Source organism: Leuciscus leuciscus (assembly GCF_965113295.1).
Source record: "Leuciscus leuciscus genome assembly, chromosome: 2".
In the NCBI taxonomy this organism is placed as follows: domain Eukaryota; kingdom Metazoa; phylum Chordata; class Actinopteri; order Cypriniformes; family Leuciscidae; genus Leuciscus; species Leuciscus leuciscus.
In genome coordinates this window covers 51301093-51373181 of record NC_138726.1, presented here as the reverse complement: position 1 = coordinate 51373181, position 72089 = coordinate 51301093, and the positions used below count along the sequence as shown (strand labels likewise).

The 72089-nt window shown below is 39.8% G+C and overlaps 5 protein-coding genes across 5 annotated transcripts in view; 2 read left to right on the top strand and 3 right to left on the bottom strand.

The window, feature by feature from the left end:
• The window catches only part of fcer1g (Fc epsilon receptor IgFc epsilon receptor Ig), a 6986-nt gene extending 4040 nt beyond the window's left edge, over window positions 1–2946 (top strand). Inside the window, exons 4-5 of the mRNA XM_082155944.1 lie at window positions 159–185; window positions 2117–2946. Of these exons, the coding sequence (XP_082012070.1) occupies window positions 159–185; window positions 2117–2179 (90 nt within the window). The 3' untranslated portion in view covers window positions 2180–2946. The remainder of the gene's footprint in view (window positions 1–158; window positions 186–2116) is intronic.
• Window positions 2947–26846: 23900 nt separating this feature from the next.
• hacd4 (3-hydroxyacyl-CoA dehydratase 4) lies at window positions 26847–35267 on the top strand. The gene is made up of 7 exons (XM_082155904.1): window positions 26847–26938; window positions 27656–27762; window positions 29381–29508; window positions 30319–30428; window positions 31151–31257; window positions 33040–33174; window positions 33522–35267. The coding sequence occupies exons 1-7, from the start codon at window positions 26934–26936 to the stop codon at window positions 33602–33604; spliced, it is 675 nt and encodes a 224-aa protein (XP_082012030.1). The 5' UTR covers window positions 26847–26933; the 3' UTR covers window positions 33605–35267.
• On the bottom strand, window positions 34469–39132 carry LOC309487904 (putative C-type lectin domain family 20 member A). Its single transcript, XM_082155863.1, has one exon. It carries the CDS (start codon window positions 36243–36245, stop codon window positions 35451–35453), a length of 795 nt encoding a protein of 264 aa, XP_082011989.1. The 5' UTR covers window positions 36246–39132; the 3' UTR covers window positions 34469–35450.
• A 9610-nt stretch (window positions 39133–48742) lies between these two features.
• On the bottom strand, window positions 48743–53771 carry LOC309493511 (putative C-type lectin domain family 20 member A). Its single transcript, XM_082162673.1, has one exon. It carries the CDS (start codon window positions 53470–53472, stop codon window positions 52678–52680), a length of 795 nt encoding a protein of 264 aa, XP_082018799.1. The 5' UTR covers window positions 53473–53771; the 3' UTR covers window positions 48743–52677.
• A 14064-nt stretch (window positions 53772–67835) lies between these two features.
• On the bottom strand, window positions 67836–69880 carry LOC309493038 (putative C-type lectin domain family 20 member A). The gene is given in 2 exon segments (XM_082162095.1): window positions 67836–68473; window positions 68477–69880. Coding segments are annotated over 2 exon segments (792 nt in total). The 5' UTR covers window positions 69128–69880; the 3' UTR covers window positions 67836–68332.
• Between the last annotated feature and the right edge of the window lie 2209 nt (window positions 69881–72089).

Sequence of the window (72089 nt, the reverse complement as noted above, 5' to 3'; positions counted from 1 at the left end):
CTTTTCAGAAAGCTTATTATAATTCAACAAAAGAACATTGTTTAAACTTCATTAGACCTTATGTGACTGTCACTGAGCTTTGAAAAAACTTTCGAAGCTCCATGTTTCATCTTTGTTACAGCCTTTCTAATGTGTTTATTCTTTCCGTTCGTTTACAGAAAAATGCCAGCGATGGGGTTTATGAGGTAACGTTATTCTTTTTGTGTTGTGGTTTTTTAATATTCCGTGTAGCAGTAAAATGAACCTTTCTTGTGTGTATGTCTATATTCTGCAGACCGAGCCAGTAGCGTTGGTCATTTTAATTTACCTATAAATAATAATACTGAAGGGATATTTCTATGACTGCGCGTGAAGTTGTCATAGCAACCAGAAGATACATCGCTAAATGACAAAAGGCTGCGCTAAATTTAGCAATAAACATGTTGAAAATGCACCATAAACACGATACTTTAAAGTAGGCTTTTATTAAGAAAATAAGGAAGTGAAAAATTACTCACCCTTTGCTATAGGCTAAGACTGTTGACTGGATTTATTAATTTATTTACAAAATAAATAATCAAAATGATTTAAAATACCTACATAATGTTCATATTTACTTTTGAGTAGTAAATATAATTTATTTGTAAAACTATAACGTTAGGCCTAGTAGCATTCAGTCGCTTCACCCGCAGGCTAACGTTAGGTAACGTTAGCCTACATTTATGCTGCCTTCAGTTCACGTGCTATCGGAAATGTCCTAATTCTGACTTATGAAGTCGTAAATACAATTACAAAAAGTGCTTTGTTGTCGGAAAGGACAAGAATCATGTAAGACACTGGGTTTATTCTTGCCTATTTATTTGCAAAATCTTATTAAAGGGATAGTTCACCCAAAAATGAAAATTCTGTCATTATTTAGGCTATGCATCAACATGTTGTTCTGAACCTGAGTTTCTTTCTTCTGTTGAAGACAAAAGAAAATATTTTGAAGAATGTGGTTAACCAGACAGTTGACGGCACCATTGACTTCCATAGTATTTTTTTTTACCTACTTTGGAAGTCAGTGGAGGCCAGAAACAGTTTGAATACCTAGGCTACATTCTTTAAAATATCTTCTTTTGTGTTCAACAGAAGAAAGAAACTCAATACAGGTTTGGGACGACTTGAGGAAACTTTGTACATGATGACAAAGTTTCCATTTTTGGGTGAACTATCCCTTTAAAGCTAAAATGATATTTAGCATCCCATTCATTGACAACCATAAACATTCACTACACTATCTAGTCAGCTTGCTGACAACTCTGAAAATTCGGTCCAAAAAAATATAGTGTATACTTTTTTCTTGATTTACCCCATAAGTAAAATGTAACAACATGCCCCATAGGTGGGACATGTTGTTACATGATCTAATAAAAAAAAAAATTATCTGATCTAATAAAAAATATATATACAAGACAAACTAAAATGCAATTAACTTTTTCATATAAAAGAATGGAATTTTTTAATAATTAAAAATAAAAAATAGTTTGAGTTTGACAACAAACACACCGCAAAACACAGCTATACAGCATAGTTCAAAGCATAACAATAATGAATAATTTCTTTAATAATTTTTTATTCACCTTTTTCTAATGGTTTCTCAAAAGAATATAATAGCATAGTTCAAGGGGGAAAACTGTAATGCAGTGTTGCAACGATCCTCACCTGTGCAACTGGGATTTAAACCTGGCTAGATCAGCATTAAAGAACGATCTCAACTGTTAAATAACAGATATAAGATTGAAATAATATCAGATTTCTCTCATTTTAAATAAACAAAAAACAGAGATGAAAAATTAGCTTGAGAAATGTACTTTTGCTATGGTTAAATAAATGTTCAGTGATATCTTCCAAAGAATTCTGGTGCAATTTCTTCTCTATATAGTGTTGATAAGGCAACTAGTAAATACACTAAGTTTCGTTATGACGGTATTATAATGAAAGCATGCAGTTTTTTTTTTTTTTTTTTTTTGTATAGCATTTAACTGATGCATATTACATTTCTGAAGCCTGTGGTTGATCTGGTGTAAGCTTCTATTGAAATGGTGCTCACTCTCTGCCACATCCGTTTTGTCCCTCTCTCTCCTCCACACCGCAGGGTCTCAAGCCTCATGATCAGGACACATACGAGACCATCAAAATGAAGAAAGGAAAACAATAAGACTCAAATCAAAAGTGGGAAGGAAGTTTCCGGACACAAATTCCACTGTCATCTTAAGCGTGTCGCACATGTAAATAAGCTTTCAACATTATTACAAGAACAACTTTTTTGTGTTTATGTAGTATATGGTAATCACTTACATGTAGCACTTAATCAAACAGAATGCAAAATGTCTACTTTTCTACTTGTTTAATAATTTAAATAATATTTGTTTAATGAATGTATTTTTCTATCGGGCCTTTAAACTACATGTTTAGCTTCTAACATGTATACCACACTGCGTGTCACTTTTCTCGAGGCTAACTTCCTGCCCTGGCTTCTATAGCAACATGCCACCAACCCCAAAGAGTCCGAGTCATTTCCTGTTTTAAAGAATACATGAGTGGTCTGACAACATGTGCATCTGTCTTTGACCACATGTATGAGAGGTGGAAACAGAGCTGTTTTTGATTGTAAATGTGTAGGCCTTTTTTTTCCATTGGTATAAGAGCGAGGGCTTATATTGCTTTGCTGAGACGATGTTTTCCTTTCTGCTACATGTGGCATCTTAGAGAACAACTGTATGTGTAACAAAAATGACAACTTTGATTGTCAGAATGTAATGTAAGAGTTACAATATAAGCTTAATTATGAGATTGTAAGAATTTATTACAAGAGATTAAATACTTCCAAAAATTGATTATTTTGGTTGTGTGGTTGTGATTGTTAATGCTTACAATTTTTATGATCAATATCCAATGAAATAAAAAACATACAACTCTGAAAAACAGTGCTTTTTATTTTATTTTATTTTTTAACATTTCCTGTTATGTTTTTTTTTTAGCTTGACTACTGAAAGTGTGCTTGCATTACAAGTTAATCACATACTAAAGAAAAAGTAACACTATTTTGAAACTTTGTAACTTTGCAACTACTTGTCAACTAGCAGTCATTACAGTATTAGTGGACCGTCTGCTTAATATCTGCTGACACTTTGATGCTCCCATAACAGACATTCTATAAGTAACTTTGAAACTACATGGCAACTTATTCTACTAACATGAAGCCTATAACCTAGTCTACTAATACTCTGAGAGTTAGTTGACATATATAGGCGCAAAGTTACTTCTAGTTAAATGTCTCAAGTGGACCATCGAATTAATGTTACTACTAACAGTTCATTAATGTTATATAGTACTTACATTCTACTTACAGAATGTCGAAAGTGGACCATCGAAATAAAGTGTTCGCTTTTTTAATTATATGATTAACTTTTGCAAGCACACTTTCAGAAGTCAAGCTAAAAAAAAAAAAAACAGGAAATAATTTTTTTTAGTTTTCTTCAAACTCAAGAGTAAGACAGTGAAATTAAACCATTGTCTTTATTTCAAGATATAATTATAAAAATGTTACAGCGTAGCAAGTATGAATGTGTGTAATATATCAACAACATATCTAGAACCTTTTTATCACTGCAAATTTCACTCTGTTAAACAATATTGTCATTACAGCAGCAAACGAGCAACATGTTTGCTTACTGAGAATAGCTCACCTAGATTTAGAAACTAGTAACAACAGAAATAATTTTAATCATTACATGTAATCATTACATGACACATTTATTCATCTAGGCTGCTTCCACATTAGGTGTCACTTTATTTTTCTTGACGCAGAGAAAGTTGAGTCTCTTCTCACAGTCTGCAGGTTTCCAAGCAATCTTTTTTCTATCATAAACTCCACAGCGCTGATTCATAGCAGGACACTGGGGCTCTTCCTCCATAGACCAGGCCGTATATGCAATATTATTACCATTTACCCAAAACCAGTGACCAGCGATAAAGCGCAGACCAGTCCAAACATCATCTGTCAGGGCTGGTGTGCTCTTATCTTCTGCCTCCTTCATAATCACATCTGAGCTTAAACCGGCAAGATCAATGTAGTTTTGTCTGCAGTATTCCAGAGCCTCTTCCCACGTGTTCTCCTGCTGCACCAGGATCAGCTCAAAGTCCTCCATACAATAAAATGGTAAAGACGAAAAGCAAGGATTATCATGCACTTTACTATTTGATTTTAAGACAGAGGCACATTTTTCATGCAAAGTATTGGGTTGTCCAGCGTCCCACATAACATCATTCGCATCCTCGCCTCCGGTCCATCTCCACAGTGTTGGGATGAGGACATCTCTCTTAAGTCCAATCCAGAAATAATCACCAGTGACCTTTGGATTAGCAGAAAGTTGTTTCAGTTCTTCATTGCGGGCGGCTGACAGATCATCATGGTTATTTCTGCAGTACTGCTGTGCTTTCAACCACGTCATACTGTCTTTCACATAAAAGTGTCTTCTGTAGAGGCTGGTGTTCAATCCAAGGAAACACAAAAACAGAAACACAGCGACTGTAGCCGTCATTGCCATGTTGTCAATGTATCCAGTGTTGTAATGCAGCAAAGTTTTCAATTGCACACGTTAGCAATGATTTGCTACCACACCTACCCAAAGATTTCCTACAAACCAATAAAAAGCAGCCCTGACCAATTAAAGGATTGGCTCCACCCCTTTTATCCTTTCCCTATTCCTTAATCCCTCCCTGTTCTAGCTTGGAACATTTTGAACAATGTCTGAAACCCCTAGCAATTCTCATGTTTAAGATTAATCGCTTTCTATATTCCTCGTTTGTAAGTCGCTTTGGATAAGCATCTGCTAAATGAATAAATGTAAATGTATTGCACACCCACCACTGGAAAATATATTTTTCACAGGACAAAAACAAAGTTGTTATTTGCCTTACAAATGTGTGAGGAAGTGGAAATGAACTCAGTAGCTTTAGCATGTGTTTTGAAACACTGGATCTAAAATCTTTCAATTCCATTCTTTAACATTTTCAGTACAAATCAACCTGTTTAGAAAAATTACATAAAATAACTTCCTTTTCATGATTTTATTTAAAATAACAAAAAATTACATCATTATGAACTGTTATTTATTCTCCTTAATGTTGGCATGAAGTTGCAATGCATTTTGGCTTCTCAAACTAGACAAAATGTTGGGCGGGACTTAACTTTGTCTATCAGGAATTGATTGGACTGTACTTGTGTGTGCTAATTGCTGTGATGTGATGTGATGTGATGTGATGTGACGTGATGTGATGTGAAGGGGATTTAAAGGGATAGTTCACTCAAAAATGAAAATTGTGTCATCACTTACTCAACCTCTAAACCTGTATGGGTTTCTCTGTTCTGTTGAACACAAAAGAAGATATTTTGAAGAATGTCGGTAACCAAACAGTTGATGGACCCCATTGACTTCCATAGTGGGAAAAAAAATAAAAAATACTATGGAAGTCAATGGAGTCCATCAACTGTTTGGTCACCGACATTCTTCAAAATATCTTCTTTTGTGTTCAACAGAACAGAGAAACCCATACAGGTTTAGAACACGAGGTTGAGTAAGTGATGACACAATTTTCATTTCTGAGTGAACTATCCCTTTAATGTTTTGGATTGAAGATTACAAGAGAACATGAATTAAAATATAATAATAATGTGCAAGGACAAATCATGTTTTAAAATAAACACTGCAAAATTCCATTAAAAACTAAGAATTGTCCATGAATTCATGGTCACTTTAAAATGTTACATGTGTTGTGTTTGGGTCTGATTTGACCCATTTTTAGAATAAAAAAAACAAACCCTGTGGTTTCCTGTCTGTGCATTGCAGCTTCCTATAGATCAGTGGAAATGAGGATCCAGGGCATGAAGTGTGTACAAAGGGAGACATTTGCCATGTCTGTTCATATACAAATGTTGCATTTCACTGATATTCTCAAGCTTTTTTAATCTTTATTAAAGGCATAGTTCACCCAAAAATCAATTCTGTCAAAATTTCCTCAGCCTCAAGTTGTTCTATAAACTGCTATGAGTTAAAAATATTTTATTTTGATATTTTGAAGAATGTGGGTTACTAAACAGTTGTTGGTCCCCATTGACTTCCATAGTATGAAAAAAAAGAAATGTATGATACCATGGAAGTCAAAGGAGGCCAGAAACTACTTTTAAGTGACACTGTAAGTGAAGGTGACATTGAAACGCTGGCCTTTTTAAACATGACATGAGATGCAAACCAGAAAGAAATATTGTTTAACCTTTAAACTAAAGGACAAAACAATTAGACAAATTCAGATTTCCCTCAAAAACAGATGCTATGGTAAAATGCTTCCACATATGTAAAATCAGGATTTGGTTACTGTACATGTTTTTCTACACACGTGACACAAAATTTTCCAGCAGAAACATGATTCAAAACTCTGCAAGATCTTTCAAAGCAGTCCTGCGTTAAAACATTGCTTGAATATATCAACGTCTTTGTTTATGTTTCTTTTTATGTAATTGAGAGTGGGGATGGTCGGTTTCAATCAGAAACGTTCAATTTAAACCATTTCAAGTTACAGCAATTATATTTATATTGCACATGCTTAGTTAGCAAAACATGCTCTGTTAGCAAGCAAACACATGTGACCATTCCTTCTGCAAAAAAAAATTGGATTTTGTCACGGCCTATATTTGCATGAAGCATTGTAAAGTCAACATTTTAATCAGTGTTTTCTTAGCTTCTAACTGGCATAGTTAGCATGTGTCAAAGCTATTGTGTCAAGCTAGCATAGCAAGTTTTAGCATGGCTTCTATTATGGGGTCAGTTGCAACATTTGACTTTGTCTATTCAAGAATAAATTAAAAGTAGGCTTATGTATTTTATCATACACATGTTACAGCAGTGTGGGTGGGTAGCTGACAGATGTGGATTTAATTTATAAAAATCTTGGCCTGCCAGTACAAACAGTCTCTGAGAAACTGAAGGAATCCACGTTTCCACGTTTCCAGGATCATCTGTCCTTTTATGATTACATTTAAGTAACAAAAGTCACATCATTCATTGGGATTGGGAGGTGACATAATTTTTCTCTCTCAACACATTTCTTTTCATTGATTTATAGTTTTAATTTGTAATTTTGGCATTATTTTTTTTCTATATATTTTGTGTTCTTTTTGAGGTCTCATATTGCAGATGAGCAAACACTCTGAAAAATCTTCAAGATGAAAACGCACATCTCTGCGATGTATGTGTGCTGTCAGATGTTGGATGCATAAAAAACAAAAACAACACCTGTACACTCTTAAAACTAAAGGTCCTAAAAGGGGGTTTTCACAGTGATGCCATGCACTCAAGAACCTTTTCAGGTTCTACAAAGAACCTTTAAATTAACAGTCCTTAAAGTTATTTTCTTATTGTGAAGAACATTTTAATAATCTAAAGAACCTTTTGTGGAATTGAAATGTTGTTAGAATTCTTCATGGAACCATCAATGTCAATTAACCTTTATTTAATTTTTTCCCTTTATCGCTTTTGAATCTTTTCCAGAAATGGGTTGATCGGTAGAGGATAAATGGAGGATAGGCTTTTTGGAAATGCAGGCAGCCTGTTTGAACGATTCATTCACGAATCGGACTGATCGATCCTCGGGTTCAACTCGTGGATTATAAGATCCGGTCGTAGAGGTAAACAACTTTCTGGTCAAGTTTATTAGTAAAATTGCGCGATTCGTTCGTGTTATCGTATTACTCGTGAAGACTTGGAATAGCACATGCAGTCATATACGGATTGTCTTTATCATACATTTGCGTCCAGCGTCCTTTCCAAGCCTCAATACTGGAGGTCAGGTCATAATTGCGTGGAAGGGACCAGTATAATTCGACTTTTGTGTTCTACAGAAGAGAGTTAAGCGTCTGAAATGACAGATGGTGAGTCAATTATATATTTTTCATATTTGGTTGAACATCGCTTTCATTCAGAAACTATTCAATGCAAGAGTGAGTGAACTGATTCAGATCATTTTGGCTAACCACTTTCTGAATCACAAGAGTGATTACATCACGAATCTACAGAGAATAATGGACGCACACCTTGAGTAGGCCTATGCTGAAATACTGTCTGTCAAATGTAGAGCGTTAAATGTATTGGTTTAATTGGTATTGCGTAGCCACTGACTGGATACACCACCCCTTTCTTCATCATCATACTTCATTTCAAACGATCAAAATTACTCACCTCACGTCCAGAGGCCGTTTTTGATTGGCTACTTTGTTTTACAGACACTGAATGTAATAAAGATATAGCGTTTAAGGTTTGTGTGGAATAAAACATAGATTACAAGATCTTTGAGAGTTTTGTTTAATGGTTTAAGAAAGCAAAATAAGTAAAAAGTTAAATAAATGAGTAAATACTAGACAGAAAGATCATGGTTTAATTATGTGGAATTTGTGCAAAAATGTTACAGCAGGTTTGAATGTGTGTATAACGTACCAAAAAAGGTATTTTTTATTATTACAAATGTAAAGTTTAAAAGCACTAAACAAGTGTAGGATGCAGCTAACAAAAGTTTCAAAAGAAAGGCTATAGACTAGACTTTATCGTTATTATCACAATGCACGGCAGTTAACCTACATCTATATTAACTATTTATGCTTTCGAAAATAGTTTTTATTTTAAACTGAATTAACTAACCATGAATCATTTCATGGTTTCTTGACGCAGAGAAAGTTGAGTCTCTGCTCACAGTCTGCAGGTTTCCAAACCTTCTTCTTTACATTATAAACTCCACAGCGCTGATCCATGGCAGGACACTGGGGCTCTCCATCCGCAGACCAGACCTTATAGTCCAGATCTTCTCCATTTACCCAGAACCAGTGACCAGCGATAAAGCGCAGACCAATCCAAACATCATCTGTCAGGGCTGGTGTGCTCTTATCTTCTGCCTCTTTCATAATCGCATCTGAGCTTAAACTGGCAAGATCAATGTAGTTTTTTCTGCAGTATTCCAGAGCCTCTTCCCACGTGTTTTCCTGCGGCACCAGGATCAGCTCAAAGACCTCCATACAATAAAATGGTATAGTCCAAGTGCAATCAGCATCATGAACTTTAGAAGAGGGCTTTTTGACTGCACCACATTTTTCATACCAATTATTTGGTTCGTCATGGTCCCACATGACATCAGTTGCATCCTCACCTCCAGTCCATCTCCACAGGTCTGGGTCGTTGGCATCTCTCAGAAGTCCAATCCAGAAATAATCACCAGTGATCTGCGAATTATCAGAAAGTGGTCGCAGTTCTTCACTGCTAACGGTGGACAGGTCATCATGGTGAGCTTTGCAGTATTGCTGTGCATTTGACCACTGCATAATCTCATTCACATAATAATGTTTTCTGTAGAGGCTGGTGTTCAATCCAAAGAGACTCAAAAACACAAACACAGTGACTGTAGCCTTCATTGCCATATTGTCAATATATCCAGTGTTTTACCATCAGCAGAAATGCCCGAAGTGACGATTGCAAGTCTGACTTTATGAAGATTTCTTACTTATAGACCAGTAAGACAAGGACAGCCTTGACCAATCAAAAGTCAAGCTCTACTTTTAAGACTCCTCCTCTTGACTTGCCTTATTCCTTTGAGTTGCTTTGGATTGGACACCCCAACCCTGGAGACAAAAAAAGTCTAGCTTTGAATGAAAAGGAAGTGAATTGATGTGAAATGACGCACAAATTGTTTCACAGACAGTAAGTCTGCTCAGTATTAGACAAACCTGACAGATACCATTCTCACAAACACAAATTTAGGAGTAAAATTAAGTATAATTGATATATGTGGAGAATGGGGAAATTACCTTTCCGTCATTCCAAAGTAACATGTTGAACTAACGTAGAACTGTCTTTGTATGCTTAAAAAAATCATTTCAGGTCTAGTTTAGTTTCTCATCCTATTGCATTCATTTGTTTTTGCAGACTTTATCTGATGGCTCACTGTAGTTCCTGATCTTGACAATATAATAGTCAATGTGCTTAAAATGTTGAAAGAGACAGACTGTGGATGTGGTGGTGGCTCGTCATCATGATTTACCTCTATTTTTTTATCATGTAAGAAACGGTTAAGGAACGCTTAAATGCAGAGAAAACATGTTTGTTTGCCCCCATTTTGTGATTCTGTTTTTTATTTAAAAAATACTGACTCACCGTTTGTGTAATATTTCAAGTACACTTTAAAAGAGAGTCGTACTGGAATTGAAAATGTGTCTTTTGAAAGTGTTTTTTAAAAGATGACCTGCGATGCAAATCAGAGGATGCAAATACATATTGTTTAACTTTTAAACTAACTGAAAGAAACATTGACATCAGAAACAGGTAAAAGGCATTAAAATGAGAAAACATAGATTTGTACAATATTTACAGTTTAATGTGCATTAAAATATGTAATGTACAGTATGAAATATTGATTCATTTTGAGGTTTGGGAAAGTTCACTTTCAACTGTGCTAAAGCTTCAAGAACTTTTAATGTCTAATAACAGCAAAGGCAATTTACTGTAAATGTATAAATAGGGGATTGAATATCCAATATCGGCCAATGCTAATAAATAAAAATATCTCTGGTATCAGCCAATAACCATTACAATAAATTGTGCATGAATTGCAAATGTGAAAATCTGAGTCAAATGCTGTTAAATATGAATTACCAGTACTTTTAAAAAGTATTAGTAATATTTTGAATTAGCTTTTATAGCTATATTTTAGTTGTAATTTTAATTTTAGTTTAAGTCATTTTGTGTGCTTTGTCATTTTTAGATTTGGAAATATTTTTATATAGTTTTAATGTAGTTTTTTATTTATTTGATTATTATAATTATTGTATTTATTTTTTATCATTTGAGTACTTTTATTTCAGCTTTATTTGAGTTAATGAAAAAATAGCACTGTTAGTTTTAGTTAAAGGTACACTATGTAACTTTTTTTTTTGTGAAAAATTAATACAATTTAAATCACCAATCCTTCTTCCAAAAATGTGTTTTTGTCTTATCCTTATTCACTATGGTATAAGCCTAATTATAAGTGTTTATATTTTAGACCTGATGGGATGTTTTTTTTCTTATGTAAAATTGCATACATGCGTCACTCATCCATGCGTGTCTCGTCATATCGTTGAGAGACCATAAATAGAGAGAAGTTGCTTTTACGCGTGTCTGGTGTGGGACTGGCAGAGGTTAGTTTCACAACGAGTGAGAAAGGTTGAAATTAAGATAAGTAGTATATTTTGCTTTATGGTATCCTGACAGACAAAGTTGAGTGCCGTGTTTTTTCTATTCAAACGCAGGACACTGGAGCTCTGCATCCACAGACCAGACCTTATATCCAAGATCTTCTCCAATGACCCATAACCAGTGACCAGCGATAAAGCGCAGACCAATCCAAACATCATCTGTCAGGGCTGGTGTGCTCTTATCTTTCTCCTCTGAGGTTAGTGTGATCACATCAGTGTATCGTTGTGTCTGCAGTCTTACAGGACCTCTTTAAATGTGTTTTCTTGCTCCACCAAGATCAATATTTTTAACCTCCACCATGGAATGGTGTAGTAGACCAAGAGCAATCTGTATAGTGCACAAAGCTGGACTTTCACTTTCACAGCTGCATGTAGTTGATGTTTTCTATAAATTAAATTGCCAATTGTTGAAGACTGTAAAATCAGCAAAACTAAGTTTGCCTTTAAATGTGTTGAGAATGTGGAAATGTCCTGAAAGTACAGGATCTGTTGTAAAATTGTCTCAAATTTTTAGTGCACTTTAGAAATCTCCTCTACAGTCCTTTCAGTTTTTCATTCTGTTGAAGTCGTTTTTATTAACAGAGCATTTCAATCAACTATTTATCTTTTTTATTGTTGAACTGGGAGTGGGGTGGCTTGGCATTGTGTTTTAGCTCCTCTTTTATCACACACAAGACAATACAGTATATGGTGATTTATATCCACTTCTTGTGAATCTGCTTTTCTGTGAAAAAACATTCAGTCATTTACAGGGTTTGACACTACATGTATGTGAACATTTTAATCATGAGATAACAAGGTTAAATTGTTATTTTTGTTATTGGTCTTTCTTTCTCTTTCACTCGATTGCTCCTGTCTGCCTCGCTGCCTGTTGTGAGTGTGTTTGCTCTGTGCTGTAAGCTCCGTCTTAGCCTCGTATTTTCCTTGTTTTGAACCATCATCTACTACAATTTCTAGTTGTTTATACTACTACTAAATACAGCTTACCCAACATCGCTAGCTTCCGTTACTACTAGCACAGCACGCTAGTAATTCGCTAGCCTGTAAACGCGCGCCACCCGTGTGCGCTCAGCTATTTTTATTTATTTATTTTCTCTCGCGCGCTCGCGCCTTTGAGTTCATAAAAGCTCAGGTGAGTAAGAAACACTCAACAAACACGGTGAGTAATGTCTTGTCCTGTTATTATCATGCGTCGCGTCTGAATACGTTGTTGTTTTTGGAGCTCTATCGATTTGATTTATAATTCTTGATTTTTCTCGCTGCCTGCTGTGAGTGTGTCTGCTTCGGTGCTGTAAGCTCCGTCTTAGCCTCGTATTTCCTTGTTTTGAACCATCATTTACTACAATTTCTAGTTGTTTATATTACTACGAAATACAGCTTACCCAACCCTGACATCGCTAGCTTACGTTACTACTAGCACAACACGCTAGTAATTCACTAGCCTGTAAACACGCCACCCGTGTGCGCTCAGCTATTTTTATTTATTTATTTTCTCTCGCGCCTTTGAGTTCAGAAAAGCTCAGGTGAGTAAGAAACACTCAACAAACACGGTGAGTAATGTCTTGTCCTGTTATTATCATGCGTTGCGTCTGAATGCGTTGTTGTTTTTGGAGCTCTATCGATTTGATTTATAATTCTTGATTTTTCTCTTTAAACTCGCTTACAACGAACATTTTCTACTTTTCCTCACTGAGAAGCACTAATGTTACTGCTCAAACCTCATTGTTACAACGCGGACTGTTGAGCAGACGCGTCTCAAGCCTATTAGTGATCCAACGCTGCATACTCTTAAAGGTTACGTCCGTGGATCACGGCTGAACGCGTCTTCTCCACACTCACTTATAAACAAAAAATTTTTTTTCGCCTATCGTGCGTCTACTCTACACCCCTACCACTAAAAAACCTAAAAAACCTCATAGTTACAACGCGGACTGTTGAGCAGACGCGTCTCAAGCCTATTAGTGATCCAACGCTGCATACTCTTAAAGGTTACGTCCATGGATCACGGCTGAACGCGTCTTCTCCACACTCACTTACAAAAAAACTTATAATATAAATTAGTATTAATATTGATAGCATCACTGGTAGCTTCGTTGCTAACTCACTGTCCATCTGTTAAAATGGCGAATATATCAGATGTAAGTAGTCTACCGCTTGGTGCAGGTGAGGACACATTTGAGCTTCACGCACTGCAGTCTGAGCTGGAAGCTGTTGAGAAACAGATCCACAACCTTTTATTGAGACAGGCCGAGCTGAGAGACCGGTGTTTGGCTCTTGAAACATCACGCGCCGATGCACACAAATCAGTGTTTAACGTTACTAACCCGCTGACTCCGACCGCGTCTACTCCGTGCGTTCCTCAGCATCGGTCGAAATCAGCCATGGTCTCGTTCACTCCGGCTCCAACACGCCACCACGAAGCCTGGGTGGTTCCGCAGCGGAAGACGCGAGTCAGGTTTAGACCAAGACTTTCTCCGACCCTCCCGGTTTTCGAGTTATCGACACAAAACCGCTTCTCCCCTCTACGCGAAACAGAACGCGATGCTGTGATCATCGGCGATTCCATCGTTCGGCATGTACACGCTACGTTAGGTAAAAGTAAGGTGCAAAGTCACTGCTTTCCTGGTGCTCGTGTTTCTGAAATCGCTGCTCGCGTTCCCGAGATCCTGAACGGTGACGAGCGCGTCGGAACTGTGGTCCTGCACGCGGGAGTGAACGACATCAGGCTGCGCCAGACGGAGATTCTGAAGAAAGACTTCAGGAATCTAATCGATACGGTACGCAGAACATCGCCTGAAACAACGATCATTGTGTCAGGACCGCTTCCCACGTACCGACTAGGGCATGAAAAGTTCAGCAGATTATTTGCGCTAAATGAATGGTTAATGTCATGGTGCAATGAGCAGAAACTGCTCTTTGTAAATAATTGGAATCTGTTTTGGGAGCGTCCTAGGCTTTTCCGTGCTGATGGCTTACACCCAAGCAGATTCGGAGCGGATCTTCTGTCAGATAACATCTCCAAAATGTTAAATACCCTTTGACTAGTAACCAAAAGTCCAAATCATAGTCTCTGCTGCACCAATTCAACTGATATAAATACTAGTGTAGAACATTGCATAGAAACCGTGTCTATTCCTCGTTTAGTGAGATCAAATAATAAATCTAATGCAGGATCTAGGAAAAATCTAATTGTTATTAAAACAGAAAATGTTGCTATTAGTAAACAAAAACTATTTCTAAAGCTAGGTCTTCTAAACATTAGATCACTCACACCTAAGGCAGTTATTGTAAATGAAATAGTCACAGATAATAGCTTCGATATACTTTGCCTTACTGAAACCTGGCTTAAACCAAATGATTATTTCGGTATTAATGAGTCTACTCCTCCTGGATACTGTTATAAGCATGAGCCCCGTCTGATTGGTCGTGGCGGAGGTGTTGCAACCATTTATAAAGATATTCTAAATGTTACCCAGAAAACGGGTTATAAGTTTATTTCATTTGAAGTACTTGTACTAAATGTTACGCTCTTAGATGTTAGAAAAACATCCCTATTATCTCTAGCCTTGGCTACCGTATATAGACCGCCAGGGCCTTACGCTGATTTCCTAAAAGAGTTTGCAGATTTTCTCTCAGACCTATTAGTCAATGTCGATAAAGCACTAATTGTTGGAGATTTTAACATACACGTAGATAATCCAAATGATGCGTTAGGAGCTGCGTTTACAGATTTATTAAATTCATTTGGGGTCAAGCAAAACGTCACCGGACCAACACATCGTCTTAATCATACACTCGATTTAATTATATCACATGGAACCGATCCAACCGATATAGATATCATTCCACAAAGTGATGAAGTCACTGATCACTACATGGTAACTTGCATATTACGTACTGCTGTAATATGTCATGCGGCGTCGCGTTATCAACCAGGCAGAACAATCCTCCCATCCACCATAGATAATTTCTCAAATTGCTTATCTAATCTGTCTCAGCTGCTGCCTGAACCCAAACAAACAGATGAACTAGAAGAACTAACTAGCACTATGAGCACCATTCTCTCTAGAACATTGGATGAGGTTGCACCTATTAAATTAAAAAAGGTCAGAGAGAAAAATAAAGCACCATGGTATAACAATACTACGCATGTTTTAAAGAGAGAAACGCGTATTTTAGAGCGTAAATGGAAACAAACTAATTTAGAGGTCTTTAGAATCGCGTGGAAAGACAGTATGTCACGTTATAAAAAGGCCCTAAAAGCGGCCAGGGCTGAGCACCTCCGCAAACTAATAGAAAACAACCAAAACAATCCAAGGTTTTTATTTAACACCGTGGCTAGACTAACAAATAAACAGACGTCACCCGAACAAAATATCCCGTTACAGTTCAGTAGTAATGATTTCATGAACTTCTTCACTGAGAAAATAGAAAGCATCAGAACCACAATTGTAAACGTTCAATCTTCAATCGCGCCTTATAATTCAGCTTCAATTATCACCCCGAAAGAACAATTACAGTGCTTTACAACTATAGAACAAAAAGAGTTAAATAAACTTATCACTTCATCTAAAACAACAACATGTTTATTAGATCCTATACCAACTAAACTACTGAAAGAAGTGTTACCTGTAGTGGAAGATCCTCTCCTCAATATTATTAACTCGTCTTTATCTTTAGGTCATGTTCCAAGAACATTTAAACTGGCAGTTATAAAACCTCTCATTAAGAAACCACAATTAGATCATAATAATCTAGCAAATTATAGACCCATTTCAAATCTTCCATTTATGTCTAAAATATTAGAAAAAGTGGTGTCCGCTCAACTGGGCTCTTTCTTGCAACAAAATGAGATCTATGAAAAGTTTCAGTCTGGATTCAGACCGCATCATAGCACTGAAACTGCGCTCGTTAAAATCACAAATGATTTACTTTTAGCTTCTGACCAAGGCTGTATCTCAATACTAGTTTTACTTGATCTTAGTGCTGCGTTCGATACTATAGATCATACATTACTCTTAGATCGACTACAAAATTATACTGGTGTTCAAGGACAAGCACTAAGCTGGTTCAAATCATACCTATCTGACCGCTACCATTTTGTCTATTTAAATGGAGAAAAATCGATCATAACTCCAGTAAACTATGGAGTGCCGCAGGGATCTGTATTAGGCCCTCTGTTATTTTCAATATATATGATGCCACTTGGAAATATTATAAGGAAACATGGAATTAGTTTCCATTGTTATGCTGATGACACTCAAATATATATTTCATCACGGCCGGATGAAAACGCAAAATTTTCCAAATTGACAGAGTGTGTTAAAGATATAAAAGATTGGATGACCCGTAATTATCTTTTATTAAATCCAGACAAGACAGAGGTAATACTTATCGGTTCAAAAAACCGCCCACAAAACCTCGCACAATACAACTTTAACATCATAGGATGTCCTGTTACTTTATCCTCTACAGTAAAAGACCTGGGTGTTATACTCGATTGCAACCTGTCTTTTGAAAATCATATTTCATATGTTACAAAAACAGCATTTTTCCACCTTAGAAACATTGCTAAGCTACGTAATATGCTATCAGTTTCTGATGCAGAAAAGTTAGTTCATGCATTCATGACCTCGAGACTGGATTACTGTAATGCTTTATTAGCTGGTTGTCCTGCATCCTCAATAAACAAGCTACAGTTAGTCCAAAATGCCGCCGCTAGAGTTCTTACTAGATCAAGAAAATATGATCATATAACACCGATTTTATCATCACTGCATTGGTTACCTATAAAGTTCCGTATTAATTATAAGGTATTGCTACTGACTTATAAAGCCCTAAACGGCTTAGCTCCAGTCTATTTAACGGATCTTTTATCACCCTATAATCCATCGCGCTCTTTAAGATCACTAAATTCAAGGCTTTTGGTCATACCTAGGATATCCAGAACCACCAAAGGAGGGAGAGCATTCTCACATTTGGCTCCAAAACTCTGGAATAGTCTTCCTGATACTGTTCGTTGCTCAGACTCGCTCTCCCAGTTTAAAACTAGATTAAAGTCGCATCTCTTCAGCCAGGCATTCATATAATCCTACAGTTCAAACTACAATCCGGCCTCTAGCTCATAAATGCCAGAGGAGAACTGGCCCCCGACTGAGCCTGGGTTCTCCCAAGGTTTTTTTTTTTTTTTTTTCTCCATTAGGTCACCTGATGGAGTTTTAGGACACCATTAGGTCACTTGATGAAGTTTTTCGGTTCCTTGCCACTGTTGCCTTTGGCTTGCTCAGTTGGGGATATTTTGGGGATATTTAATTTAATTTTAGCAATCAATAAATTCCTCTTGAAACAAACTTTGTTGTATTATTTTAATTTAATACTGTGAAGCTGCTTTGATACAATCTGTATTGTGAAAAGCGCTATACAAATAAACTTGACTTGACTTGACTTGACTTAAATAAAGTGTTGTCCTTTTTGTCCTTTAAAAAAAAAAATAAACGCCCTGAGATGCAAATCTGATGATGCAAATAAATATTGTTAACCTTCAAACTAACTAAAGGACAAAATAAATACGCAAATTCAGTTTGACTTCCCAAAACAGGCAAAATGCTTCTGCGTATGCAGAAAAGGGATTTGTTTATTCTAAATATGACATTGAGAATGTGAGAAAACTCTCTAGAAATATTATCAGAGCTCAGTGTCATTCTTTCAGTGTAGTTACACAGTGTTAGTTCTTTCAAACATCATATCTACACTGACAGAATGCTTTAAAATTACTTTATTTGACATTCTTGAGCTATACTGACAGCTTACAGTGTTAACAGAATAACCATTGCTCCTAATGAACCAGTAGAGGGCATCCATCAATCATAGGTTAATGTCTACAATAATAATAATAAAATACTTTGCAATCCATATGTGTGTGTGTGTGTGTGTGTGTGTGTGTGTGTGTGTGTGTGTGTGTGTGTGTGTGTGTGTGTGTGTGTACAAATACACTGCCTGGCAAAAAAAAAAAAAAAGGGGGAAAAAAAATCACAGTTAGTTTGGAATTGAATAGGCAAATACTTAAGAGTCTATCATTGGATCATTATATTACAGTGATTATTATGTTTCTAGCATGTTATATGTTTGGCAACAGTCTAATTGATGGAGTGTGTAGCTTTTCATTTCTTAAACAACCATGTAGGAAGACCCATCATGGCCATATTCCAGGATGAAAATTTAAAAAGTCAGGCTCAAATTCACACATCATGTGAATCGGCACCTCTGAGTCCAGACCTTAAACTCATTGAAAGTGTTTGGGATGTGCTGGAGGAGACTTTACAGAGTGCTGGACTCTTGCATTGTCAATACAAGATCTTGGCTAAAAACTGATGCGCCTTTTGATGGAAATAAATGTTGTGATATTTGACATTCCAAAAACTTCTGGAATTTATAGCCTATATATATCTATAAGTATCTAATAGACATTACAAAAGTAGCTTTAGTAGCTTTTTTATTTGATTGAACATAGAAATTATTAAACAAACTTTTAGGCTAAAACGGCATCTGAATTGGTATTTAGATAAAACAGTTTGGTTGCCAAAATTCTTCAAAATATCTTCTTATATGTTCTATAAAAGAAAGAAAGCCATACAGGTTTGAAACGACTTGAGGATGAGTAAATGTAAATAAACCGAATTTTTTTTTTTGGGCAAACCATCCCCAAAATATGCAATTATTGTCAAATTATACTCTAAAAAAGAAACTAAAACTGCCAGAAGGTGGCGGTAAATGTCTAAATGAGTAAGTTGAGTCATTCATTCATTCTATTCATTCAAACGGCTGAATCATTCAGGGAATTAAAGGGATAGTTCACCCACAAAATTAAAATTCTGTCATTATTTACTCACAATCATGTCGTTTCAAACCCGTAAGACTTTCGTTCATCTTCGGAACACAAATGAAGATATTTTCAATAAAATCTGAGCAGAATGTTCTAATTATAATTTTTTCATAATTAGCATAATCTTTACTACTTTCTGGAAAAATTATTTTATGCTCTAGCAAAGTTCATTATAATTATTTTGGATTTTCATTTCCCTCTCAATACTTATGCTATATGCTCATTTAAAAAAAGAAAATGCCTTTACACAATTGTGTAGTCATGCAGTTAACCTCCTAACATTCTGTTAGCCTCCTAAACATCACCAATGACACAATATATATGTACTTGCGTCTAAGGGAACAAAACAAATTTTTGTCTCCTGACAGTTTTGGGGGTTCCAAACCTTCCCGTCTCTATCCAAAGCTCTGATTCATGGCTGGGCACTGAAGCCCCCCCTGACCTCCATTTACCCAGAACCAATGAGCAATCAGAAAGCGTAGGCCAGTCTAAATGTTAACTGTCTGGGCTTCTATAGCCATATTAGCAGCCAGTTCCATCATTGTACTTGCGCTTAGACTAACCAGGCCAGTGTTGTGCTGTGTGCAGTAGTCCAGAGCCTCTTCCCATGTCTTGTTCTCCAGGATCAGCTCCAAGTCCAGCATACAATAAAATGTAAATTTTTCATTGCAATCAAAATCATGTAGTTTGACAGTGGATTTTTTTATATCGCCACATTCTTCACCCGTCGTAGTTCCTTGTTTAACATCCCATTGGTTAATTGTTGCTGGTGCACCATCAGACCACTTCCACTGTGAGTTTTCTCTGAAGCCCACAGTAGAATAAGTCCTCTTTGAATTCTGAGTTTTGACAGAAGGTTTGTATGTCTTGACTGGTGATTGTGGACAGGTCATCGTTGTTCCCTATCAGTCAGTCACGGTCGATGTTATGTCAGATGTGATCTGACGAATTGGGGATCTTGCCTGAGAGCCAAATCGCCTTCAAGTGTAAACTAAACGAGCCAATGCACATTGGTGTGCAAGATTTCCAGTCTAACAGTGAGTGAAGACTACGAATGTCTGGGGGTCTGGTTAGCGTTCCCCAGCCCGTCTTGCTGACTCATTTGGATCATCAGACTCGGCTATGCGATTCAATTCGCCCGGCGTCCCCCATCTTCAGGGGCATCCAGTTCACCTCTGTGCTGGCCAGCGATGCTCCTGTCTTACGGGTGGAGATCGCAGTCCTACTGGAGAATAGAGCTGGTCCGTTCCAGCTGATATGAAGTCAGGGTTTTACAGCCCCTACTTCATTGACCCAATGACTTCAATTGGGAGATTGGAGCTTAAACTTTAATTTCTACATATCCATAACTGTTTATTTAACACCTACATAAACTGTACTAACCGATTCTGTGGGAGTGTGGGCGGAGCCTTGATATCGCAGCTCCACTTCGCGCTCACTACTGCGCAGACTCGAGACTCAAGATGTCAGCACCACGTTGGGACATTGGCGGCTTAACTTTCTACAATGGAAGAGAGTGAATATGCGTCGTCCATCTTTTTTTACAGTCTATGGTCGGAACAGACTCTGACAGATATATGTAGAGCTGCAGGCTGGGCGACACCCAACACGTTTGTCAGATTTTATAGTCTTCGTGTATAGCCAGTGTCCTCCGGTGTACTCGCCCCGAGTTGCCAGTGAACGCCGGCGGTGTCTCGCTTGCTGTGCCATTCCCATCCTAGGACCAGATACGTGTGCTTATCTTACTCCTCAGTTGAGTTCCGCAGCTGGCGAACCCTGTTGAGTTCCTCCACCACCCTCGGCAGTCAGACGTGGAGGAGTGTCTGACACCAGGCCTAACACTCGTAAGTACTCCCAATGGTTGACCCCTGTGCTAGGCTAGGTGTCCATATGTTGTGATCCCTACTGTGATCCCATATGTGTATTCTTCCACGGTACGGCTTCCATGTCGTCGAGTCCATGTCTTTCTCTTGGCAGAGTCAGCTCTGCCGTCCCTATCGGTGTTGACTCCCCCTAACTAGGCCGGAGCTAGTGCCCTAATGGCCAGTCCATATGTATAATTTCCACATGATACCTCCCTACTGGCAGGATGTGGATTCCGTAGCATCCCTTTCCACACTTTCCCAGTGTTATCCAATAATCTCACTGTATGGGTCATGCGGAACAGCAGTGATTCTCAGCTTAAAGCCCTGTCCCATCTTCCACCCCAGTAGGTGCAGGGGGATCAGGTGGCTTATGCGGAGCGCTGGAAGGGGCAGCAATAGTGGCGGCAGGGACGTCATTAGGCCTATTTTAGGGGGGCTGAAGCTACTAAGCCCCCCTAAATGATAATAAGAACAACAATAACAATTCGATTTATCAATAACCGTATCCTCATTCATATTTAGACGCAACAAATTATATATATCAAGCTACAAAAAATAGCAGAAATTCGGAAGTTGGACTTAAGTACAAAGAGTCGTTGTGCTATCAAGATGATGCATCGCACCATCTCGTTGCATTGGTGTGAACTGTGGCAGCTTTCAGAGCATTGCAGACCGGAGCACTGCAAGTAACTGGAGGATTTATCTCGTCTCGTCGTTACTCTAGTTTGGTCTTAAGTTGAACTCGGTATGCACCCTCCCGCCCACACACAACGATACACACGCTAATGGTGAAAGGAAGATTGGTAAGTGGCGTGATACAGAGTGAAATTGTAAGTTGTTTTTAATTACCTGCTTACCTTTAGCTACGTTTTCTTGAGGTAAAGGAAAGGGGATATTTTGGTTTGCTATGGAAAACTGTAGTCTAGCTAGAGTGAACAAGCAAAATACAAGAAATGGTTAACTTAGCAAGCTAATCACAACTCTTTATTATTTGCAATAATATAACTATAATATAATAATAATTATATATATAATATAATATAATATAATATAATATAAATAATATAACAAGATGTGAGTGCAAAGATTTTGCAAACACAAGTTACAAATACCCTGGGGGCTAAGACTCCCTGTCTTCCAATCCTAGTGACATCCCTGCGTGGCAGGATCCCAATTGGTAGGGTAGGTATGGTATGGTATGGTAGGGATCCCAATTCGTCAGATCATATCTGACGTAACGTCAAACGTGACTGACCGATACGGAACGTCTCGTTACGTATGTAACGTTACATCCCGTCGCCACAATTGCTATACCACCGCTGAGCGGCCGGGTCACCGGCTCGGCTCCTCAGCGAAAACCTGAATGTGAGTTGCATCTGCTTTGGTATATATACCCGCGCTGCAGGGCTGAGCGCGTGATGCAAATCTCGCATGCCAATGTGCATTGGCTCGTTTAGTTTACACTCGAAGGAGATTGGGCTCTCAGGTGACATCCCCAAAACCGAGATGTTTTCTCTGCACTGCAGTACTCCTGTGCATCTTTCCAATTCATTTTATCTTTCACATAAAGGTGTTTTCTATAATAACTGGAGTTCAGTCCAAAGAGACTCAAAAGAGGAGCACCGAAACAAAAGTCTCCATATCCATAGCTGATCTCCCATTGCAGCCTCAGCAGTAATGTCCTAACAGATGATAGGAATGGTACTTCACCTTAACAGCACAGAGCAATGAAAGTTTTGTCTAAAATTTGTTTATACCAACAACGGAAAAAGGCTGTACCCCCAAGCAAATTAAGAAAAAAAATTATTAAAAAAATGCAAACTTAATTTAAAGATTCCTCAAAAACATTATAGACCAAAAGTACTGTTGCAAACTACTGTACTTTTACATGTTATAAGACAAGGCAGAACAGAAATGGGACATTGAAGCATTACAGCAGTAAACACAAAACAGATTATTTAAAAAACAATAGGAGATAAATGTGAGAGAAACTAATAACATATAGGGCATAAAGTGCAATAAATTACTTGATTACTTTTTTTTTTTAAATCCATAGTTCTGACATAAAACTAGATGGCGGAGGCTGATAGGTCCTTGTAACTTGTAATCACTTGCAGCTTGTAATCACATCCTTCTCAATAGGGCACAGCTGATTGGTTCCTGCTGCATCTGCAGCCAATGAGCTCGCTGATCAACCTTCAAATACTTGTTCAGCGTTGCAGTTTGCAGTAATCTTTCTGAAACCCTCCACCTTCCCCAGCTCCACCTGTATAGATCTGCTACAGGTAATTCATGTATGTTATATTGTGCAGAAGTAGCAGCATGTCTTACTTGCTCACAGCAGCATGTCTGTGTATCAATTAGCATTAGCAGGTTTTTGTACTTGCTCTTCAGCAGCAGTGTAGCAGATCTATTCTGCCAATACCAAATACATTAACATTGTCATATCCATTACCATGGTAAACACTCAAAGAGTTGTCATGACAGAAATAGTTTTACTTTAAATTATTATAAGAGAAAACGTTACAACTATTGTTTTTCTTTTTCTTTTACAAAACCAGAACCAAAAAACCCACATGCAACTCAGCTTATATTTATGTAAATGGTTAAACTAATCATTATATAGGATCTCAAACATGCAATGAGATTTGGTTGAACAGTCCAGAAAAGTGCCCCTTTTTTTTTTTTTTTTTTTTTTCTTGAATGAAGGGTCGATTTACCTTCATTCAAAACTGTATTACTAACATAAAAGAAGATATGTTTGGAAAACTGTATGATATTGTATGGTCAAACAGACATGTTTAAAACAGACATATTTCAGATTATCATCTTATGTTACACAGAAGATAGAAAGTCAGATATTTGTGGGTGAGTAAACAATTTTTTTTTTGGTGAACTATCCCTTTAAGGTTGTCCACATTGAAATAGTGTAAGAAAGTTCCATTTCAGAGGCAAATCAGATGTGCAAATATAGTCAAGTCAAGTTTATTTGTATAGCGCTTTTCACAATACAGATTGTATCAAAGCAGCTTCACAGTATTAAATTAAAATAATACAACAAAGTTTGTTTCAAGAGGAATTTATTGATTGATAAAATTAAATTAAATATCCCCAAAATATCCCCAACTGAGCAAGCCAAAGGCAACAGTGGCAAGGAACCGAAAAACTCCATCAAGTGACCTAATGGTGTCCTAAAACTCCATCAGGTGACCTAATGGAGAAAAAAAAAACTTGGGAGAACCCAGGCTCAGTCGGGGGCCAGTTCTCATCTGGCATTTATGAGCTAGAGGCCGGATTGTAGTTTGAACTGTAGGATTATATGAATGCCTGGCTGAAGAGATGAGACTTTAATCTAGTTTTAAACTGGGAGAGCGAGTCTGAGCAACGAACAGTATCAGGAAGACTATTCCAGAGTTTTGGAGCCAAATGTGAAAATGCTCTCCCTCCTTTGGTGGTTCTGGATATCCTAGGTATGACCAAAAGCCTTGAATTTAGTGATCTTAAAGAGCGCGATGGATTATAGGGGCGATAGAAGATCCGTTAAATAGACTGGAGCTAAGCCGTTTAGGGCTTTATAAGTCAGTAGCAATACCTTGTAATTAATACGGAACTTTATAGGTAACCAATGCAGTGATGATAAAATCGGTGTTATATGATCATATTTTCTTGATCTCGTAAGAACTCTAGCGGCGGCATTTTGGACTAACTGTAGCTTGTTTATTGAGGATGCAGGACAACCAGCTAATAAAGCATTACAGTAATCCAGTCTCGAGGTCATGAATGCATGATCTAACTTTTCTGCATCAGAAACTGATAGCATATTACGTAGCTTAGCAATGTTTCTAAGGTGGAAAAAGGCTGTTTTTGTAACATATGAAATATGATTTTCAAAAGACAGGTTGCAATCGAGTATAACACCCAGGTCCAGAGGATAAAGTAACAGGACATCCTATGATGTTAAAGATGTATTGTGCGAGGTTTTGTGGGAGGTTTTTTGAACCGATAAGTATTACCTCTGTCTTGTCTGGATTTAATAAAAGAAAATTACGCGTCATCCAATCTTTTATATCTTTAACACACTCTGTCAATTTGGAAAATTTTGCGTTTTCATCCGGCCGTGATGAAATATATATTTGAGTGTCATCAGCATAACAATGGAAACTAATTCCATGTTTCCTTATAATATTTCCAAGTGGCATCATATATATTGAAAATAACAGAGGGCCTAATACAGATCCCTGCGGCACTCCATAGTTTACTGGAGTTATGATCGATTTTTCTCCATTTAAATAGACAAAATGGTAGCGGTCAGATAGGTATGATTTGAACCAGCTTAGTGCTTGTCCTTGAACACCAGTATAATTTTGTAGTCGATCTAAGAGTAATGTATGATCTATAGTATCGAACGCAGCACTAAGATCAAGTAAAACTAGTATTGAGATACAGCCTTGGTCAGAAGCTAAAAGTAAATCATTTGTGATTTTATACTGTAAAAAAAAAAAAAAAAAACAGCTGAGGAAAAAAGGAAATTCATGGGTCTTTCTTCGCTTACCATTCTTACCATTCTGTTTAAATATTCGTTTATTTCAAAATAGTAGAGATCATATTCACAATGACAGTACTCTGCTATTAATGTGATTTATATGTGTATTTAAGAGTGTTTTTGTTAACACTTTATTTTACAGTGTCATTTGTTGCACATGTTACATTTAGTTACTATAGTAATAACAGTAAATTATGCAACTAACCCTAATCCTAACCCTATAGTAAGTACATGTAATTACTTAATATTACTCAGTACTTAAATGTATAATTGCAGTGTAACAAATACACCTTAAAACAAAGAAGAATAAGGTTAATTGTAATTACAATTTTTATTCATTTAGTCAGTTCCAAACCTTCTCTTGCTTTATCCAAAACTCCACAATGTTGATTCATGGCAGGGCACAGGAGCTCTCCTTCCTCAGACCAGACCTTATATCCAGCTGTAAAGTGCTCAAGAAGACTCAAAATGAGGAATATGCGAATATGGGTTCATTTCAATAGGTAATGCAGAAATCCCCCAAATGAAGATGTGAATGGTGTTGCTCCACATTTATTTGAGGAGAATGCTGACTTTTCACCAAACCTCTCAGATTTATAAAAACAGACCAATAAAAACAGATTGAAGACTTGGAATATAGTGCATGTGTTTTATTGAAGACATTTATGATGCTTTTATGCAAAAAAAAAAAAAATTTCCTTTTTCCATTCTTCTAAATTTCTCCTTTTCTGTTTAACAGAAGAAAGTCTGATGTGTTTGGATCGTTGTCTTTTTCTCAACATAAATGTCTCTTACCAAGCATGTTTATAGTCTTTTTGTAGATTTGCCTTATTTACCCAATTGTGTGAGCCCTTAAGATTCTCCATATTTAAATATTACAGATGATAGTAAAATCTAAAAAACAATAACGGTTTAACAGGCAAATCAGACATTCAGATTGGACTGAAGGTTGCACCTAAGATAATTCATGACGGCACATTGAATACATCATCTGCTTTCTTCATTATTAATTGCAATGCAAATTATTACAATTTGTAAATGATAACACTAGTAAATAGAACTTTAAAAATCAATTTTAACAAAAAATCACATAAATACTGAAATTAAAAATATCATTAGAAGTGTCGATATATTGCTAGAAAGAAAAAAAAACTTGGCTATTGATTATGGCTTGTATGAGACAAACATCAAGGCAAGCACACGTTCCCTAGTGTGTGTGTTGGGAAAACCAACAGTAGATCTGCCCTCTTGACGTCAGAGGGGGAGTCCTGTAATAAGAACTTCCTCACACTTTTGATTTCGCCCTAATGCCTCATTTTGTCTCTTCACTACGGAATCTTGGGAGGAATGAGGTAAATATCAGCATCGTTATATGATCGACTTGTATTGTTGACATCATTCAGTTGTTAATGTCGGTCATCAGCGCGCAGCCTCACCCAAAACATATGTCCAATCTGCATATATAGTCTACATAAAATATCAGACCGGCCTTAGTTGTTGTTGCAAGGATGCAGCATAGCAAAAATAAAATAGTAGCTTTGTATTTAACCACTATAATAATAATAATAAGGAAATAAAACAAAATGTCAGATTCTGAAAGCTTCTCGGGGGCGTTGAGCCGAAACGGAGCTGAATGGAACTCGGGACGCGTTCTAAAGATTCTGTTTACGTATAAACGTATAGGCTATAACATTGTTTCACATTAGATTACCAAATTATATTACGTTAGTTCACTCACGAACAACTCTCTTGATCTCCTGAGGTGAGGACGTAACAACAGCGCATCGCTTCAGAGCTTTGGATCAGTGTCGGAACCACATTGACACGTCCTGAAATTATTTATCACTTTATTTACAAATATCATAAAATAGAAGGCCCTTCCTAAGATAAAAAGTTGCGTCAGATGAACCTCAATAATGCATAAAAATGACTGAATAATTTGCAGACTAGTAAGAGGGCTATTAATAATGTTCTACTTGAAAAAACTCTGCATAAGCAAATGCATAGTTTTTAAATTACTTATTTTCGTTTGCTGTATAAGTCTATTACTTAAATGTGATCTTTTGCAGGTTTAGCCTCAGTCTCACATATCTCTTTTCATACAACTTGCTTCAGTTCTGTGGACACACATGGATTTTCGCGAATATGACAGCCAGATTTCTCTCTTTTGGGGAAGGTAAGCAACCGTTATGAGCTAGCATTTGAAATGTGTGCTCATGTAAATAATCTGGTATGTTAAACAAACACTAAACACTTGTTTAGCTGTCCCATTTGTACACAGATGTTGTTAGAGAAAGTGGTTTTTAAGAGTTGTGTACCAACCAAAGCAGAACACTTACGAAAGGGCTCTTGATGATTTCCACACAAATCAGCGCTAAACATACTTTACCCGCTGGTTTTAGAGATGAAGCTTAAAGTGTTAGTTCACCCCCCCCCCAAAAAATTCTGTCATTAATTACTCACCCTCATGTTGTTCCAAACCCGTAAGACTTTCGTTCATTTTCGGAACACAAATGAAAAGCTTTTTGATGCAATCTGAGAGGTTTCTGTCCCTCAATTGACAACTACGCAACTACCCCTTTGACGCTTCAAAAAGTTGATAAAGAGATCGTAAAACTAATCCATATAAATTGAGTGGTTTAGTCCACATTTTCTGAAGAGACTCAATTGCTTTATATGATAAATAGATTTAATTTTGGCCTTTATTCACAAAAAAACATTAAACAACTCACACATCAGTTGTGGTAAACGGAAGCTCAAGCATGTTCTCTTGATGTGCGAGAACCAATAAGGTTCATTCTCATGTTACGCAGCACTTTTGAGCTTCTGCAAGAACCAATGAGGTTCATTCTTTTGTTACGCAGCACTTTTGAGCTTCTGCAAGAACCAATGAGGTTTGTTCTCGCGCGTCAAGCAGGTTCGGTTGAGCTTCTGTTTATGTTTACTGATCAATGTTTTAATTAGGGCTGGGGGAATTAACGCGTTAATCTTTGTGATTAATTTGAGATGTTTAACACGAAAAAAAAAAAACGCAATTAACGCAGCACTTGTTTGTTTGTTTTTCTCGTTTTAATGATTTCCTGTTGCGGCTGCTATTGAAAAGGCAGAAAATATGCCGTCCCGCCCCTCAAAGCCTAAATTAAATCTGTACATCGTATAAAGCGATCGAGTCTCTTCAGAAAATTTGGAGTAAACCGCTCAAGTCATATGGATTCGTTTTACGATCTCTTTATGAACCTTTTGAAGCGTCAAAGTGGTAGTTGCGTAGCTGTCAATGGAGGGACAGAAAGCTCTCAGATTGCATCAAAAAGATCTTCATTTGTGTGCCGAAGATGAAATAAAGTCTTATAAGGGTTAGGAAGGACATGAGGGTGAGTAATTAATGAAATAATTTTTATTTTTGGATGAACTATCCCTTTTAACCTAGTCTCAGACTAAAATGCAAGTTTGCGCTGTTTTAACGTTTTAACTAAAAGCAACTTGCACTGATATATCTTAAAACAGTAGTCAGTGCCATTGTTCTGTCTCAAGATGCACACCTGTAATGTTTTTTTTTTCTTCTAAGTCACGTTTATAAAAGCTACTTAAATGTCCTAATTGAACTAAAGTCTAATCCTGGCTTAATCTAAGCCCTGTCTGTGAAACCAGGCCTGCATTTTTAATAGATATATTCTACTGAAAATTCTTAGAATTTGTCTTCTTACTTACATTAACATGAACTGTTCTTAATGATTGCTATTTTATTGCTTTAAATAATCACACAGCTCTTCTGATATCCTCTGTTTTGTTCTTAGATGCCCAGGCCGGCACCTTCTATTTTGTTGGTGTTACGATGGGCGTTTGTCAGCTTCTGTCCTTGTTAGAACTGTTTCACATAGCAGATGGATTTGAGGAGTGCAGACTTTTCCCTCGCTTTATGCAGGTATAATATAAAGACCATACTCATGGTCTCCCAGTTAGATTTAGGATTGATTTTAAAGTATTATTACTGGTATATAAATCATTCAATGGCCTAGGACCTCAATACATTGCAGATATGCTCACTGAATATAAACCCAACAGATCACTCAGATCATTAGGATCATATCAGCTAGAAATACCAAGGGTTCGCTCTAAACATGGCGAGTCTGCTTTTAGCTATTATGCTGGAACCAGCTTCCAGAAGAGATCAGATGTGCTCCTACAGTGGTCACATTCAAATCCAGACTCAAAACACTTTTGTTTAGCTATGCATTTACTGAATGAGCACTGTGCCGCTGTTCGTCCGACTGTACTGTACTGTATTTCATTTTATTTTTCTAAACTGTTTTAATTATTCTTATTTCTTTTTATTATTTTAATTTCTTCTATGTAAAGCACTTTGAATTGCCATTGTGTATGAAATGTGCTATATAAATAAACTTGCCTTGCCTTGCCTCATAGCACTAATGTACAAGCCTTGTACTTACTATTTCAAGTAATAATACATTATTATTCATGTACTGTTATTGTAAAGTGTTACCAAAAGAGCTAATTTGCACATGTGTTTTTCTCTTTCTCACACTTCTAGTTCCTGTTTTTTTGTGATATTATGAAATATTTCCCAAACTGTTGCCACAAATCAAGATTTAAGGAAGTGCCTCATTGAAATAAAAAAGTGTGTCTTTTTCAGAGCTATAGGGCTATATGATTTTAATCTGCATGATTTTTATATCTACATGTATTATTCTTTAAAGCTGTTTTACATTTACAGGTAATGGAGAGAAATGTCCTTCTGTTTCTCCTCATCAGTCTGGAAGAGTTTCAGAGTAAACCAATCGTGTGTGTGCAGTTTTATCTGTGGAATATACTGGGCCTTCTAAGGTTTGTGTCCTTTATGTTTGCATTCAGGCTTCAGTGAATAATAGTGATATGAATAATGAATAATGCCGTCTGAATGCGAATGTCTGTGATTACTATGGAAGTTTGTTTCCGCCACTGAAAAAAAGGGTAATTGTGACTTTTTATCTCATAATTCTTACTTATTTCCTCAAAATTGCAAATTTTCCCCCAGAATTGCATGATGTAAACTCACAATTGTGTGTTATAATCTAGTCCAATTTTGAGGAAAAAAAGACTGACTCGCAACTAACACACAATTGCGACTTATATTGTATTATACTAATGCTTCTCCGTGTTTTGTTTTTTTCATGATTTCATTTCATTATTGATGGCATTTGACGAAATATAAAATTAATAAATAGAGCCCAATCACGAAAACTGCTAAGATATTTTAATATCAGTGTCAGGTAAGAAACTTGTCTAGATGACTCTGCTCACTTTTGTGGGTTTATTATAAACAGCCGCTTCTATAAATGTCTCATATGTGATGCAGATGAGATGAGCTTTTGTAATGTCCACTTCTATAAAACACAGAGATGTTAGTCCCATCCGGATCCGTACATGAAATCACATACATCGGGTGATAAGAATTGTAACTCAAATGCCAATTAGAAAACTAGTCCTATATGAATAGGGCTTAAGAATGTAGTAGATGCTAAACGTGGTAGTTCTGTTGATCATGTTTTGGTTTGTTTGTCCCACAGGTATCCACATGAGTTGGTTTGCCTTACAGGCACACCGTATCTGAAAATGCTATGGGTGCATCAAACGCTGTCAGTTCCAGTGTACTTGCTGTCTGCTGTCACAGAAGGTACAATATGATTACGATTACAATAATATTATTTAAGATACTGTGGCAGTTTTGAAAAATATAAATGCCATCAAATGGGATCAGATAGCTTTGGAAATATATATATATATTATACAATTGATTATTTTCAATAATTACTTTTCAAAAATCCTTTGTTAAGGGCATTAGGACTGCGTATGTTTTCTCCTGGTTGGGAGACACTATAGATGAATAGTAATAACAGCAGCAATATTTCTATGAAATATAAGATAGTCAATGCTTTATTATTACTATATATATATATATATATATATATATATATATATATGTATGTAATACAATAATACATAAAAGATTAAGTTTCTTTATGGAAGTTGAAATTTTGCTTAAACTTTGCTTTGCACTGCTAATTCATACATAATGTATGTACAGTACAGGTCAAAAGTTTGGAAACATTACGATTTTTTTATATTTTTGAAAGAAGTCTCTAATGCTTATTAAGGCTACGTTTATTTGATCAAAAATACAGAAAAAACCCCAGTAATATTGTGATTGTCTATCACATGATCCTTTAGAAATCATTCTAATATTCTGATTTATTATGAGTGTTGGACACAGTTCTGCTGCCTAATATTTTTGATGAATAAAAGGTTAAAAAGAACTGCATTTATTCAAAATAAAAAAATATTTTCTAATAATATAAATCTTCTTTACTATCACTTTTTAATCAATTTAACACATCCTTGCTGAATAAAAGTATTGATTTATTTCAAAAAAGAAAGAAAAAAGTTACTGACCCCAAATTACTGACCAGTAGTGTATATTGTTACAAAAGATTTCAATTTAAAAAAAAAAAATTGCTTCTTTTTAATTTTTTTATTTAAATTTTTTATTCATCAAAGTATCACAGGTTATGAAAAAATATTAAGCAGCAGAACTGTTTCCAACTTTGATAATGAATCATCATATTAGAATGATTTCTAAAGGATCATGTGATAGACTGGAGTATTGATCCTGAAAATTCAGCTTTGCATCACAGAAATAAATGATAATTTAAAGTATAATAAATTGAAAACCAATTATTTTAAATTGTAATAATATATCACAATATTACATTTTTTTTTTTCTGTATTTTTGATCAAATAAATGCAGGCTTGATGAGCAGAAGAAACTTCTTTCAAAAACATTAATAATAGTAATGTTTCCAAACTTTTGACCTATACTGTACAGTAGACATCAATAAACATCTCTGCATTTGTAATATTTTTTATGTTTAAAACTAAAATTGACCACAACCAGAAAAAAAATGTTTTGAAGAAAAAAACTTGTTTTTTAGTGTCTTGCCATATTTGTCATATCTATCTGTTTATCTGTCTAAAACAGTATAATTTATGCTTTTTTGATACAACCAAGTACAACCAAGTTTGCTGACATTAACAACGTACAATTTGACATCGTACATCCCAAATTATTGCTCAACACATGAGCACAGCCATGTCTGGGCCTGCACAAATCGTCTTAAGAGCTTCATTTCAAATTGGAAGCTGATCTGAACCCGCCGGAAATGAGTGAGCACACTTGTCTTAAGCAGCGTATGTTTCTGAGAAAGGCTTTATGGGGGTTTGTCAGGAAATGTGTTGAGAAAGCCTGATCCTGCTGCAGCATGTCCAACTGTGATAAAGAGTCACGGCTCACTTCATTTAACAATACAGAAAAATGAGCCTCATTAGGGTAAAACATTTTGCACAGCAGCTTTCAATCACTAACCACAATCTTTTTTTTGTCCTCTTTCTTTTATTTTAGGAATAAGCATTGTACATATGTTGCCATACTGGTCTGAGTCTGAAGGGACGGATTCAGTCCAACCTAAAGTACCTGCATCGATGTACTTTTATTCCCCATATATGCTTATGGGTTGGTTACTACTTCTTGTATTAGGTAAATACAATACCTGTACAGTGGCCCAGAAAAGTACAATTGAGCCATGCTTAAAAATGTCTGAATTTCAATGCATATGAAACTGTGGCATATCAAACTTCTACCAAAATGTATAAATACAGACATAGTAGTTTGACATTTTTAAAGTGATGAACTAAGATTAAAAAGTGCCACGTTTTGCCATATTTTCTCATGCAATGACATTCATACATTTTTTGAATGTGGCTTAAATATCTTAATACTTTCAGGGCGACTGTATTTTTTTTTGCCATTTGCTCATTTTCTGTCATTTACTTCAGCTTGTAGCATGAGTGTGTCAGTGGATTGTCATCTTCTCTGTTTTGAAGGATCCAGTTTGACAGCACTGCTCTTGCTGAAGGAAAGGGAGGAGATTCTGGGAAGCTGGAATAAGAAACTGAAGAAAGACTAACCCAGAGAAGAACAAGATATCAGTATTGGCTCATTCACCAAAGATAAATATTCTAACCATAGGAGTATTATGTTGGCGGGGAGTGCATTCCTAAAAATGAAGTTTTTAACTGGAAAGAAAAACATTATATAATTTATTTTTATTTTTTTTATTCTGTTTGATTCGGATATTATGTTTTTAAGCACATGCTACAGAACTGCAGGGAACAGACACACAATGCCATGTTTTGATTATTAATATTCCTGTATTTGAGATAATTCATGGTACTGAAAGTGCACATTTTGGCCAGCAAAACACCGGTGTCGTGTAAATGAACGGCCAAAACGCATAAATCTTCCGTTTTTAGTTGAAAACTGTTGTATAAACGGCTCCTTAGATATTGGCAGGTCAAAAACCTAGATTTTTATTTAATGTTAATAATATAATGACAGATTCCGTGTTCCACAATATAAACGTTGACAACTAGGACGACGGACAATTTTTTGGTCCAGTTCAAAGACCCAAATAATAAACAGTATTTTAGAATATTTTGGAGCAAGCATTAAAAAGTCTGCGTCTTATAGCGAACTAAAAAGCCTGGATACATTATCGATGGTCATACTCAACATTAAGTTACACATTAGCAGATTAGCAGTGTTTCCCAGTCCATTCTTTAGGCATGCCTTTAAGAAACCAAGGTCAAAATAATAGAATAATATCTTGCCTTTATATTAAAATATTTTTTTGTTCACTGATTATTACTAAAACCAGCACACAGTTTGTATACATTGTTCTACACCAACAACTACAAACTAATTTAAGACAAATAATATTATTAGGCATAACATTTAAAATGTAGGCAATTTGTGAAAAAAAAAAAAAAAAATTTCACTGTTAGTCAAAAAAATCAATTGGGTTAATGATGCCAGTATATCTTCTAGCATGAGTCAAATAAACTTTTTGTCAATTTTTTATTAAATTATTCTGAATGTAAATTATTCAAAACATCTTATAAGTCCTTGATAGAATCCGAGCTACAGATTGAGGAGGGAATGTCAAGTCAAGTATATTTGTATAGCGCTTTTCACAATACAGATTGTATCAAAGCAGCTTCACAGTATTACATTTAAATAATACAACAAAGTTTGTTTCAAGAGGAATTTATTGATTGATAAAATTAAATTAAATATCCCCAAAATATCCCCAACTGAGCAAGCCAAAGGCAACAGTGGCAAGGAACCGAAAAACTCCATCAAGTGACCTAATGGTGTCCTAAAACTCCATCAGGTGACCTAATGGAGAAAAAAAAAAACCTTGGGAGAACCCAGGCTCAGTCGGGGGCCAGTTCTCCTCTGGCATTTATGAGCTAGAAGACGGATTGTAGTTTGAACTGTGGGATTATATGAATACCTGGCTGAAGAGATGCGACTTTAATCTAGTTTTAAACTGGGAGAGCGAGTCTGAGCAACGAACAGTATCAGGAAGACTATTCCAGTCTGTATAATATGTCACCAGACTGGTATAATAAAAGTTGCTACAGTGTCACTTACGCAGCGAGACTTGTGCTGCCACCAAAATACAAGTGGATATTAAATAAAATAATTCAAACAATATAATTTTTTTAATGTTTTTTACAAATCAGTTTTTGAACATTTCTATGCATTGAATAAAATAAGTTACATGAGTGCGGCTAAAAGGGATTTCTTACGCATTACACAGGTCAACATTTGCCTGTAAAACTAGCTAAAGTTTCAGGACTACATTATCAATTTCATCCTGATGTTCAGCCATTACAAACAAAGCAAAGAAAGTAAATGTTTCTGAAAATGACTCTCCGTTCACAGTATCTGCTAACCTTCAAAGATTATTAGACTCTGTTGTATCCCTTCTTGACGCAGAGAAAGTTGAGTCTCCGCTCACAGTCTGCGGGTTTCCAAACCTTGTTCTTTACATTATAAACTCCACAGCGCTGATCCATGGCAGGACACTGGAGCTCTCCATCCGCAGACCAGACCTTATAGCCCAGATATTCTCCATTTACCCAGATCCAGTTACCAACAATAAAGCGCAGACCAATCCACACGTCAGCTGTTTCGGCTGCTGTGCTGTTTATCTGCGCTTCTTCCATAATGTCTTCTGAGTCTAGTATGGCCAGGCTGATGTGGTTTTGTCTGCAGTATTCCAGAGCCTCTTCCCATGTGCTTTCCTTCTGCACCAGGATCAGCTCAAAGACCTTCATACAGTAAAATCTTAGATTCCCAGAGCAGTCGCCGTCATACAATTTATATGTGCGTTTATCAATAGCGCCACATTTTTCATTATCATGATTTGGTTCTCCATCAGCCCAGAACGTAATCGTCGCCTGCCCGCCTTCGGACCATATCCACTTGTCATTGTCTTCACCGTCTCTCTCAAGTCCAATCCAAAAATAATTCTCATTAATTAGAGGATTGATAGAGAGCTTCTGTAAATCTTTACTTCTGACAGTGGACAAGTCATCGTAGAGCGCTCTGCAATGCTTCTGTGCGTCTTTCCAGGACTTTTTCTCATTCACGAAAGAGTGATATCTGTAGACGCTGAGATTCAGCTCAAAGAGACTCAGAAAGAGCAGCACGGTTACTGAAGCCTTCATGTCTCTACAGGTGATCTCCCAGTGAAGCATTTGGACTCCTAATAAATGTGGGATTCCACTTTTATGTCATGATGCTGCTGACTCGCCACACCTTTCACAAATTTCTGCCATGAACAGACCAATAAAAACCAGGTCAGCTCTGACATCACAGTGACTTTCACTGCTTTGGGCCCTTTAGGCATTACACTAACAAATTTCTTTACTCAAAACGTGAGCAACAGGCAAATCAGGTGACTCAAAGAAAGGAAATATCAATAAATGAACCCCCGGTTTCACAGACAGGCTTAATTCTAGTCTCAGACTAAAATGTATGTTTGAGCTGTTTGAACTGAATGCAACTTGGACTGACATATCTTAAAATATGTCACTGCCATTGTTTTGTCTCAAGATGCACAGTAATGTCTTTTAATTCTTTAATGTCCTAGTCCTTGCTTAACCATGCAGTCTGTCAAACCAGGCCTAATGTGAAGTATTGCAGGTATTTGGAAATCTGAGCAATTCTTGCCGCTCGCCATTCTCAAGTAAAGCATTTAGAAGTCGACTAGTGCTCATTAATATGTTAATGACATTAATTAGGGGGTGTTTACAAGGCGGAGATCTGAAACCATTCAGCTGCGCACAATTTCAAGAGCATTTGCAATTTAGATTTCAAATCTGGAAGAGAGGCGTAGACACTTTCTTTTTTGTGGATTTGTTCATTTCTCCCCAGACAGCAACAAAGTGTCGGCCCAGATCCGGCCCACATCTGGCACTCGTGGATTCCATGTGTTGCTGTCCGGGTCCGAATCACTCGTACGCACATTTGAGAATTGTAGGACGGTTTCTACACTGTAAAAAGTGATCAGTTGATTTAACTTAATAATTTTAAGTCAAAAGTGTTTCCTCACTTTTTTTAAGTATAAATTTAATGTGTAATTAAAAAAATTAAGAAATGTGGAATTGTCAAGTTCACATAACTTAATTTTATCAGTTATGCATGAAGTTTATTACTTACTAATTTTAAGTCAACGGGTTTCCTCACTTTTTTAAGTTAAGTCAACTGATCACTTTTTACTGTGAACATTTTATAAATGAGGCCCCTTGTTTCTTCTTCAATTCAAATTGATTTGATTGAACAAAAAAAAAAAAGACTGTTAAAAACAGTTTACAGAGATTAATATCTTACAGCTCACAGTGAATCAGATCAAGAGGCTGAAAATTGTAATAAATCTTACTCAAAAGCCTAATTGAATAACCTGTTATAGTTTTGAGAAAACCAAATAAATTTGCTTCAACATATTACAGACATGAAACAAGCCAAGTGGCAAATTAGGTGATGGTTCACCTTACATACAAATATAGTGAGAAAACATATTCAGATTTGCCACAAAGAATATTATGGATTTTTCTAAACTGGCCAGGAATGACACATAGTTAAAAATTTTATTGGAGCCACCACAAGTAAAACAAAATGTAAACATTTTTATATGTGCCAGAAATATTAAAATTTTTCCTTAATTAAGAAATTTAATGAGTACATTAAGAAACTTTTTAAAGACATTTTAGACTCGGACTTGGACTCGATTGTTAAGGACTTGGACTCGACTCGGACTCGACAAAGGTGGACCCCGACCCAACACTAGAAGGAACTTGTGCTGGAAAACAATGGCATAAATTGCAGAAGATCATTAATAGGTTTGTAATTTGTAACCCATTTTACTGAGAGTTCCAAAAGTAATTTCCAAATTTTAATAAAACCTCATATTCTCAAAAATTCAGTAGTTGACCATATGACAGTCATTTTATTTGTATGTAATTTGTAGTGAAAACTGCGGTGATATTCAGGCACCAATAGATGGCAGCAAACGTAACCAAAGAGACAAACCAAATGTTACACCACTCATTCTCTTTAGAAATGCTGGCAGATTAAACATTGAATCACAGACTTCCAAATCTTATATCCAGATATAACTGGTATATTATCTAACATTCATGTATGCTATTTAATAGGGGTGTAACGATTCGTTTTAACAACGATTCGATTCGATTCGATTCGTGATTCATGGTTGTCGATACGATTCAAGGACGATATTGGTTCATTTAGAACGATACGATCCGAAATGATTCAGTGACTTTTTAGCCAAAAATTCTTGTAAGGGAATCAGGTATCAATTAATTATGGCTATAAACAAACAAGTAAACAACAATTAATGTCAAATGCATTCACATTTTATTTTAATAAGTAGGACTGAACGATTATGACAAAAATTATAATTGTTGATTATTCCCTTGAATTTGTAATTGTGATTATTAATTACGATTATCACAACATTGAATGATGTTTTGAATAGTTTACTTATTGAAAAAATCAATGATTCTTTAGACCAGGGTGACTGTGGAGTTGGTGTTTTCCTTGACCTATCTAAGGCATTTGACACTATTGATTTTAATATTCTTCTGGAGAAATTACATCATTATGGTGTTAGAGGAGTAGCACTTTACTGGTTTAAAAGTTACCTCCATGGTCGGAAACTATATGTGATGATTAATAACCATATATCCCAAATGAAAGAAATTAAATACAGGGTTTCCCAAGGCTCAATTTTAGGTCCAATACTATTCAACATATATATAAATGACTTGTGAATTCCTCTCAAGTATTTCAAAAGGTGATGTTTGCAGACGACACCAATTTGTTTTTGTCACATAAAAATTCAAGTGACTTACAAATTATTTTAAATGAAGAACTATGTCAGGGACCAAGGCAGTGAGGCAAGAGGACACAGGAGACTGTTTCCAAAAAAAAGGGGTTTTATTACCCAAAATATTGAAAGGTTACATAAAGACCAAAATTAATAACTAGGCCTTAAAAAGAGGTCAACAAAAAATAACTGAATATAGGCTCAAATACATTAACTCATAACACAAGGTTAACTGAACAAAAACTGACCTCCCACAAAGACACAAAAGGGAGCTTATATAACAGCTTGACAAAACCAAATAACATAGAAGGGGTAAACAAACTAACACATGAAAACTCAAGAGCTAACTAAGGACAAAATCCCCCCCGGCACATGGTGAGACATGGTATGGCCTAATGAGCTGGCTCCCGGATATAGGTCTCCTCAGCCCTTAGCCACTCCTTTCGCCCAACCAGGAAGGGACCGCCCCAATAGTCCAGGTAACTCAACACAAAGAAACATGTGATTAGTGCACTCCCTGTAAATCAATGTAAAGGTAAAGCAAAATAAACTAAATCAAAAACTGTTGTGTTCATTATTTAGACATCATAGTTTAGATGACTGTAAATGATAAGTGCAACAAACTAAAGAGGTGAAATAATAAAACTGTAATCAAATGTTTAAAACTGAGGTGATGTTACCCTGTGTGGTTGTAGCCATCACACACTCCCCCCCTTCAGGACTCTCGCTGGTACAGCGAGACAGGTAGTCAGCTGTCTGGTTCTCCTTGCCTGGGATGTGTTGGATGCTGAAGCGGAATGGTTGCAGGGCCAGGTACCACCGCGTGATTCTTCCATTGGTGTCCTTCATCCTCTCCATCCACTGCAGTGCTTTATGGTCGGTCTCCAGTGTGAATTCTCTACCCAGGAGGTAGTAGCGGAAGGAGTCCAGGGACCACTTGATAGCCAGTCCCTCTTTTTCCACGGTCGAATAACGGACCTCCCTGGGGAACAACTTTCTGCTGATGTAAGCAACAGGATGGCGGTTCTCGGGGGGCCCCTGAAGAAGCACAGCGCCCAGACCCCTGTCGGAAGCATCAGTCTGCACATAGAAATGGTCGTTAAAGTTTGGACCATACAAAACTGGTTGCTTACTCATTGATTGCCGGATATCATGGAAAGCTGCCACAGCCTCCTCTGTCCACTGGATCTGATTGGGACTCCGGGACCCGGTCAAGTCTGAGAGCAGAGCCGCCCTGGTGGAAAACTGCGGAATGAAGCGACGGTAGAAGCCTGCCATGCCCAAAAAGGATCGGAGTTGCTTCCTTGTTTGGGGTAAAGGGCATGACTCAATGGCTTGGATCTTACTAACCTGTGGCCGTATCATCCCATTCCCAATGATATGGCCCAGGTACTCAGTCTCAGATGCAGCAAAGGCACATTTTGCGGGATTTACGGTCAGCCCAGCAGCGTGAAGGCAGCCCAAGACGGTGCACAGATGTTCCAGATGTTGCTCCCAGCTGTCACTATACAGAACTATATCATCAAGATAGGCTGCCGCAAATGCAGAGGAATCACGAAGTACCTGGTCCATCAGCCTCTGGAAATTTGCTGGCGCTCCATGAAGGCCAAATGGGAGCACTGTGAAGTGGAATAGGCCCCATGGAGTCCGGAAAGCAGTCAGCTCTCTGGATCGCTTGGTCAGTGGTACTTGCCAGTACCCTTTGCTAAGATCTAATGTGGTCAGGAACTTTGCCTTTCCCAGCCGTTCGAGCAGGTCGTCAATCCTTGGTGTTGGATAGGAGTCAAACTGAGAAACTGAGTTCAAGTACCTGAAATCAATACAGAATCTTATGCTACCATCCTTTTTCGGTACAAGGACTACCGGGTTACACCATTCACTCTTTGAAGCCTCTATGATACCCTGGGACAGCATGAAATCCACCTCCTCTTTCAGTGCGGTCAACAAACGCTCAGGGATCCTGTAACTGAGTCGTCTCACAGAAGCACCATCTTTAAGGACAATATCATGTTCAACAAGGTCAGTCCTCCCAGGGTTCACCTGGAACACTTCAAGATTACAGATGGCTCTCACCTGCTGCTGTCTGTCTTCAGAGAGATGACGGAGATCGAAGTCCACTGGAACACCTTCAGAAGGTAAGTATTGCTCATCCACTTCCTCCTCTTCCAGAATGCTTCTGACGAGCATCACCTCTGTTTTCTTTTCAGGTCGTTGCACCCATTCCTTTAGGAGGTTCACATGCAGTACTTTATTGGAACGTGACTGACCTGTGGTCAATATCCGATAGGTGGTAGGCCCAAGTTTCTTCTGGACCTCAAATGGTCCTTGCCACTTTGCCAGAAGCTTATTGTCATCACTAGGGAGAAGCACTAGCACCTTCTGTCCAGGGCTGAAGGATCTCTGGCGGGCTGACCGATCGTACCAGAACTTCTGCTGTTTCTGGGCCTCTGCCATGTGTGACTGGGCAAGCTCGCTCATTTTTTCCAATCGGTCTCTCATCTGCACAACATAGGATACCACATTAACAGAATCCCCTCTCCCCTGGTCTCCCTCCCAGCTCTCTCTCAGCAGAGAAAGAGGGCCTCTGACATCATGCCCATAAAGAAGTTCAAAGGGAGAAAAACCGGTGGAGGCTTGGGGTACTTCCCTGTATGCAAATAACAGATATGGCAGCCAGAGATCCCAGTCTGTACCACTGCTGTTCACAAACTTTCGCAGCATCTGCTTCAATGTCTTGTTGAAACGTTCCGTCAGCCCATCCGTTTGGGGGTGGTAAGGTGTAGTTCTCAGGCTCCTGATGCCAAGTAATTGATAGACCTGCTTTAACAAAGTTGACATAAAGTTAGTTCCTTGATCAGTCAGTATTTCACGAGGGAAACCCACTCTTGAAAAAAACTGTACTGGACAAAAAGCAACAGATTTAGCTTTCATGGACTTCAACGGGAACACCTCTGGGTACTTGGTTGCATAGTCTGTTATAACCAGCATGTAACGGTTCCCAGCTTTACTCTTCTCAACAGGACCAACAATGTCCATTCCAAGGCGTTCAAATGGAGTGGCAATTATAGGGAGTGGTAGGAGTGGAGCTCTGGAGGGAAGGCTAGCAGCTGTCATTTGACACTGAGGACAACTTTTGCAGAATTCAGCAACATCTCTACGCAGTCCCGGCCAGTGAAAATGGTGTTTAATGCGGGCTGTGGTTTTGTGCTTACCTAGGTGGCCAGCCCAGGGAACAGAATGCCCCAACGCCAGTATAGCCTCTCTGGCTGCTTGGGGGACCACTAGCTGCAATACGGATTCCTGTTGGCGGTAGAGAATGCCATTTTGCAAAATGTACTCTTTACTCACGTCCAGCTCATCTCCTGGCTCCTTCTCCTCGATTTTCTGAAAAAGAGATGCTAAAGATGGATCAGATTCCTGCATGTTTATGATACTGGCTGGCATTTGAAATCCTAAAGGCAACTCTGGCTGGATGTTAGTTTGTGGTTTCACAACTGTGTGAAGAAATTTCTCCTGTCTTTTCTGCCTACGAGTTTTACGTGCCTTCAGGGGTGTTGCCTCATCACTGTAGAATGGCAAAGTACTGAGGATCTCCAGGTGCTCGTTAGACTTCTTAGCCTGCCCCCTGGTGACAGCGGCATAGCATTTTCTGGTTTTGTCTGATTCGAACAAATCAAAAAGTACTGGGAGGTCTCGTCCTAGCACAACAGGATAAGGCAATTTATCAGCTACCACAATGTTCAAGAGATATGTTTGATTGTCAACTTTAATATACATGTCAGCCGTTGAATAACTCTTCTCATCACCATGCACACAACATATAGGGATGGTATCTCTAGTGCTTATAATATTGGTTGGTACAAACTTCCTGTGCACAAGTGTCTGATCACTCCCGGTATCAATTAAAGCTTTAAGAGCAGTTCCGTTAACTTCAACATCAGCCATCTTTACCACCTGGTCATTCTTGGAAACAACATCCACATGAGGGCGTGGTACAACACAAATCTGAGTCAACTTTGCTGTATTTTTAGGGCACATGGGCTTTGTATGGCCTTCTATTCCACAGAGATAGCAAATTGGTTTTCTACCTGAGGGCTGTGATGGTCTGCTAAACAACTGGTTTTCCCCAGTGGGAACCTTACCCCCGCTGGCCTCTGGCTTTAGTTGGTACTGCTGGGTGGATTGATACTGCTGAGAGGGTTTACGGCTGTCTCTTGGGGTCTCCCATGAGTTGTAGCTCCATGGCTGTCCTTTTCTCCGCGCCGCCACAAACACATCCGCTAGTTTAGCAGCCTCCATGGCAGAACCTGGGTCGTGCTCTCTGATCCAAATCTGCAGCTCAGGGGACACCATTCTCAAGTATTGTTCCAGCATGATCATTTCACCAATTTCTTGTGTTGTTTTACCTTTTGGCTGGATCCACTTTCCATACACTTCCTTGATTCTTGCATACAATTCCTTTGGGCTCTCATCAGGGCTTACCTCTAGGGAACGGAATCTTTGCCTGTAGGTCTCAGGGTTAATGTCATACTTGGAAAGAATTGCACCTTTAACTCTATCATAATCAAGAGAGTCATCAACATCCATATGCACATAAGCACTCCTAGCTTTACCAGTTAGCAATGGCATTAAATGAAAAACCCAGTCTGGCTTCTGCCATCTGCAGGCTAAGGCAATACGCTCAAATGCAATGAGAAAGTGTTCAATATCATCATCATCAGTAAATTTCTCTAGTCTGGGCACATGGTGTGGATGGACCTGACCTGCTGCTGTCGTAGTTGACTCAGTCACAGCAGCGTGATCCATTCGGGTTTGAGAATGAGGTCTGTTGGGTGGAAAGGCCTCCAGATCGTGATCAAGATCTGTTGGTGGAGGCTCTAACAGTGGATATGTTCGAGCTTGTACTTCCAACTGCAGCATCTGAAATTGATGTTGAAGTGTTTTAAACCGCTGTTCTTGTCTTGTAGTTGCTTCCTTCTGCTTCTCATCTCGGGCCTCCTGCTGTCCCATGTGTGCTCGGAGAATGGCTGCCAGGTCAGACAGGGTTGGCTCCTTTCCTTCATCTTCAGTGTTTTCCACTCCAAAAGCTCCATTTTCTCCTTCTTCACTAACAAATTGCTTGTCCGATGCAGTTTGGCTTGCAGCTCCTCCTTGTTGTCTGCCTTTTCCCCCTCTTCCACCACGATTCATTTCTTCTTGTTGCGAAAAAAAAAAAAAAAAAAAAAAAAAAAACCTGTGTCCGTCACTGGATGATCCCACCGCTGCCACCAATTGTCAGGGACCAAGGCAGTGAGGCAAGAGGACACAGGAGACTGTTTCCAAAAAAAAGGGGTTTTATTACCCAAAATATTGAAAGGTTACATAAAGACCAAAATTAATAACTAGGCCTTAAAAAGAGGTCAACAAAAAATAACTGAATATAGGCTCAAATACATTAACTCATAACACAAGGTTAACTGAACAAAAACTGACCTCCCACAAAGACACAAAAGGGAGCTTATATAACAGCTTGACAAAACCAAATAACATAGAAGGGGTAAACAAACTAACACATGAAAACTCAAGAGCTAACTAAGGACAAAATCCCCCCCGGCACATGGTGAGACATGGTATGGCCTAATGAGCTGGCTCCCGGATATAGGTCTCCTCAGCCCTTAGCCACTCCTTTCGCCCAACCAGGAAGGGACCGCCCCAATAGTCCAGGTAACTCAACACAAAGAAACATGTGATTAGTGCACTCCCTGTAAATCAATGTAAAGGTAAAGCAAAATAAACTAAATCAAAAACTGTTGTGTTCATTATTTAGACATCATAGTTTAGTTGACTGTAAATGATAAGTGCAACAAACTAAAGAGGTGAAATAATAAAACTGTAATCAAATGTTTAAAACTGAGGTGATGTTACCCTGTGTGGTTGTAGCCATCACAAACTACAAAAAATTGTTGTCTGGTTCAAGTGTAATAAATTATCTCTCAACATTAAAAAAACTAACTATATAGTGTTCCAATCAAATATAAGAGCATCAGCTACAAAACAGTTTTGCATCAATGTAAATGATGAGGAGATACTACCAACCACTTCTACAAAGTTTTTGGGGGTTCCCATTGATAAATGTCTAAACTTTAAATGTCACATTGATCACTTGATACAGAAGCTTTCAAAATATGTTGGTCTGTTCTTCAGATTACGGCACTATCTTACATTACCTGCTCTTCTTACCCTGTACAAAACTTTGTTTGAACCTCACATTAGTTATTGTAATGTAATTTGGTGTAATACCTACCCGAGTCACTTAAATAAATTAATAAGTCTACAAAAGAAGATAAAACGAGCTATATCGTGGTCTTGGTATAACACTCCTACAAGACCCCTCTTTCACTGCTTTGGTCTCCTCCGGCTTACTGAATTGAATATATACCATAATGCGTGCATTATGCACCAAGTAGTTAATGTGACAAACAGCAGGCTATCTCAGCTCATTCCAATTAGTAGTCCGCTTCACGCTCATGCCACCAGGAACAAACACCTGATCACCGGTAAAACCAGAAGACTTAAAAGTGCAAATTTGAGCATTACAAGTAGAGGCCCAAAGATTTGGAATGAGCTAGATGGCAGGCTGAAGGTGTTGAAATCTGTATCCATCTTTAAGAAAACGCTAAAAAAGGAACTTTTACGATTATATTTATAACCTTTCCAGCAGCCTACCTAGACTACAGTAGATCCTAAAAGCATTGTCCTGATTCCCTTTTTGTGTGTCTTATGTTGTATTGTGTATTTTCGTATGATATTATTGTTGTGTGATTGGTGTTCAAATTCTGTTTTTTTGTTTTTGTTTGTTTAAGTATTTGTTCTTAATGTATTATTTCAATATGTCCTCAGGCTCCCTATTATAAGCTTTGGATAGCTTCTCTGGGAGACCTGATTCACACATGACTGTATGTGCCATTTGGTTTGTGCCATTTGTCTTGATATTATGTGTGGGTGAACTAATAATAAAGAATAATAAAGTGACGATGAACAGTATAAAAGTCAAAGCCTATTACTCTTGTTTACATTAGCCATGCAAATAATGTTACGACACACTCGTTCCTCTGTGTGCTCGAGCGGATAATGATGCTCACAAAGATGCTCTCGTGGATGTTCACTTGGTCTATGCTCTAGTTTTCTACGTAAAAACTAGCGATCGGGATGGGCGGAGCAATATCATTACTTCTGATACAGATGTTCCCTGATAGCACACATACATCTCAGAGACGTCTATTTGATGTTTTCATTTTTTTAGTGTTTGCTCATCTGCAATACCTCTGTGGACGTTTCCTGTCAGATGCTATATAGACATTAAATGGCTTTAAGATTATGATTTAGAATGTATGTAAAACTGCTTTTTAAAAGATGTTTTATTAGATGTTCGTACACAACAGATGTTTTCCAGATGAAGTACTCTTTAAAAGACATGTAGAGATGTACGTGTGCTACTGGGTTGTATCAAGTGGATCGATCCTTGCATGCAATCAAACTAGAGATAACTAATAGGCCTATAGTTAAAGGAACTATTTCTATTCTGCAATAAGGTTCTAAAAAGAGCTACTTCTGAACATGCGCCTAAGTGCTAAAGGACACAAATTAATATTGAGCATGCTCTGTAATTATAAATATTAATAAAAAATTGCAATAACAAATATAATGTTTAATGACTATAATTACTCATTCCCAGAAATAAAAAACGGTATCTGATGAAATTGGCCTTTGGTACTTGGTATTACACAGTGTTATTTTAACAGCCTATCATAATAGAAACTACTATAGTTTTTATTAATATTTTGAATTACTCTTTATTTTTATATTTTCTTTTTTCAGTTTGATTTTAGTTTAAGTTGTAGTAATTTTGTCTTTTATATTATTATTTTTAAATGTCTTAATATATTGTTTAGTAGTTAGGGTTAGCACATCAATACGTTATTTTAGTACATAAAGATAAACAAAATGAAAATGCTTAACTAGCTGATATAAAATAAGTTTAAGTTTTTTTATTGTTTTATTTCATGTAACAAAGTTTTCAGGTTTTATTTAACTAATAACCCTGGTATTACTTCACTTCATCACCGGCTGTTTTGAATGCACAGTGAACAGGGACATCTCAGCTGGAAAGGGAAATCAAGAGATTGTAGAAACAGATTGAATTACAAAACAAACACAGATTTGCCTGAGAGTTACGTGAGATGAGGGACTTTACTAATCTGAAAAACAAAACACTTTTTGCAAGATTCGGCTTAAATTGGTCTCAAACTAAAATGCATGTTTGAGTTGTCTGAACTGAAAGGAACTTGCACTGATATATCTTAACATAAGTCAGTGCCATTGTTTTGTCTCAAGATGCACACCAGTAATGTTTTTCTTTTCTAAGGCACATTTATAAAAGCTACTTAAATGTCCTTATTGAACTAATGCCTAATCCTGGCTTGATCTAAACCCTGTTTGTGAAACCGGGCCTCAATGCAACATTTCCACTCATGAATTAACATTCATTGAAAATATCTACCAGAGTTGATTTTCATTTATTTAATAGGGCAAGGACTGTGGCAGATTAAAGTGATGCCCTTTGGACTGTGTAATGTCCCAGCCACCTTTGAGAGGCTGATGGAGCGGGTCATTAAAGACATTCCCCGCACCCGCTGTGTGGTTTACTTGAACGATATGTTAGTCCATGCCAGAGACTTTGACCAGGCTGTTCACAACTTATGGGAGGTCCAAACAGCCATCCGTAGCACAGGGTTGCGGTTGAACCCGGCCAAGTGCAACATGCTCACCCGCCAGATGCTGTTCCTGGGGCATGTGGTCAGTGAGAGCGGGGTGGCTACCGACCCAACAAAGGTGGCCGCAGTGAGGGACTGGCCCCCACCAACCAACATCACTGAGCTGAGGAGCTTCCTGGGTCTGGCCTCGTATTACAGGAGGTTTGTCAGAGACTTTGCAACCATCGCCAGCCCCTTACATCAGCTGACAAACAAGGGCCGGTGGTTCGAGTGGTCAGAGGATTGCGCTGCGGCCTTACGACAGCTAAAAGCCGTTCTCATCGACGCTCCTGTCCTGGCCTACCCTGATCCCAATCAACTGTTCCTTGTGGATACTGATGCCAGTAACGTGGGGGTCAGGGCCGTACTATCTCAGAGGGGGGAGAATGGAGAGCGAGTCGTGGCCTATTATAGGTGCAGCCTAAGTCGCCCAGAAAGAAATTACTGTGTCACCCGGCGGGAGTTGCTAGCGGTGGTCCTGGCGGTCCGTCACTTCAGGCCCTACCTCCTGGGCACCAGGTTCACACTGAGGACCGACCACGCTAGCCTCACTTGGATGTTGAATTTCTGCCAGCCAGAGGGTCAGGTGGCAAGGTGGCTGGAGATCCTTCAAGAGTACGACTTCGAGGTTCAGCATCGACCAGGGTGGCAGCATGCTAACGCTGACGCCCTCTCCAGACGTCCATGCTTCGCTGACGAATGTCGGTACTGCAGTCGCCAGGAAGAACGAGGTCTGGGAACATCATCGGCAGCAGTAAGGCTGGGTGACAGCGGGGGAGATGGGGAGCCGTTCACCACTGAGCAGCTGAGGCAACAGCAGGCGAATGATCGAGTTCTGGTGAAGGTGAGGGGCTGGTTGGAGGCACAAACCCGTCCGGACTGGCCAGCTGTGTCCTCCCAGGGGCCTGAGATCAAGACACTTCATTCCCAGTGGGGCAGCCTGGAGCTCCACGAAGGTAAAGAGCTCAACTGTAATTATTATTACGGTGGCAGGTGCCGGGGGGGGGGGGGGGGTCGACCGTCTGCAACTCCTGGTTCCCCATGCTCTGCGGAAGGAGGTCCTCCTTGGGTTCATGGGGCAGCTGGAGCCGGCCATTTCGGGAACTCTAAGACAATGCGGTGGCTGCGGCAGCGGTAGCGGTTCTACTGGCCGGGCTGTTGGCAGGATACAGAGCTGTATGTTCATTGCTGCGAAATTTGCACGGCACAGAAAGGACCCTGCCAACGCTCTCATGCGCCGTTGCAGCAGTACCTAGTCAGGGCGCCTATGGAGAGGATCGGGGTGGACATCTTGGGTCCTTTTCCCATCATAGAGGCCAGCAACCGTTTTGTCCTGGTCGCTATGGACTATTTTACGAAGTGGCCGGAGGCGTATGCGGTGCCGGATCAGAGTGCCTCCACGACGGCGCAGCGACTAGTGGATGAGATTTTCCACCCGGTTCGGGGTGCCGGACGAACTTCATAGTGACCAGGGGTGGAACTTTGAGAGCCGATTGTTCAGTGAGGTGTGCCAGCGATTAGGGGTGAAGAAGACAAGAACCACTCCCCTCCACCTGCAAAGCGATGGACTAGTTGAGCAGTTTGGAATGTTTGGAAGGGAGCTCCGCACACCGGTGGACTTGGTGTTCGGGTCGCCCCCCCGAGCCAGAGATTGCTGGTCGGACAGAATTGGATTACTTCAGAAAATTGAAGGACCGTCTGAGCACGGTTCATCAACTGGCCAGGGAGGCTCTAGAGGACGCTGGTGCTCGCCAGAAGCGGGCATACGACACCCAGGCCCACGGGCCTACAATTGGGCCAGGGGTGTTCTGCCCCCAGAGGAAGCGGGGGTTGTCACCAAAACTGACTCATCATTGGCAGGGACCCGGGGAGATTTTGGACAAAATTTCAGAGGTGGTCTTCCGGGTCCGAATGCCGGGACGGGGTAGACGGGTGGTGCTTCATAAGGACCGGTTGGCACCGTACCACCCACTGGTCTCAGAGCAAAAGTCTGATAGAAGCCAGGAAGGCTCCCTGAAATCCACTCCCAGCGCCGAGACGGACAATAACGGACTCAGGGCTGAGCCTGGTGCTGGGGGTAGAACACCGGGGAGGTCGAAGCGTGTTCGACGCCGACCGGGACATTTGGTGGATTTTGTTGTGGGAGATTAGGGTTGTGGGAACACTAACCCTCTTGGAGGGGGGGTTATTGTAATGACCTGGCAGTCAGCGCTAGCAGCTGGGTGCATTATGAGTAATTGTTTGTTGGGAGTTGATTTATGCATTATTAAAGCAAGATGATTGGGTTTTTTGTGTTAGTAAAGTTATGTGTGTTTATGTTCAAGTTAGTTCAGGTATTCTTGGTTCATTTACTGCTTTTTTATGTAAAAATGTGGTTCTCACCGTCATGGAAAGAGATGTGGAAGATGGGTTTTTGCCTGTGCAGTTCCTATTCTGTGTTCTGTATGAAAAAAGGAGTAAGAAGACAGTACTGCCTCCTGCTGATTTATTTTACTAATACTCCACTCGTAGAGACACTCATAGTCGTGCGGGGTATGGGACACGAGTGCTCTTAGTTAGCCTAGTAGAAGTAATATAGCGTAGCATAGCTCCAATCAGCCCCCACATTGAATAACTGTAATTTATTACAATATCTTACAATTTTTTTATAACCTATAATCGAAATTTTGTCCTCACCATTGATTTAGATTTTTATGCTTTTTTAAAATGAATGAGTGTGAATCAAAAAGATTCATATCAGCATCTAATTATGAACAATAAATGAACCCTGCATGTGCACACCGACCTCAGTCTCCTCTAACCGTAGTAAAGTGACGATGAACAGTAGGCTATATGTCAAAGCCTATTAATCTTGTTTACATTAGCCATGCAAATAATGTTACAACACACTCGTTCCTCTGTGTGCTCGAGCGGATAATGATGCTCACAAAGATGCTCTCGTGGATGTTCACTTGGTCAAAGCTCTAGTTTTCTACGTAAAAACTAGCGATCGGGATGGGCGGAGCAATATCGGTACTTCTGATACAGATGTTCCCTGATAGCACACATACATCTCAGAGACGTCTATTTGATGTTTTCATTTTTTTAGTGTTTGCTCATCTGCAATACCTCTGTGGACGTTTCCTGGCAGATGTTATATAGACATAAAATCAATGACTTTAAGATTATGATTTAGAATGTATGTAAAACTGCTTTTTAAAAGATGTTTATTAGATGTTTGTACACAACAGATGTTTTCCAGATGAAGTACTCTTTAAAAGACATGTAGAGATGTACGTGTGCTACTGGGTTGTATCAAGTGGATCGATCCTTGCATGCAATCAAACTAGAGATAACTAATAGGCCTATAGTTAAAGGAACTATTTCTATTCTGCAATAAGGTTCTAAAAAGAGCTACTTCTGAACATGCGCCTAAGTGCTGAAAGACACAAGAATAATAATTAATATTGAGCATGCTCTGTAATTATAAATATTAATAAAAAATTGCGATAACAAATATAATGTTTAATGACTATAATTACTCATTCCCAGAAATAAAAAACGGTATCTGACCAAATTGGCCTTTGGTACTTGGTATTACACAGTGTTATTTTAACAGCCTACCATATAGAAACTACCATAGTTTTTATTAATATTTTGAATTACTCTTTATTTTTATATTTTCTTTTTTCAGTTTAATTTTAGTTGAAGTTTTAGTAATTTTGTCATTTTTATTATTTTTAAATGTTGTAATATATTTTTTAGTAGTTAGGGTTAGCACATTAATACGTTATTTTAGTACATAAAGATAAACGAAATTAAAATGCTTAACGAGCTGATATAAAATAAGTTTAAGTTTTTTTATTGTTTTATTTCATGTAACAAAGTTTTCAGGTTTTATTGAACTAGTAACCCTGGTATTACTGCACTTCATCACCGGCTGTTTTGAATGCACAGTGAACAGGGACATCTCAGCTGGAAAGGGAAATCAAGAGACTGTAGAAACAGATTGAATTACAAAACAAACACAGATTTGCCTGAGAGTTACGAGAGATGAGGGACTTTACTAATCTGAAAAACAAAACACTTTTTGCAAGATTCGGCTTAAACTGGTCTCAAACTAAAATGCATGTTTGAGTTGTCTGAACTGAAAGGAACTTGCACTGATATATCTTAACATAAGTCAGTGCCATTGTTTTGTCTCAAGATGCACACCAGTAATGTTTTTCTTTTCTAAGGCACATTTATAAAAGCTACTTAAATGTCCTTATTGAACTAAAGCCGAATCCTGGCTTGATCTAAACCCTGTTTGTGAAACCGGGCCTCAATGCAACATTTTCCACTCATGTTGTAACAAAAATTTGTTTCATGAATTAACATTCATTGAAAATATCTACCAGAGTTGATATTCATTTATTTAAAATCAAAGTAACCACAACCAGATAATGCATTAATAGGACAATATCGATATTCATACAAGACTGCGCTCTACTGACACTAATATTACTTTGCATTCTAATGAAATTATCTATTGCTTTTCACATTTCATTTTAGTAATGAAATAAGATAATGTATTAAACTACCTAACTCCTGGAAAGCATTTGATCATCACGTTGGAAAGGTCACGCGTCACGTCATTTTTCGTGACCTTTCCAACGTGATGACGTAATACATCATGACGTAAAGTTGCTACAGTGTCACTTACGCAGCGAGACTTGTGCTGCTACCAAAATACAAGTGAATATTAAATAAAAGAATTCAAACATTCATTTATTTTTTTATCCGTTTTTTAACATTTCTATGAATTCAATAAAATAAGTTACATGAGTGCGGCTAAAAGGGATTTCTTACGCATTACACAGGTCAACATTTGCCTGTAAAACTAGCTAAAGTTTCAGGACTACATTATCAATTTCATCCTGATGTTCAGCCATTACAAACAAAGCAAAGAAAGTAAATGTTTCTGAAAATGACTCTCCGTTCACAGTATCTGCTAACCTTCAAAGATTATTAGACTCTGTTGTATCCCTTCTTGACGCAGAGAAAGTTGAGTCTCTGCTCACAGTCTGCGGGTTTCCAAACCTTGTTCTTTACATTATAAACTCCACAGCGCTGATCCATGGCAGGACACTGGAGCTCTCCATCCGCAGACCAGACCTTATAGCCCAGATATTCTCCATTTACCCAGATCCAGTTACCAACAATAAAGCGCAGACCAATCCACACGTCAGCTGTTTCGGCTGCTGTGCTGTTTATCTGCGCTTCTTCCATAATGTCTTCTGAGTCTAGTATGGCCAGGCTGATGTGGTTTTGTCTGCAGTATTCCAGAGCCTCTTCCCATGTGCTTTCCTGCTGCACCAGGATCAGCTCAAAGACCTTCATACAGTAAAATCTTAGATTCCCAGAGCAGTCGCCGTCATACAATTTATATGTGCGTTTATCAATAGCGCCACATTTTTCATTATCATGATTTGGTTCTCCATCAGCCCAGAACGTAATCGTCGCCTGCCCGCCTTCGGACCATATCCACTTGTCATTGTCTTCACCGTCTCTCTCAAGTCCAATCCAAAAATATTTCTCATTAATTAGAGGATTGTTAGAGAGCTTCTGTAAATCTTTACTTCTGACAGTGGACAAGTCATCGTAGAGCGCTCTGCAATGCTTCTGTGCGTCTTTCCAGGACTTTTTCTCATTCACGAAAGAGTGATATCTGTAGACGCTGAGATTCAGCTCAAAGAGACTCAGAAAGAGCAGCACGGTTACTGAAGCCTTCATGTCTCTACAGGTGATCTCCCAGTGAAGCATTTGAACTCCTAATAAATGTGGGATTCCACTTTTATGTCATGATGCTGCTGACTCGCCACACCTTTCACAAATTTCTGCCATGAACAGACCAATAAAAACCAGGTCAGCTCTGACATCACAGTGACCTTCACTGCTTTGGGCCCTTTAGGCATTACACTAACAAATTTCTTTACTCAAAACGTGAGCAACAGGCAAATCAGGTGACTCAAAGAAAGGAAATATCAATAAATGAACCCCCGGTTTCACAGACAGGCTTAATTCTAGTCTCAGACTAAAATGTATGTTTGAGCTGTTTGAACTGAAAGCAACTCAGTGCTCATTGCAAACATATTTGTTATTGAATTGTACAACACATTTAACAAAAGAACAAACATAGTCCTCTTAAATACAAACATAACTTACTCAAATCCCTCCCCCTCCACAATAACCCTGGCAGGTGGTAAAATGTTTTAATTTAATAAAATAATAAAATAAATAACAATAAATAAATCCTTAAACACACAGTGCTTTATATCATACACTCCTGTTAAGCATTAAGCATTTACTACAACTTCACACATCTATAGTCTCTTCAATATCTCCTTCTTTGACAAATCTCAAGAACATCTTCCAAATTTCGTAAAATTCAGAAGACTTCCCCTTAATCACATATGTTAGCTTCTCAAGGGCCAAACTGGATATCAAGTTTTCAGCCAAAGTCCAATACTTCCAGCAAAGGGCAATTGAACGCCTGGTTTGTAGTAGGCACAAATCCACCAGTTTTTTCTCTTTGACAGGCAGAGAGCAACTGTCCACATAAATACCCAATACACATATTACCGGGCTTAAAGAGATAGGGGTAGTAGTAAATTGAGATACATACTGAGTCACTTTCCTCCAAAACCTTTGCACCTCACCACATTCCCACACACAATGAAAAAATGTGCCTTGGTAATTATTGCATTTAAAACATCAGGAATACTAAGGTTACATTTATTTAATCTCACAGGAGTGATATAAGTTCTCACTATTATACTGTAAGAATCTCAAACGAGTATTTATAGTTTGAGTGTAACGGTCACCAGCTGGAGTGCCCTTGAAAGCCACCAGAGGGCACTCCACACCAGACTATCATGATTCACTCACAACTACACTTCCCATAATTCACTGCCCGGACTCATCATCCCTGATTATCGCATTCACCTGTGTCTCATTATATTGTTTAGTTCACCCTATATAAGCCTGGTTCACCTCATTATCATTGCGAAGTTTTGTATGTTGTTGCACTGCACTCCTGAGCATTTTCCCTGGTTTTCATGTCTCTTGGTTTTTGGATTTCTTGCCTGTTCCCTGGATTACTCTCTCGCCTCTGACCCCTGCCTGTTTTGTTTTTGTTTGTTTGGACTGTCTACTTGTGTTTTGACCCTTTGCCTGTTTATTGGATTTCGTCTTTGGATTACCCCTTAATAAAGCTGCATTTGGATCCTCAACCTTCGTGTCTCGGAGCAGTTTGTGACAGAAAACTTCGCCTAACCAAGATCCAGCAGCGACGACCAACCATGAATCCAGGAGCACAGATTATGCGTCTCCGTCAGGGAGACCGGCCCATAGAGGAATACGTCATGGACTTTTTGGAGCTGGCTCGCTTGACCGGTATGGATGAACAATGCCTTATGATCTTTTTTCGGGGAGGACTATCTGAACCGCTAAGTTCATTCATGCCCTTGCATGATCCTCATGGGACTTTAGAGCACTATATGGACCTGGCCCTTTTGTTGAGCGGCTCATCGTTTACTGTGGGGGTGGTAGAGAAGGAGCTCCGTGAACCAGCAGTATCCCCCCAGCCTGAGAATCTTCACGTCACGCCAACCCTAAAGCCTGCCACCGGATCGGTCTATGGGCGTCCAGGACTTATTTCCAAATTGACAGATCCACCGCTGATATCAGCACGTACTGCTAAGAGGGCCGCCCGAACAGAGTCTCGTTCCGCCGAGACCACCGTCCCAGGGTCTCGTCTTGCCGCGACCACCGTTCCAGGGCCATATCCTAAGATGGCCACCGTTCCTGAATCTCTTCACGTCAGTCCTGCCGAGCCTGAGCTTCTCCACGTCAGTCCTGCCGAGCCAGAGCCAGAGCTTCACGTCAGTCCTGCCGAGCCAGAGCCAGAGCTTCACGTCAGTCCTGCCGAGCCAGAGCCAGAGCTTCACGTCAGTCCTGCCGAGCCAGAGCCAGAGCTTCACGTCAGTCCTGCCGAGCCAGAGCCAGAGCTTCGCGTCAGTCCTGCCGAGCCAGAGCCAGAGCTTCGCGTCAGTCCTGCCGAGCCAGAGCCAGAGCTTCGCGTCAGGCCTGCCGAGCCAGAGCCAGAGCTTCGCGTCAGTCCTGCCGAGCCAGAGCCAGAGCTTCGCGTCAGTCCGGCCGAGCCAGAGCCAGAGCTTCGCGTCAGTCCTGCCGAGCCAGAGCTTCGCGTCAGTCCTGCCGAGCCAGAGCCAGAGCTTCGCGTCAGTCCTGCCGAGCCAGAGCCAGAGCTTCGCGTCAGTCCTGCCGAGCCAGAGCCAGAGCTTCGCGTCAGTCCTGCCGAGCCAGAGCCAGAGCTTCGCGTCACTTCTGCCGATCCAGAGACTGTTTACGTCACTTCTGCCGATCCAGAGACTGTTCACGTCACTTCTGCCGATCCAGTGTCTCCGGACAAGATGGCCGACTCCACGCCTGTGTCTTCGGACAAGATGGCCGACTCCTCGCCTGTGTCTTCGGACAAGATGGCCGACTCCACGCCTGTGTCTTCGGACAAGATGGCCGACTCCACGCCTGTGTCTTCGGACAAGATGGCCACCGCATCCTCTGAGCCTGTGTCTGTTCCTGAGCCTGAGCCGTTGTCTGTCCCTGTCCCTGTCCATGAGCCGGTGTCTGTCCCTGAGCCGGTGTCTGTTCCTGTGCCATGGCCGCCTGAAGGGTCGTCTCCTCCCTGGCCGCCTGAAAGGTCATCTCCTCCCTGGCTTCCTGAACCGTCTGCTCCGCCCTGGCCGCCTGAAGGTCCGTCTCCTCCCTGGCCGCCTGAAGGTTCGTCTCCTCCCTGGCCGCCTGAAGGTTCGTCTCCTCCCTGGCCGCCTGAAGGTTCGTCTCCTCCCTGGCCGCCTGAAGGTTCGTCTCCTCCCTGGCCGCCTGAAGGTTCGTCTCCTCCCTGGCCGCCTGAAGGTTCGTCTCCTCCCTGGCCGCCTGAAGGTTCGTCTCCTCCCTGGCCGCCTCCCTGGCCGCCTGAAAGGTCGTCTCCTCCCTGGCTTCCTGAACCGTCTGCTCCGCCCTGGCCGCCTGAAGGTTCGTCTCCTCCCTGGCCGCCTGAAGGTTCGTCTCCTCCCTGGCCGCCTGAAGGTTCGTCTCCTCCCTGGCCTCCTGAAGGTTCGTCTCCTCCCTGGCCTCCTGAAGGTTCGTCTCCTCCCTGGCCGCCTGAAGGGTCGTCTGCACAGCCTGATCCGCCCTGGTCGCCTGCACAGCCTGATCCGCCCTGGTCGCCTGCACAGCCTGATCCGCCCTGGTCGGCTGCACAGCCTGATCCGCCCTGGTCGGCTGCACAGCCTGATCCGCCCTGGTCGCCTGCACAGCCTGATCCGCCCTGGTCGCCTGCACAGCCTGATCCGCCCTGGTCGCCTGCACAGCCTGATCCGCCCTGGTCGCCTGCACAGCCTGATCCGCCCTGGTCGCCTGCACAGCCTGATCCGCCCTGGCCTCCCGTCTTGCCGCAGTCTCCAGGTCGTTATCCGCTCCACGGGCCTGGCCCACCATCCCGCCCCCGGGTCCGCCTCCGCTCCACCTCCCTCCTGGACAAGTTTAGAGCGTCTGGAAGCCGCTCCTTTGAGGGGGGGCTATGTAACGGTCACCAGCTGGAGTGCCCTTGAAAGCCACCAGAGGGCACTCCACACCAGACTATCATGATTCACTCACAACTACACTTCCCATAATTCACTGCCCGGACTCATCATCCCTGATTATCGCATTCACCTGTGTCTCATTATATTGTTTAGTTCACGCTATATAAGCCTGGTTCACCTCATTATCATTGCGAAGTTTTGTATGTTGTTGCACTGCACTTCTGAGCATTTTCCCTGGTTTTCATGTCTCTTGGTTTTTGGATTTCTTGCCTGTTCCCTGGATTACTCTCTCGCCTCTGACCCCTGCCTGTTTTGTTTGTTTGTTTGTTTGTTTGTTTGTTTGGACTGTCTACTTGTGTTTTGACCCTTTGCCTGTTTATTGGATTTCGTCTTTGGATTACCCCTTAATAAAGCTGCATTTGGATCCTCAACCTTCGTGTCTCGGAGCAGTTCGTGACATTGAGTTTGTGCTTTTAAACATATTTTACCCCATTCATCTAATGAAATGTCTTTTATTTAAATCCTGCATCCATTCTCGTGTTTTATTTGCAGTATTTTCTTTATGATTCTGTACCAGTATATTATATAATTGTGTAATTCACCCTTTACTGAAACATTCTTGTGTGGAAAAGGTTTTCCAGTGTAGATAATGAAGGGAGATTGTCAAATGACATTAAAATATTGTCTTCATACAAGTCCTACAAATACAAATACAAATCTAACTATTCCCTTATTCAGCCATAGTTTAAACCCCATATCATTTTTAGCTGGAGTGAAATATTCATTCCCCCAAATCGGGGAGAAGCAAGACAGCAATGGGGCCTCTCCGAGAAATGTATGAACTTCGTACCAGATCATAATGGTATTCTTCACAAATGGATTGTCTGTTTTTGGTTTTAGTTCGTTAAGGGGTGCTGAATGTAAAAAGCTGTCAAGTGTCAAGCCTTTTGCAGCCAACATTTCAATCATTTGAGCAGCCCAATAATACCACAATAATTGGTAATTTGCTAACTCAAGCAGCTTTTGTCTATCTTTATTAAATTTGGAACTAGTATAACTAATAATTTGTCCTCTAATAAATGCCTTAAAGGCTTCCCATCTAATGGCCGCCGAGGTTTGATCTGTATTTATTGTAAAATGCAAGTCTATCTGTTCACCAACAAATTTAAAGGACAAGTTCGGTATTTTACACTTAAAGCCCTGTTTTCAGATCGTTTCTGATGAAATAGAACGGTTAAGATTGAAATTTGGACACATGCTGCTGGCCCGAGAATTTGGTGATATGAAAAAAAACTGATATGCTCACAAAAAAATCGCTGCAAAAGATGCTTTCCAACAGGTTTTATCGTAGTTTTTGTCCAACTCCATTGACTTGTATCATCCAATACAATACGATAAAACCTGTTGGAAAGCATCTTTTGCAGCGATTTTTGTGTGAGCATATCAGTGAACACCCCTGACCACTCGGTGAGTTTCACGTCTTTGTAAATGAAAGTTTAAAGCGTTTTAGGAAGGATTGTTCCAGTGCACCTATGCAGCCATTGTGGAGGTGGGAGGGGTGCTACCACAGAAACCGAAAATTCTCGGGACAGCAGCATGTGTCCAAATTTCAATCTTAACCGTTCTATTTCATCAGAAACGATCTGAAAACAGGGCTTTAAATGTAAAATACCGAACTTATCCTTTAATGAATTCAGAGTTTTGCAACCATTTAGGCTGCAAGCTAGCCTGACGTCGTCATACTCAGATTCTAGTCAGAATGTGAGTCTGATACTGCTCCATTGAGCTTTGATTATGGGGCGTGTTTCAACCGAACCAGGAAGGAAAATGCCTCTGCACTCAATTGGATAGACCTATAACCAATCAGAGCAACGGAGTAAGTGACGTATGTTTTTCATTCATGTTTCCGATCGACAAATGCCTTGATCGTGGTTCTCTGTCGATATCTTCTATAACAGACGCGATGGCGGAATCTACACATAATGTTTTATAAACAAAGTTCGAGAGGAGCACGTTCAAATAATCAATCCAATCAACTTGTCATCAAACAATGACCGTCTGGTCTACACTATCAGCATGAGAGGAAGCATATATTTATTCACTTTGTCAACTCACCTAACATTCCATGACAGTTCAGCATCCCTCCACTCACTCTCGGCCTGTTCTTCCACAGCCTGGAATACGGGGGGAGCACTTTGGGTTCGGGCCGAATACCGAGCCCGCCCTCTCCTCGGACAGCACGCCAAATATGCATTTATTCTATCTGACTTATTTGTAAGTGTGAACTCGTGAAATAACAATTCTTCAGCGGCAGTCATCTGTGTTGTAAACGAATTCAACCCAAGCGCTCGTTGGTGACGTGGATGATTACGTTACGTTGCTCATCTGTCCATCATCGTATAAAGCCCGCCCTGACAATTTGATTGGTCCGAACAATTTTTGTTCGGGCATAATAGCTCCTCAACGGAACGAGTCCAGACCGAACTTCCCGACCAAAAAATGTTGTGGGCGGGGCTAAGTTCGGCTGGCATCCAGGCTAGCTGCAAGCGCCATCTAGGGGAACTTTTAATTGTTTGAGTGTCTAAATAAAATAATGAGGTGGGGGAATGATCCGACAAAACCGCACTATCGTGTATACAACTTTCTATCTACGTCCTAGCGTTTGTCCCGCGCAGGTGCAGGGTCCGCTTTTTGGCAGGCCGCTCTCCATTTATTCCGGTCCATAGTGTCCTCCGGGGGCGACTTGCACGTCCTTCATATCTTGCTTGATCCGGTCCATCCATCTCATCTTTGGGCGGCCACGTGGCCGGTTACCGGGTGGGTCAAGGCGCATAGCTGTCTTCGCCACTGAGTTCTCATGGCTGCGTGTTACATGGCCGTACCAGCGGAGACCAGCCTCGATCATCTTCTCCGTAATCGGCGCTATTCCCATCTGCTTCTTGACGTCGATGTTCATGACGTGGTCTAGCCTTGTCAGCCCGAGTGACCAGCGGAGCATACGCATTTCCATGGCGTGTAGGAGCTGGCCATGTTTGGCAGTCGCTGGCCAACATTCGGCTCCATACAGGGCGACAGGGCGTACAATGATCTTATAGATTTTGGACTTTAGGCGGATGGGCATTCGGTGATCGCATAGCACTCCCGTGACTTGGCGCCACTTTGACCAGGCGGCACTCACACGTGCGCGGACATGGCGTCTGTAGTCCCTCGTCCTTTGACGAAGCAGCATTGATTTGGGCTGATTTTAATAATGCTGCGGAGGCGGCTGTCCAGGATGCGTTCAAAAGTCTTCTTGGAGTGGGATAGGAGTCGAATCGGCCGATAGTTCTTGCATTCAGCAACGTCCCCCTTGCCCTTCCAGATCGGCACCGTGGTGCTGATCGTCCAAGCGTGCGGGACTTTGCCCTCAATAATGATCTTTTTGAATAAGGTGGAAAGGACCTCGGCTCCTCTGTGCCCCATCAACTTCCAGGCTTCAGCAGGGATGTCGTCTGGGCCGGTGGCTTTGCCATTCTTCATCCTCTTCACGGCCTTCGTGACTTCAGAGACGGTGACTGGCGGTACAGGTCCAGGGGTGGGATCCAGGCTGTGGATAGGCGGCTGCGGGAACTCTTCGTTTGAGATGGCTGCGAAGTACTCGCTCCAGCGGGTGAGTATGGCACACGGGTCTCGCAGGGCTTGCCCATCGGCGTTCTTGATGTGCATGACTCAACCAATGGCTTGGGTTGCTTGGTGGCGGGAGTTGGCAATGCGGTAGATCATATTTTCTCCCTCAGGTGTGCCTAGCCGCTCGTATAGATCGTCGTAGTGCACGGCTTTCGCCTTGGCCACTGCCCGTTTTGCGGCTGATTTGAGTGTCCGATAGTGTTGGAAATCATCGTCCAGCCGTGTGCGGTGCCAGGTCGTGAACGCCAGTTTCTTGGCCTTGATTGCCTCTTGGACGTCCTCACTCCACCACCAGACTTGCTTGTCCATAAATCGCCGTCCTGGCTTCGTCGAGCCAAGGGCACCGGTGGCAGCATCACGAATGCTGGAGGAGATATCGTCCCAGATTTTTTCAACTGATTGGTCGAAATTGATGTCTAGTGCTTGGAGGGCCATCGCAAGCTGCTGCTTTTGTTCGTTCAATTTCCACCACTTGACCCGCTCAGGCCCAGTGATTCTCAGTCTGGGTTGCCGATGCAGATTAAGTTGGAAGTCGAGGACGAGTGGCCGGTGTTGGGGAACGATATTCTCTGAGGGGATCACCTTGGCATCGAGTGCCAGTTTCAGGTCACTGCGTCGGATCATCCAGTAGTCGATCTGGGTTCTGTGGCCGCCACTGGTGTAGGTGGCCAGGTGGCTCGATCTCTTTTTGAAGGTGTTGACGACGACGAGGTCATGGGCTTCGGCGCAATCCAAGATGCGGGCTCCCTCGTCGTTGCGTGTACCTAGCCCCTGTCCTCCATGGACTTGATCATATCCTCCACGATCTTCGCCAACATGGCCGTTTAGGTCTCCTCCGACCAGGATGTGTTCGTCTGTGGCGATTATCTGTAGGTGAGCGCCGAGGGTTTCCCAAAACTCGTCCTTCTCTTGATCGGTGCAGCCGACATGAGGGGCGTAGTGTAGCCCAGTGGTAAACTTGGGTATTATGGTGTAATGGGGACCGGGTGGGTTATGATTAATCTCGCTTACTCTCAAAAACGAGTCACATGACTATTAAAAAAGTAAATGTTTATTTACTTTAAATAAATAATAGGGGACACCTGATTTCTAAATAAGGAAATATCAATTCATTTTACATAATTAAAAGGAGATTTAGCTAAATAATATTACCAGAGGTTTTATGCAGTTAGCCTTTTATTATTTTATTCTTACTGTTTTTATGTTACTAATTTTATTGGTCATTTGGGTATTCACGCTGTATTGTCAATAGTGTTTGGCTGCATAAATGTAAAACGTGTATATACACGTGACCTGGAGAGAGACATGTGTGAGAAAGTGCTGGAAGTTTTTTTTTCTCTCCGCGCTGGACCCGTGTGGAGCTCAATGTTTTGCTGGTCACGTTGAGAAAGAAAAAAAGATGCTAGAAAGTGCCAGTAAAGCCGATGAAACTGAGCGGGAGGCTCAGAGAAGAGGACCGCGGACTCGGGATGTTTGTGAGCCGAGAGACTGAGTGAGAAACGAAGCCGGAGACCCGTCTGACGGAGCGGAGAGAAGGAGCGGAAGCCGTGATCGGAGGTAGCCGAGATAGCTAGCCGGGCGGAACTGTCGGTTAATCGCACCGCACCTGATCAGCCGGACCCAAGTCTTTCCACGCAGCACGCTCTCAATTTGTTGCAAGTGTCCGTTCAGCGCACTCAATGTTTTGCAAGACCAAAACAGGCCTGAAACGTGTTTTTTTTTTTCTTCGTTCAAAACGAGTAAACTGTAACGTGTGTGAATGTGTGTGTAAGTGGGCCCACCACTGCATTTGCTAAGACTTGTTTCAGGACACTTGGCGCGGGGTTTTTATTTTTGTTTATTGTAAAGTTCTCTGTGTATTCTCTATTGTTAGGAAAGAGCTAAGGGAGGGGGACTTTTAGACCACTTATTCTGGTGTAACAACTGTGATTGAAACTATTGGGGTTTCTAAATTTAAAGGGGCTATTATTAAAGTGTTTGGGGTATCTTTTGGTTATTTATTTTTCGTTAATATGGAGTTTTGGGGAAAGCTTTTATAATTTGCCAAATTCTTTTATTCAATTAAACAAGGGCGTTACCCTATTTTTTTGCTAAAATAAAAACCATCTCTGGGTCTCATTATTTTTAAATATTTTATTGTCAAAAGGTTTTACATCTCTTTAGAAACTTATTAGGTGCACCTTCGTGGTATCCACCTGAACTACACCGAACCCAAGCACCCCCAATTCACAGAGTGGTTGTACGGGTGCTACAGAGGACTCTGAGGGTGGTTGGGCCGGTGTTGTGCCGAATTTCGACCCCCGCCAAATTATTACCCCCCTAGTATTGGTAGGTTTAGGATTAGCTGTGGGGGAGGGGTTAGGATTAGGGGTGGGGTTAGGATTAGGCAATCAGGTACTGACTTCAACGAGGGGGGTAATAATTTGGCAGGGGGTCGAAATTCGGCACAACACTGGAAACAATCTTGATCGAGATTAGGCGGTCAGAGATGTTGTCGACTTCGACGATACTGTCTCGTAGTTGTTGGCAGACGACCACGCCAACTCCATTTCGGCTCGACGTGACACCATGATAGATGAGTTTGTACCCTTCTCCAATATCTCAATTTCGCTCTGATCGGATTTCGCGTGGTTTATGTGACTTTCTCACGCCGCATAAAATGTAAACATCAGACGTTGTTATAGGGAACATGCTGAAAGTCGCTGCCGAAACAAGGCTGTGTTGTTGCAAAGTGCCGGACGAGCAGAAAATTATTATTTTTGAAACATATTTTCAATGTGCGGCGCGGAGAAGGTTGCCGGGCCCAACACTTCAGGTAACCATTTTTCTAAGAAGGCGACCGCGTCGGGACTTTCCACCTTTTCTGGAAGATTGACCAGTCTTAGGTTCGATCTTCGAAAGAGGTTTTCTAGATCGTCTAGCTTGTGTGAAAGGAAGGCTAGGCATTTAACTACCTCTTCCATCTTGCCCTTATCCGTAGTAACCGTGTCTTCTACGTTGCTAATTCACTCTTCGGCCATATCCATGCGTCCCGAGAAGTCTCTAACATCCTTTTTTAACTCATGAATCGCGTTAAGAACGCCATCTATTTTTGTTGCAAAGTCACTTCTCATCATGTCCAACTTTTGGATCACATCCAGATTCTGGCAAATGTTGGTACAGCTTTATTCACGTTGGGAAGCGCTGCATGTGTTACCTGACGAGCTAGCTACACTGCTAGCATCCCACTCATCATCCTGGTCCTTGAGTGGGGAGGAATCCGATTTATGCTTTATTTAGGATTTTTTTCGACGGCATTTCGGTTCTTATTTCACCTCAAGCAGTTAGTGAAAAATAAAATAAACTTGTATAAACAAAAACACAGATAATATACAGGATTTTCAGCAAATAACGCCAGGAGCTCACCAAAAGACGTGCACTCAGTTTGGAGTCATAACCACGCCCCCACTAGTGCTCTTTAATATGTTAATGACATTAATTAGGGAGCGTTTACAAGGTGAAGATCTGAAACCAAACATTTTTAAGAGCATTTACAATTTAGATTTCACATCTGGAAGAGAGGCGTAGACACGTTCTTTTTTGTGGATTCGTTCATTTCTCCCCAGACAGCAACAAAGTGTCCGGCCCACATCTGGCACACGTGGATTCCATGTGTTGCTGTCCGGGTCCGAATCACTCGTACGCACATTTGAGAAATGTAGGACGGTTTCTACACTGTAAAAAGTGATCAGTTGATTTAACTTAATAATTTTAAGTCAATGTGTTTCCTCACTTTTTTTAAGTATAAATTTAATGTGTAATAAAAAAAATTAAGTTATGTGGAATTGTCAAGTTCACATAACTTAATTTTATCAGTTATGCATGAAGTTTATTACTTACTAATTTTAAGTCAACGGGTTTCCTCACTTTTTTAAGTTAAGTCAACTGATCACTTTTTTCTGTGAACATTTTATAAATGAGGCCCCTTGTTTCTTCTTCAATTCAAATTGATTTGATTGAACTAAAAAAAAAAGACTGTTAAAAACAGTTTTACAGAGATTAATATCTTACAGCTCACAGTGAATCAGATCAAGAGGCTGAAAATTGTAATAAATCTTACTCAAAAGCCTAATTGAATAACCTGTTATAGTTTTGAGAAAACCAAATAAATTTGCTTCAACATATTACAGACATGAAACAAGCCAAGTGGCAAATTAGGTGATGGTTCACCTTACATACAAATATAGTGAGAAAACATATTCAGATTTGCCACAAAGAATATTATGGATTCTTCTAAACTGGCCAGGACTGACACATAGTTCAAAATTGTATTGGATCCACCACAAGTAAAACAAAATGTAAACATTTTTATATGTGCCAGAAATATAAAAATTTTTCCTTAATTAAGAAATTTAATGAGTACATTAAGAAACTTTTTAAAGACATTTTAAACTCGGACTTGGACTCGATTGTTAAGGACTTGGACTCGACTCGGACTCGACAAAGGTGGACCCCGACCCAACACTAGAAGGAACTTGTGCTGGAAAACAATGGCATAAATTGCAGAAGATCATTAATAGGTTTGTAATTTGTAACCCATTTTACTGAGAGTTCCAAAAGTCATTTCCAAATTTTAATAAAACCTCATATTCTCAAAAATTCAGTAGTTGACCATATGACAGTCATTTTATTTGTATGTTATTTGTAGTGAAAACTGCGGTGATATTCAGGCACCAGTAGATGGCAGCAAACGTAACCAAAGAGACAAACCAAATGTTAAACCACGAGTCCGACAGATTAAATATTGAATCACAGACTTCCAAATCTTATATCCAGATATAACTGGTATATTATCTAACATTCATGTATGCTATTTAACATATCTTACTATTTTTTTTATAACCTATAATTAAAAAGTTGTCCTCACCATTGATTTAGATTTTTATGCTTTTCATAAAATGAATGAGTGTGAATCAAAAAGATTCATATCAGCATCTAATTATGAACAATAAATGAACCCTGCATGTGCACACCGACCTCAGTCTCCTCTAACCGTAGTAAAGTGACGATGAACAGTAGGCTATATGTCAAAGCCTATTAATCTTGTTTACATTAGCCATGCAAATAATGTTACAACACACTCGTTCCTCTGTGTGCTCGAGCGGATAATGATGCTCACAAAGATGCTCTCGTGGATGTTCACTTGGTCTAAGCTCTAGTTTTCTACGTAAAAACTAGCGATCGGGATGGGCGGAGCAATATCATTACTTCTGATACAGATGTTCCCTGATAGCACACATACATCTCAGAGACGTCTATTTGATGTTTTCATTTTTTTTGTGTTTGCTCATCTGCAATACCTCTGTGGACGTTTCCTGGCAGATGTTATATAGACATTAAATGGCTTTAAGATTATGATTTAGAATGTATGTAAAACTGCTTTTTAAAATATGTTTATTAGATGTTTGTACACAACAGATGTTTTCCAGATGAAGTACTCTTTAAAAGACATGTAGAGATGTACGTGTGCTACTGGGTTGTATCAAGTGGATCGATCCTTGCATGCAATCAAACTAGAGATAACTAATAGGCCTATAGTTAAAGGAACTATTTCTATTCTGCAATAAGGTTCTAAAAAGAGCTACTTCTGAACATGCATTTAAGTGCTAAAGGACACAAATTAATATTGAGCATGCTCTGTAATTATAAGTATTAATAAAAAATTGCGATAACAAATATAATGTTTAATGACTATAATTACTCATTCCCAGAAATAAAAAACGGTATCTGACGAAATTGGCCTTTGGTACTTGGTATTACACAGTGTTATTTTAACAGCCTACCATATAGAAACTACTATAGTTTTTATTAATATTTTGAATTACTCTTTATTTTTATATTTAATTTTTTCAGTTTAATTTTAGTTGAAGGTTTAGTAATTTTGTCTTTTATATTATTTTTTTTAAATGTCTTTTAATATATTGTTTAGTAGTTAGGGTTAGCACATCAATACGTTATTTTAGTACATAAAGATAAACGAAATGAAAATGCTTAACTAGCTGATATAAAATAAGTTAAGTTTTTTTATTGTTTTATTTCATGTAACAAAGTTTTCAGGTTTTATTTAACTAATAACCCTGGTATTACTTCACTTCATCACCGGCTGTTTTGAATGCACAGTGAACAGGGACATCTCAGCTGGAAAGGGAAATCAAGAGATTGTAGAAACAAATTGAATTACAAAACAAACACAGATTTGCCTGAGAGTTACGAGAGATGAGGGACTTTACTAATCTGAAAAACAAAACACTTTTTGCAAGATTCGGCTTAAACTGGTCTCAAACTAAAATGCATGTTTGAGTTGTCTGAACTGAAAGGAACTTGCACTGATATATCTTAACATAAGTCAGTGCCATTGTTTTGTCTCAAGATGCACACCAGTAATGTTTTTCTTTTCTAAGGCACATTTATAAAAGCTACTTAAATGTCCTTATTGAACTAAAGCCGAATCCTGGCTTGATCTAAACCCTGTTTGTGAATCCGGGCCTCAATGCAAATTTTCCACTCATGTTGTAACAAAAATTTGTTTCATGAAATTTCATTCAATGAAAATATCTACCAGAATGTTGATATTCATTTATTTAAAATCAAAGTAACCACAACCAGATAATGCATTAATAGGACAATATTGATATCCACACAAGACTGCGCTCTACTGACACTAATATTACTTTGCATTCTAATGAAATTATCTATTGCTTTTCACATTTCATTTTAGTTATGAAATAAGATAATGTATTAAACTACCTAACTTCTGGATAGCATTTGATCATCACGCTGGAAAGGTCACGCGTCACGTCATCTATCTAAGTTATTTGTCTGTGTACTCCGGTTCAAAAAGGTAGGGAAGGGTGAAAAATTCCATCTCATTTTCTCCTCCAACTTAAAAATCATCCGACATCTTTGTTTTAATTTATTATTATTATTATTTTAATTTTTTCCGTGACCTTTCCAACGTGATGACGTAATACGTCATGACGTAAAGTTGCTACAGTGTCACTTACGCAGCGAGGCTTGTGCTGCTACCAAAATACAAGTGAATATTAAATAAAAGAATTCAAACATTCATTTTTTTTTCTTTTTTTCTTTTTTTGAACATTTCTATGCATCGAATAAAATAAGTTACATGAGTGCGGCTAAAAGGGATTTCTTACGCATTACACAGGTCAACATTTGCCTGTAAAACTAGCTAAAGTTTCAGGACTACATTATCAATTTCATCCTGATGTTCAGCCATTACAAACAAAGCAAAGAAAGTAAATGTTTCTGAAAATGACTCTCCGTTCACAGTATCTGCTAACCTTCAAAGATTATTAGACTCTGTTGTATCCCTTCTTGACGCAGAGAAAGTTGAGTCTCTGCTCACAGTCTGCGGGTTTCCAAACCTTGTTCTTTACATTATAAACTCCACAGCGCTGATCCATGGCAGGACACTGGAGCTCTCCATCCGCAGATCAGACCTTATAGCCCAGATATTCTCCATTTACCCAGATCCAGTTACCAACGATAAAGCGCAGACCAATCCACACGTCAGCTGTTTCGGCTGCTGTGCTGTTTATCTGCGCTTCTTCCATAATGTCTTCTGAGTCTAGTATGGCCAGGCTGATGTGGTTTTGTCTGCAGTATTCCAGAGCCTCTTCCCATGTGCTTTCCTGCTGCACCAGGATCAGCTCAAAGACCTTCATACAGTAAAATCTTAGATTCCCAGAGCAGCCGATGTCATGCAATTTATATGTGAGTTTTTTAATAGCGCCACATTTTTCATAATCATGATTTGGTTCTCCATCGTCCCAGAGCGTAATCGTCGCCTGCCCGCCTTCGGACCATATCCACTTGTCATTGTCTTCACCGTCTCTCTCAAGTCCAATCCAAAAAAAATTCTCTTTAATTAGAGGATTGATAGAGAGCTTCTGTAAATCTTTACTTCTGACAGTGGACAAGTCATCGTAGAGCGCTCTGCAATGCTTCTGTGCGTCTTTCCAGGACTTTTTCTCATTCACAAAAGAGTGATATCTGTAGACGCTGAGATTCAGCTCAAAGAGACTCAGAAAGAGCAGCACGGTTACTGAAGCCTTCATGTCTCTACAGGTGATCTCCCAGTGAAGCATTTGGACTCCTAATAAATGTGGGATTCCACTTTTATGTCATGATGCTGCTGACACGCCACACCTTTCACAAATTTCTGCCATGAACAGACCAATAAAAACCAGGTCAGCTCTGACATCACAGTGACCTTCACTGCTTTAGGCCCTTTAGGCATTACACTAACAAATTTCTTTACTCAAAACGTGAACAACAGGCAAATCAGGTGACTCAAAGAAAGGAAATATCGATAAATGAACCCCCGGTTTCACAAATTTTTTTTAATTCTAGTCTCAGACTAAAATGTATGTTTGAGCTGTTTTAACTGAAAACAACTTGGACTGGCATATCTTAAAATATGTCACTGCCATTGTTTTTTCTCAAGATGCACAGTAATATTTTTTAATGTCTTTTAATTCTTTAATGTCCTAGTCCTTGCTTAACCATGCAGTCTGTAAAACCAGGCCTAAGGTGAAGGATTGCAGGTATTTGGAAATCTGAGCAATTCTTGCCGCTCGCCATTCTCAAGTAAAGCATTTAGACGTCGACTAGTGCTCTTTAATTTGTTAATGACATTAATTAGGGGGTGTTTACAAGGCGGAGATCTGAAACCATTCAGCTGCACACAATTTCAAGAGCATTTGCAATTTAGATTTCACATCTGGAAGAGAGGCGTAGACACGTTCTTTTTTGTGGATTCGTTCATTTCTTCCCAGACAGCAACAAAGTGTCGGCCCAGATCCGGCCCACATCTGGCACTCGTGGATTCCGTGTGTTGCTGTCCGGGTCTGACTCACTCGTACGCTACGGATGGGGAAATGAAGCCTCATGAATCACTGAGGCTTTCCCCAGACTGTTCCGGGAAAAGATTCAAAGCTTCGAGAGTGTCGAGATGGAAAATAAAGCAGCAAGAAGCCTGTGTTAGAAACTCTGGCAGATGAAGCAACCACAACACACTCCATAGTTTCAATGTAATGTGTACAAATAAAAGCCTTACATGTTTGTGTTTGATTTGTTCATTAAATAAATAAATTGTCTCTCCTCACCCATCAACCAATCTGAGCCAACACTGACTCGTTAAATAAGATCTGGGGTTCGAGCCTTCTGACACCCAAACCGAAATGCGCACGTGATTGGACAGAAAGTGAGGCTTCATTTGTCGTCGATCACGTGACTCTAGTAAATCAATACACACCCCGATACGGGGCTTCACTAGAAATTGTGTTGCATGTGCGATCGCACATCGAAGCTTCAGTGTCATACGTAACATCACTATCGTAAGCACATTTGAGAAGTACATTAAATTCAGTAATTTAATGAGTACATTAAGAAACTTTTTTTCTTTTTTTTTCTTTAAGACAGCTGTAAATGTAGGAGCTAGAGTTGGGGTACTCGAACTCGGACTCTAGTCCAATTTTGAATGAACTCGGACTTGTCACACACTCGGATGAATTTGTACACGGACTTGACACGGACTCTGACATTTTAGACTCGGACTTGGACTCGGACTCGATTGTTAAGGACTTGGACTCGACTCGGACTCGACAAAGGTCGACTCGGACCCAACACTAGAAGGAACAGACTTGTGCTGGAAAACAATGGCATAAATTGAAGAAGATCATTAATAGGTTTGTAATTTGCAACCCATTTTACTGAGAGTTCCAAAAGTCATTCCCATTTTCAATAAAACCTCATATTCTCAAAAATTCAGTTGTTGACCATAGTAACAGTCATTTTATTTGTATGTAATTTGTAGTAAAAACTGCAGTGATATTCAGGCACCAGTAGATGGCAGCAAACGTAAACAAAGAGACAAACCAAATGGTAAACCACTCATTCTATTTAGAAATGCTGGCAGATTAAACATTGAATCACAGACTTCCAAATCTTATATCCAGATATAACTGGTATATTATCTAACATACTTGTATGCTATTTAACATATTGTAATGACCTGGCAGTCAGCGCTAGCAGCTGGGTGCATTATGGGTAATTGTTTGTTGGGAGTTGATTTATGCTTTATTAAAGCAAGATGGTTGGGTTTTTTGTGTTAGTAAAGTTATGTGTTTATGTTCAAGTTAGTTCAGGTAATCTTGGTTCATTTACTGCTTTGTTATGTAAAAATGTGGTTCTCACCATCATGGAAAGAGATGTGGAAGATGGGGTTTTGCCTGTGCAGTTCTTATTCTGTGTTATGAATTAAAAAAAGGCGTAAAAAAGGAGTAAAAAAGTAAAAAAAAAAAGGATGCTGAGCGGGCTGAGGAGGTGCTACAGGCTGGGCTGGCAGCAGGTCAATCACCACTCCAGCGTCATCTGACGAGAGCCGCCGAACGGGAGGTGGACGGGGTCCGATCTGAGGAGGAGGTCAGCCGGGTTCAACCAGCAGCGACCCCCGATGAGGTCGAGGCTAGACCGCTGCGGAGAACTGGGGCATCTCGCCAGGGACTGCCCTGACCCGAGCCGCCGGCCCTGGGCAACGTCACCCCCGGGAAACGACCTCGGAGTGAGTCGGTGAGGGGACCCTCAGCCCGTTCTTCAACACCCCTCCACAATGACTGCCCTACTGTGGGGCGCTGCGGGTTTGCCAGAGGACTGTATCTGGACTGTGTTGTTGATGGGCAGCCCTGCAGCGCCCTGGTGGATACGGGGTCCACCATTTGCTTGCTACGAAAAGGACTGTTGTCAGGAACAGCCGGTCCTCTTCCGGTGGACCCCCTCCAATACTGAACTGCTCACTGTCACGGGTGAGAGGACAGTAATGCCTGGAAAGAAGCTGTTGTCTGTGGTGGTGGGGAGGAGCCAGACGAGCCACGAGTTCTGGCTCGCTCGCTGCATTGTGGGCTTAGACTTGTTGGCCCACTGGGCAGCATGTGTCGATGTGAAGGGGGCTGCCCTATGCCTAGGTAACAAGACCGTGCCGCTCCGATTGGGCCGGAGCCATCATGGAGAAGCACCGGCCCCCAACCGCCACCAGAGAGCTGCAAAGAC

Bases quoted from the DNA above. Each gene is read 5' to 3' on its own strand.
- LOC309493511 (XM_082162673.1), bottom strand. From the start codon at position 53,472: ATGCTTCACTGGGAGATCACCTGTAGAGACATGAAGGCTTCAGTAACC.
- hacd4 (XM_082155904.1), top strand. The intron at 27,763-29,380 runs GTAAGCAACCGT...TTTTGTTCTTAG, and splicing joins ATTTCTCTCTTTTGGGGAAG to ATGCCCAGGCCGGCACCTTC. The intron at 30,429-31,150 runs GTTTGTGTCCTT...TTTGTCCCACAG, and splicing joins AATATACTGGGCCTTCTAAG to GTATCCACATGAGTTGGTTT.
- LOC309487904 (XM_082155863.1), bottom strand. From the start codon at position 36,245: ATGCTTCACTGGGAGATCACCTGTAGAGACATGAAGGCTTCAGTAACC.